This window comes from Xenopus laevis, chromosome 7S, assembly GCF_017654675.1.
Source record: "Xenopus laevis strain J_2021 chromosome 7S, Xenopus_laevis_v10.1, whole genome shotgun sequence".
NCBI classification, from domain to species: Eukaryota; Metazoa; Chordata; class Amphibia; order Anura; family Pipidae; genus Xenopus; species Xenopus laevis.
The window spans coordinates 2917741-2989829 of NC_054384.1; the positions used below are offsets into that span (position 1 = coordinate 2917741).

General features: G+C 42.3%; 1 protein-coding gene across 1 annotated transcript; it reads right to left on the reverse strand.

Annotated features, from left to right (window-relative positions):
- Positions 1-2158: 2158 nt before the first annotated feature.
- pdzd8.S (PDZ domain containing 8 S homeolog) lies at positions 2159-39682 on the reverse strand. The gene is made up of 5 exons (XM_018227245.2): positions 38369-39682; positions 26485-26610; positions 24041-24143; positions 7513-7669; positions 2159-7300 (listed from the first exon to the last, which is right to left on the reverse strand). Exons 1-5 carry the CDS (start codon positions 39094-39096, stop codon positions 5190-5192), a joined length of 3225 nt encoding a protein of 1074 aa, XP_018082734.1. The 5' UTR covers positions 39097-39682; the 3' UTR covers positions 2159-5189.
- Positions 39683-72089: the final 32407 nt, after the last annotated feature.

The window sequence follows — 72089 nt, forward strand, 5'->3', positions numbered from 1 at the left end:
TATTGATAAGGCCAGAGGATGACAAATAATTTGGGTAATTATAGGCAAAATAAAATAAACTAATATAGGATAGCATCTGTAAATATTTCCTCTAATGGGCACTGAGTCTAAGGCACATTTCTGATTATTATCAGGCAACAAAGCCAGGAACGTGTATGGAGTTATAAGCTGATGTAGGTGAAGCATTTGCCGGTGTGGGCTTTTCGCTGAATAGGATGGGGTTTAGGGGTCTGGCTTAATTGCAGATGGCGCAGAAGGTCTGATGGTTTAGGAGTCAAGCTTTTTAAAGCCACTCCCGGTGTCTGAAACCTTCAAGAAACAATGACACCTTGCTGGCTTCCAACATATCAACTCCTACTGGGTTTCTCACCTCTGTATTCCCTTTTATATTTTAACATTTAAGGAACCTCTATTTTAGTACAGCAAGAGAACTATGACTATTAATCTGAAACCAAACTGCTTAACTTTGTAGTGGAGGCCAGTTTTCTTTTGGCATAGGAAAAGCATTGGCAAATTGCATGGTCCTTCTACCTATTTATAATGGAGCTTGGCTTCTGCTTGTATTCCATCTCTCTGTAGGTTTCTGGTAACTCTGACATTGTGTGTTGGGCAACCTCTTAGGTTTCCAGTGTTATCTTGACATCTTATTATTGATCCACATCTTCCCTTTCACACGTGCTGAAGCATCACGCCTGGGTGTCTTCTTGTTCATAGGTTACCAGCCAGCATTTTGTCTTTGTCCAGATATCTTGGAATCATTCCCCTATTGCAGTGATGTCTTTTAACTGCCTTACGCATTCCGCCGCAGCCATTGGTTTCAGGTGGTTCATCTCCAATCCTCTCTCACATTAAAAGCCTTTTATGTGCCTGTAAAACACGTCCATAATGTAATCTCTCTTTCTTCTGTAAAACATATAGCAATACTCTTTCAATGGTAATAAAGAGATTTTATAGAAAACCACTTATTTTGTCCCAAAAAATACAAATGTACTGTAAATACATATCACAACACACCACAAATCTGGTTAGAAATAACTATCTGTTGAACATTTTGAGTTTAACAAGACATATTTTCATTAAATATCGTGAAAGGGGTGCCCCCCCCCTTTAAATGATCCACTGCGGAAATTTGGGCATATATATATATATATATATATATATATATATATATATATATATATATATATATATATATATAACATACTGGGCAATTACATGCATGGTGAAAAGTGAAGGTTTTTCATTGTGAAAGTTAAAGGGATTCTGTCATGATTTTTATAGTGTTGTTTTTATTTCAACATTACACTGTTTACACTTTAAATAATTCCCTCTACCATGAAAAATTTCATTCCTAACCCAACAAGTATATTTTTTAGGGATGCACCGAATCCAGGATTCGGTTCGGGATTCTGCCTTTTTCAGCAGGATTCGGATCAGGCCGAATCCTTCTGTTGGACCGAACCGAATCCAAATGCTAATTTGCATATGCAAATTAGGGACGGAGAGGGAAATCGTGTGACTTTTTGTCACAAAACAAGGAAGTAAAAAATGATTTCCACTTCCCACCCCTAATTTGCATATTCACGAAGGATTCGGGGGGTCGGCCGAATCCAAAATAGTGGGTTCGGTGCATCCCTAATATTTTTTTAGTTGTAATATTGGTGTGTAGGCGCCATCTCAGGTCATTTTGCCTTTCAGAAAAAGCCAGTGCTGCAATATGGAACTGCTCTCTGGCAGGCAATTGTTTCTCCTACTCAATGTAACTGAAGGAGTTGTAGTGGACATGGATTTTACTACTGAGTGCTGTTCTTATATCTACCAGGGAGCGGCTATCTGATTACCTTCCCATTGTTCTGTTGTTGTTGCTGCTGGGAGGGAGAAGGGAGGGGGTGATATTACTTGCAGTGCAGCCGTAAAGAGTGACTGAAGTTTATCAGAGCATAAATCACATGACTGGGGGCACCTGGGAAACTGACAATATGTCTACCCCCATGTCAGATTTCAAAATGAAATATAAAAGAATCTGTTTGAAAAACAGATTTCAGTGTAGAATTCTCCTCGAGCAGCACTATTAACTGATGTGTTTTCTCACGACAGTATCCCTTTAAAGTTTAATTACACACAGGGCGACATTGTATAGAAATTAGCACCCGGTCAGTCCAGCAATGCTCTTTATTGAAGCTATTTACAAGAAAGGTTACATTATGAATGATAATCTTTTCCAGTCAAATTCAGTTTGGCAGCCAATACATCACTGCCCTCTTCCCCTTCTTCTCATAAAAGGTTAATCCATGGACACACGTAAGCGTTACTTTATCCCTATTGTATATAAAAAATATTGCACTACATTTATTCTGTACAACAAAAAAAAAACAAGTGACACGTTAGCAGCATCATATTAACTACAGAGCCAGTCTGTGGGCACAAACAAGTAGCAAAATAAATACATAGAAGGGGAATAAGGGTGAGGCTGCCCAGTCACCAGCAGAATCCCAGTTTGCAGTCCATGGAACGGGCCACCTTGCGCACAGACTTGGGTACACCTGGCTATTTTAAAGAGCTTGGAAGACAAAGCTTGTTATAGAGACAGTGGGCAGCAAAATCCAGAATATATTTCTGGATCTAAAAGGAAACCATCACCAATCACAGCACGTAGCATTGGGGTTTTTTTGCTGCTGGATGGAGAGAAGTTACCAAGATAGGATTTGCGCTCCCCTTGTTATCACAGTGATGACTCTTTTGGGCACTTTAAGAGAACAGAGTCACACCCTAATGCCAGTTAACCCAGGAAACCCCCTGTTTTATGTACCTCTTGTGGCTGTGTGTAATGTACGGAGGAACCATAGCAGGAGCCAGTATATTACACAATTCAGATAAATGCCCAATTATCCACAAAATCAATTTATTATATGTCATTGAGTGGAGTCTTGTGTTGGCCATAACCCGATTTGCCAACTAGATTGGCTAGTAAAAGATCTGCCTCTCCAACTTATTTTGAGGGCCATGGCACAAGGATGGAGAGGGCTTTTAGAAGTGATGTGCTCGTTATCAATTCATGTCTGTAGATGATGTCCTACATCAAGGAAACAATGGCTAATGTTGCTAAGGACCAATTGTGAGCCAATGGGACTGGGTGACCCACTATTAAAGCAATTGTCCCAATGACCAGCACACAGGGAAATTGTTGGATAATTCATAAATGGCCATGATATTGACTATTTTACTCAGGGCATGGCCAGCTTTATTAGAAGGATGTTAAGGTCTAACTTGTTGCACTTAGTCGCCCTGGTGGTCTTTAAGGACCAAGTCCAAATAAATGGGACTTGTTATAAAATGTATGTTCTACATCTTGCTCCCAAACAGAGCAACCAAACAAATCATTAATGCAATTAGCCCTAGCTTCAATTAGTCAAATATGGGAGAGGACTATTTAAGTTCTCTCTTTCCATTGTAACTTCTGTAAACTAATTTCAGGATTTGGCCCATCCAAAGGAAGTCATCAACATATCGGCCAGTTAATGAGGCACCCATGACTGCCTGCTAGACCAATATCTGAGGCAGGTTTGAAAATCCCATTAAGCAAGAACCATATTGGATGCACGGATATGGGCCTTGCATGACTAGCCATGTAGGCCACCAGTATGATATGATTATTGGCTTCTGGGCCAATCCTTTGGATGAACCTGATTTCGCCCTGCACATGGGTGGCCAAATCAGGCAAAGATCTGCTGAATCTTGGATGGTTAGCTTAAAGGCAAAACAACCATGGACTGTAGGTGCATCCAGTAGAGCCTTAAATTTGCATTTCCATCTTTGCCATAGTGTTTGCCGTACTAGTGTTCTTATAGCTCTGCTGAGATTACCAAAATGGTGGCTCCCATTCATAGGTTTGAACATAGAGAAAAATGTATGCAACTGGGCTCACAAACTCATGCCTTCATTCTTCTCCATAAAGTGTCACGAGTAGGACTGGACAATCATTCCAACTGCTACCTAATGATATAGTTTCCCTTTTCGTCGGGTTATTACCAAATATCACTGCATCCTTAACTGTATAAGAAGGAAAAATAAACACAGGAAACAATGAAAAAACCCCCCATAAAATCACGTCTTCGTGTAAACATTTGGCAGCTAAAAGACAGACAGAAGCACACAAATACAGGGTTAGAACCATCCTACATCACTGCTCCCATAGGGGCCTTCTGGGAGAAAGAACATGTGCAGCTACACTACTGTGGGGGTGAGTGAGGTTTGTGCAAATCAGCATTCGCATGTAAGAACATGGGCTAAATGGCCTTACCGGGTAAAAACTCATCTTAAAATGAACATTTAGAATAACTGAATATATCCATGGGAAAGCTCTGGAAACACAGTGTGCAATACAGGACATGTAGAGACAGAATTAGGGAGAACTTTATGAATATGTTGCATCTAATTTTACTCTCTATTCTTTTCTTCTAACTACAATAGGTAGATGTTTCCCTTATGGAGAGTAACTCTTATGGGTGCCAAGGGCCCCTGGTATTATATATGAGGGGTTTGGAAGTTGTTCTTACACTCCATAAAGATCATGACTATGTGGATACATCCTTTGTTGCCATTGTTCACATTCACATTATATTTATGACCATGAAACAGATCTTTGGTCTATTTAGATTAGTACTAAAAGTAAATGAAAGCCCCCCCCAAACACAGTCCATAAATAAAAAAGATGTTCCCCACTTTTATATTGGTGTAGAGGGCGCCATGAAATAGTGTAGTGCGCGTCTATGGCCACTAAGGTGACACCATTGCTGAACCTCTTGATATAATAAAACAAAACACATAAAGATACCCTTTAAAAAACAAAACAGTAACAACCGTTCATGGCAATGAGGTGTGAAAGGATGGTGGATGGGACAGAAGGTAGTAAATATCCAGTGTGGATTTACATGCTAACCGTTAATCCCCATTTAGCGGTCTCTTTCCAGTTGGTGGGTAGGTTTGATTCTCAAAGCTTGAGAAGTGGGTGCTGTGAGAAATGAGAACAATGAAGGTCCCAATTCTAGAACCGTTTCTCTTTAAACGGCAAGTGGTAAAAGCATTGTGATATGGTTCTGTCTTCAAACAACTGGAGGGACTACACGATTTAGCTTTAAGTGCAAATAATGAGTATGCTCTAACAAAATGGCCAGAGAACATGTAGTGTCCTACTCAGCTTCAAGAGAACCAGGAACCTTGTCCTCCGGAGTTATGCAGCTAAAGCTTTCTGTTTCTGGTTGGCCAACATCATTATCCTCCTCATCGTTATGTTCAGCCTCTACTGCAACAATGGCCTCCTCTTCGCATTTAGCGTTTTTTCGAGGTTGGGCTAGGGAAGAATTTTCCAAGGATTCGATGTCCTCAATGCCGGCTCTATAGTGAATCATGAGCAATGTAAGAGCCTGAAGTCTCTCGCTGGATTTAGACAAGGCGGCAGATAGGAGAGCTTTTCGTCTTGCTTCCGTGGCATCTTTCTCTTCCTTCACTAGAGAGTTATTGTGCTCCAGCTCTTGGTCAATTTCATTCTGCAGTTTATCCAACATGAATTCCAGCTTCTGTATCCTTTCGTCGGTCGGTAACCCTCTGTAAAGATCACGGCCAATCTCCTTCACTGCAATAAACACGCTATCATCCAACCCACCGTCTCTACGAACTAATTTCCCACTGCTACCAGATGCTCTTTTTGAAGGACTGCCGGACCCACATGTTTCTGTGTCACTACTTTCATTGTCTGAAGTATTTGGGGTGTGTTTTGGTGATGGCTCCACCAAATCAGAACCTTGCTCAGGCTGCCGTAGCTTTGTAGCCTGCCGTAGGTTTAACAGGCGGGAACTAGTGTTTATAATGTGCCTGGTAATGCCTGTAGTTCTATTTCCAAAAGATTTAGATTCGGGGTCAGCTCTCTTTTCAGTAGCAACACAGTAAGGATTTTCGTTCAAGCATTTTTCCTGACATTTTTTGTGACACACGTAGCCACAGGTTATACACTGGGAAGCAGCCTTGGTCCACACTTTCCTTTTACAATAATCACACAAAGTAGAGTTCTGAAACTGCGTGTCTTGGAAGTTGTGTTTGGATTCAGCAAAAAACATTGGGGGTAGCGGAAGCTCTTCTTTCTGAAGCGAGGAGCTGTCGTCCTGAAAGCCGACATCCCGCTCTCGTTCTAACAACAAGCTAGAAGTCTCAGACTCGCCCTCCATTAAATATTTGAAATTTAGAGTGACGTCCCCGTAGCAATATTTTTCATTGAATCCCTTGTGCATACTCAGATTTCTTAATGCAGTTCTGCTAACGGAGGCTCTAGGTTCAGTGGGGTCTAGCTTAAAACTGGTCAGATACTCCAGTGAGGCGGTGGCAAGGCACTCCAAGGCTACGTCTTCTAGTCGGATACTAATGTGCCCCACGCAGCACAGACTACCCGTTTTAAAGGTGTCTCTGCACCACAGAGCAACATTCAGATACCGGTGATAATTTTCAACCTCAAATATACAAGATGATCTTGTCCAACGCCCTTGTTTGTTCCTGTACAATATCTCCTGTGATTCCCAGATGTGCGGATCATCAACACTGTCTTTCGTGCTGCAGGAACTTTCTGATATTTTATCCTTTACAACATCTGGTTTCGCAGAACTGGGTTTCTGCACAGCAACTTCATCTACCAACTCTGTATTTTTTGCATTTTTTTCTGGCTGTTTATCTCCATTTGAAGATGGCGGGGGTGGTCGTTCTGGCTTCTCTAAAACAGCCTCTCCCTTCTCCAAAGCACTGGGATTTTCACATGAAGTTAACGTAAGTTTCACTTGAGGCCTTGGGGGCACCGGTGGCTTGTTGGCAGGAGACCGGTTTTGCTGTGTGGAGTCTGGGGTTTCTGGTGGGGCAGCTTTATTTACTTTGGGTTGGGTCTTCGAAGGTGTTTGACTTGGCATAGGGGATATGGACCCTAAGGGCTTTGTATAAAGCGGTGCCGCTGTACGTTTAGGACTCGGAAATACAGAATCTTCTTTGGTCTCTCCGAGTGGCTTGATCTCAGGGGCAAGATCCTCAAACTCCGAATCCAACTCTTTGTTTTCTGGATCCACAATGAAGCCGACTGTGTCCTCTTCAAAGTTTTGGGGAAAAGCAGAGGCAACAAACACAGGATCTTCCAGCTGCCCAAGGTTCTCCGGCAAACTGCCAGTGCACTGGTTCTGACCAGCGGGCCTCTCATAAAACACCAGTGTTCTGTCGCCGGCTTGCTTGATGAGCTTTGATGCTTGAATTGAGGATATTACTTTTATACCTAAAAATAGGCAAAAAAAACAAAAGAAATGGAAATGTAAGAATTGTATTCTATTAATAATTTAAAGCAAAATATGGATTTTTTTTTTTTTTTTTTAATAATTTGCTATTTTTTTTTTTATTTCTAACATTTATCCTTGTTGCTAGGAGTTACGAAGCCCTGCTCAAACACAGCTCTATTGGACTATTCAGAAACCATAAATGTCCCCCTACCTCCTATGGCAATAAGGCGATCTCCTTTCTTCAGATCCACAGCAGCTGCTGGAGAATTTGGGGTTACCGATTCAACACAGACATGCCCTGTGTCTCCATCCCTTGCCTGAACCAGCATTAATCCAAAGCTCTGAGAATTCCCTTTAATCAACTCCACCTTTATTAAAACAGAAAAAAAAAATGTTTTTTGATATAATAAATTGTGATATATGAATAGTATTTCTAATCATATAAACAATGAACAACTGCCTAAACCTATGGTTACAGAACCCCTCAGTGACTTCTAATATCCTTATCATTTACAGTAGGGGGTACATTATCCCTTATAATACATGAGTGATACTCAGAGTTCCCTGTATAACTCAGCCTGCAGCCTTGTGCCTTTATATGGTCACAGAACAACCCCTCAGTGACTTCTAATATCCTTATCATTTACATTAGGGGGTACATTATCCCTTATAATACATGAGTGATACTCAGAGTTCCCTGTATAACTCAGCTTGCAGCCTTGTGCCTTTATATGGTCACAGAACAACCCCTCAGTGACTTCTAATATCCTTATCATTTACAGTAGGGGGTACATTATCCCTTATAATACATGAGTGATACTCAGAGTTCCCTGTATAAATCAGCCTGCAGCCTTGTGCCTTTATATGGTCACAGAACAACCCCTCAGTGACTTCTAATATCCTTATCATTTACAGTAGGGGGTACATTATCCCTTATAATACATGAGTGATACTCAGAGTTCCCTGTATAACTCAGCCTGCAGCCTTGTGCCTTTATATGGTCACAGAACAACCCCTCAGTGACTTCTAATATCCTTATCATTTACAGTAGGGGGTACATTATCCCTTATAATACATGAGTGATACTCAGAGTTCCCTGTATAACTCAGCCTGCAGCCTTGTGCCTTTATATGGTCACAGAACAACCCCTCAGTGACTTCTAATATCCTTATCATTTACAGTAGGGGGTACATTATCCCTTATAATACATGAGTGATACTCAGAGTTCCCTGTATAACTCAGCCTGCAGCCTTGTGCCTTTATATGGTCACAGAACAACCCCTCAGTGACTTCTAATATCCTTATCATTTACAGTAGGGGGTACATTATCCACTATATAAATTACAGCAAGGTATACACCTGTTCTCTCACTCTGCCTGCTTCTTCACTTGTTTTAGCCCTTATTACTGTGTACTGTCCAGGAAAAGAAGATTATACATGAAAGCAGGGCTGAGCTGCAATTAAAGTGACAGTACAGTTTTTGCATGCCATACACGGAGATAAAGAAGCAAATAGCCTTTTGACAATGGATCATGCAGACAGCGTGAAGTGGCAGCACCCATGATAGACTCACTGACTAGGGGTGAGGGAGATGTGACGGCTGAATGATTACTGGTTGGCCGACGGGGTGCAGGGAAGCAGAAGGAAAGGGTGGGGGTAACAATGCATAGTGTGCAGGGCAGGAGAGATCATGATTTGGAGAACGGAACCATATATGAGAAGTAGTCATATACATGTAGACGGCAGTGCCCACGGGCACCATGCTGCACTATATATATTCTCAGTGACAAACAAATGAATCAAGAACTAAATGGACCAAACAACAAGACAGGCTATAGAATATGTATGTGGTTTGTGACTGTATCATATAAACAGATCATAGAAAGAATCTAGACTTCGGCCATTCATTTTGGAAAATACCTTTCTGCAAGGTCCCCCCATACGTTGTGTACTTATAGAAAAGATCCCAATGTAAAAACCTAGAAGGAGGAGTATCTCAACAGTAATATGTGGGGCCTGGGTGCTCATGCCCCAGACCAGGGATCCCCAACCTTTAGAACCCGTGAGCAACATTGAGAAGTAAAAGGAGTTGGGGAGCAACATTAGCATGAAAAATGTTCTTTGGGTGCCAAATAAGGGCTGTGATTGGCCATTTAGTAGCCCCTATGTGGATTGTGAACCTACATTGAGGCTCTGTTTGGCAGTGCACATAGTTTTTATACAACCAAAACTTGCCTCCAAACCTGGAATTTGAAAATAATCACATGCTTTGAGGCCACTGGGAGCAACATCCAAGGGGTTTGAGAGCAACATGTTACTCACGAGCTACTGGTTGGGGATCACTGCCCCAGACCTACAGCTCAAGGTGGAGGTATCTGACCAAAAGAGAAGACAGCCGGCACTCACAGATTCCACAAACAGGCTAGTAAAAGAACAGAGAACTTTATTTAGGCCACACAGTAGATAAACACATAGCCAGTAGGCACTTAATCATAGGCTGTGATATGTTGTGCCAATAACACCACCAACCAAAGAACCGTTATGTCGCTATCACATGAATATTTCCCAGTGCACTACCCAAAGAGAAGCACAAGAGCAGGCCGGGTACGAGAGGGTGCCCACGACTCTGCCCATTGAATTTCCGAATAGCAAAGAATGAAATGAGCTGTCAGACCAAGGATCTCATTCTGCTTCATTGGCTTTAGGTGAAGCGACTCCTGACAGACAGACTGACCACTGACTGAAGGCTTAACACAGAGTAGCGACTGGGCCGGAAGAAATACGAGTGCCAATCTGGTAAAATTGCCTTCCATGCGCCGTTTCCTGTAATTAGAATAATAAGAGGCCAGACGCAGCAGCTGCAATAAGCGCGGCTCGAGTGCAAGCGAGTGCCCTAGAGATACAGCACCAGGAATTGGCCAACTGCACTGCTCATACACAATACATCCATAGGAAACAATATGAAGTGTTTGGAAGAACTCACAACTGTCCAGAGGACACCAAAGAACGCCAGCTGTATACAGAGAAGGAACCTCCAAAGGTAAATCAGGGAAGTCTAACCTGCAGCATAATCGACATTGTGAGGCATTGCCCTTTCTTGACGCTGCAGATCTAATTACTCCAGAAAGGCTTCAAGTAGAACTAAACCCTAAAAAGGAATGTGGCTAAAAATGGCATATTTTATATAGTGAATGTATTCAGTTCAGTAAGCTCAGTAAATGACAGCAGCACAGAGCATGTGCAGTGAATCAGCAGAAAAGAAGATGGGGAGCTACAGGGGCATCTTTGGAGACACAGATCTTTACTGCTAAAGGGCTGTGGTTGCCTTGGGCTGGTACAGAAGCACAAAACATCATATAATACATTTCTAGCTATTTCTTTAGGTTTTACTTTTCCTTTAAGGATGGAAGTTGTATGTACAAATTCCATGGTAAACAAGATCCTCATGACAAAAGCAGAAGCGCTAAACAGCAAATCAATAGAACAGAAGCAAAGGAGGAAAATATTGTATAAAGCCGAGCAGACGAGACGAGAAGGCAATTAACGTTTGATTGTTAGCTTGCTGCTGGACACGGGCTGACACAAGCCATGCACAATTACAGAGAGCAATATCAGACAGAGGCAGAAGAGGCTACATATACGGATATGTAATCAGAGTGTTCTTCTCCAAATCAGGACTCAATAAGTGCTCAGTGCTGGGACTCGCCGCCTCTTGATCACACACACAAGTCTTGAGACACAAAGCAAAGGCAATACATTCCGAATAGTCTATTTCCGTCTGTTTAACAGATAAGGGGGAGACTGAATTAACCCATTCATTGCTGGGCCTGACTCTACACTGACTTACAAACTGATGAGCTAGGGGTCTACACAGTCTTGTTATACATGTCCTGGATTCACAGTGCTGGGATAGAAGGATCAGTGGCAGATTAAGGAGATGTGGAGCAGTAATTTGTCCTGGTCATGTGCTTACAGAAAGAGCCAGCACTTTAGGATGGAAATGCTTTCTGGCAGGATGTTGTTTCTCCTACTCAATGTAACTGAATGTGTCTCAGTGGGACCTGGATTTTACTATTGAGTGCTGTTCTTAGATCTACCAGGCAGCTGTTATCTTGTGTTAGGGAGCTGCTATCTGCTTACCTTCCCATTATTCTGTTGTTAGGCTGCTGGGGGGGTGAAATCACTCCAACTTGCAGTACAGCAGTAAAGAGTGACTGAAATTTATCAGAGCAGGGCAGCTGGGAAACTGAGAATATGTGTAGCCCCATGTCAGATTTCAAACTGAAATATAAAAAAAATCTGTTTGCGCTTTTAAGAAACAGATTTCGGGGGAGAATTCTGCAGAACATGCATCAACATGTTTTCCCATGACAGTATCCCTTTAATACTGGAAGAATAGAGTATAGTAAGCAGGGTCGGACTGGGAGGCGTGGGGCCCACTGGGGCTACTGCCCCAGGGCCCCCCCTCCCGCGGCTCCAGAGTGCTGCAGGGGGCTAGTGCGCATGGTGCCGCATTTGTGCGCATGCCCCGCCGGCCCAGTCCGACACTGATAGTAAGTAGAAATAAAAGACTAGGATAATAAAGAGGTTTAGTGAGGAAAAGAGGAATAATAGTTTGGAAAGTGGGTCCATGGTCCAAAGTTTTCTGGTAGGCCCCTGGCATCCCAGTCTGACACGGAGGCTACCCCAATAAGTTTCCCATTGTTCAATGAATATACTGTATGTGGGTCCCACTCTTTATAAGAGTAACCTGGATATGCAATGGAGGCTAAATATTGGGGCTTCAACCAAAGGTGGCTGTGGTTAACCATAGACTGGAATATGCAATAAAATCACACAGACCAATCTGTCAAATATTGTACAATATAGCCCCCCCCAAAGGGACTAGCCACTGACTGCACTGAACCAATTGCCAGCTCCTGTGCCAAGATTTCACCACTTCTGATCACCACTAGTCGGCACCATAATGGTTGCATGTGCATGGCACTGCCCACAACTACTTAAGCGTGGCCTTAATTCCTGAATAACCTGGCCGGGCGTGGAAATGTTGCTTCTTCACTCAGCACCTTGTTTATACAGGTATGGGGCCTGTTATCCAGAATGCTTTCGACCTGGGGCTTTCCAGATAATGGAATTTACCGTAATTTGGATCTTCATACCTTAAGTCTACTAGAAAATCACGTAAACAAATAAAGCCAATATGCAGGTTTTGCTTCCAATAAGGATTAATTATATCTCAGTTGGGATCAAGTACAAACTACTGTTTTATTATTACATGGAAAAAGGAAGTTATTTTAAAAAAATGGAGTTTATGGGAAACAAATATCCTGTAATCTGGTTTCCACAATGCAGATCCCATGCCTGTAATATTACCGTATATACTCGCGTATAAGCCGAGTTTTTCAGCCCCCAAAATATGCTGAAAAACTCTACCTCGGCTTATACTCGGGTCAAGCGCATAAACGGTTGCCGGCGTCTAAGAATAGTCGCCGGCGCCCAAGAATAGTTGCCGGCGTCCAAGAATAGTCTCCAAGAATATTCCAAGAATGGTCGCCGGCATCCAAAAACGAGACGTCGGCACCTACAATGGGACCAGAAACCCCTCAATTTTTTAGTTGAAACTTACCAGAAGCTGCTGCATTTCTCACCCTAGGCTTATACTCGAGTCAATAAGCTTTCCCAGTTTTTGGAGGTAAAATTAGGTACCTCGGCTCATACTCGGGACGGCTTATACTCGAGTATATACGGTAATAGCAAATAGAGACACAGACCAAGCCTATATATGGCCATATTTAGCTGATCCAGTTTTTTGGAACGGGACCGGTTTTCCAAAATGCTCAGGAGCTGGGGGTTTCTGGATAAAAGATCCTTCTGTAACTTGGATCTTCATACCTTAAGTCTACAACTAAAAATAGTTGGGATCAAATACAAGCTACTGTTTTATTATTACAGAGATAAAGGAAATCATTTTTAAAAATGTGGATTATTTGATTATAACGGATTCTATGGGAGACCGCTTTTCCGTAATTCTGAGCTTTCTGGATAATGGGTTTCCGGATAACGGATCCCATACCTGTACAGCATTGTCCTCAGCAGGAAGAAGAAGGAGAAGAAGAAGCGGCACTTGCCTGTACGAGGAACGTAATAAGGTTTCCAAGAAAGAAATCAGAATTTGAGGAAGAGAAGCGAAAGCTGAAGTATCAACAGGAGCCGGATCTGCAATCTAATTACCCTGCTCTAGGAAATGTCATCCCCTCGTTCCTCACATCCGAGGGGCACAAAAGCAATCTATTTTCTTTCTGGGTGAAAATGGCAGGGCTCAAATTGCCTGCATCTGAGGATGCGCACATGTTTATGAAAACAAAGCGATTAACAATTACGAAGAACTACAGAGACGACATTTGGAAGAATCATAAAGAAAAATGTAATTAGGGCAGTTAAATAGAGGGAAGCGCGAGACATTTGCAGCCAGCAGGCAGTTTAAGGTGCCGGATAATGTGCAGGGCTGGAGACGTGACTTCTCCTCGATGACAGCAATTTCGTTTTACACAAGTGTCCTTAAATACAGACACCCTTTCAGTCTTTTATTAGAGCTCAATGTGCCATTTTGCCACACTCCTACTCCAAACATAATGATCTGTATTGATCCTGCAGCCTGATGTTCAGAGGAGAGGTTATTATTATCATCATCATCAGCCAGTGTTTATACAGCACCAACAGATCCGCAAAGGGGAAAGCTTGCTGGGTACATATACAGTTATGGGACCTGTTATCCAGAATGCTCGGGACCTGGGGTTTTCCAGATAATGGATCTTTCTGTAAATCTTTATCCCTTATGTCTACTAGAAAATCATCTAAACAATAACCCACATAGGCTGGTTTTGCCTCCAATAAGGATTAATTATATCTTAGTTGAGATCAAGCACAAGCGACTGTTTTATTATTACACAGAAAAAGGAAATCATTTTTAATAATTTGGATTATTTGGATAAAATGGAGTCTATGGGAGACGGCCTTTCCGGATAATGGGTTTCTGGATAACAGATCGCATACCTGTATATCTCTAAGCACTTTCCAAGATGAATTGATTAAACCATAATAGTCTTTATGGTTATGTGTAAAGGCCCCATACACGGCCGATAAAAGCTGCCAACAGACTGTCCCGTTTTTAGTGAGATAGCTCAACCTGTAGGCCTTCATTTGTACTCGAAAGTCCCGATTTTCTCTGCACTGAACAGGCAGAAAAAGAAACAACGTTTCTAACTTAATTGGCTTTTGGCAGAGAGCCCAGAACAGCCACAGCAGAAGATAAGATACTTTTCTAACAATTTCTAGATAAGCAAATAATTGTAACAATTTAGAGAACAGGTCCCTTGGGAAAAGTTAGACACAGCTTAAAGGGCAATTCACATTCATAAGCAAAACTGTAATAACTGGAAAAAAAAACCCACAGAAATATGTTCAAACTTTCATAATTTGCCAAATTTTGTAAAATGAACATGGTAATTAGGGGGTGTTGCCACAAAAATGGACGTGGTCAAAAAAATTCAGAGCGCTCCTTGCAGCAACTTTTTTGTCCCTCCCAAAATGTTGGGTGGTATGCAGACCGAGTCTGCAGCTTATTGGCCCATGTGTTGCACCGTCCGACGGGCTTTCCCGATCGATATCTGGCCACCTCGATCCGCAGGTTTAAAAAATCGTGCGTTTATGCAGTCCTGTGATCCGACCGCCCGTATCTGATGCATTACGATCTGATCGTTGGGCCCTAGGGTTCACCATCGAACCAGACTGATATCGCCAACTTCAATGTGGGCATATCGGGGAGAGATCCGCTCGTTTGGCGACAACGAGCAGATCTCTACGTCCATGGCCACCTTTAGAGTCACTGTATTAAAGAGAAGTCAGTCTATTCAGGAGAATACAAACAGCCAGAGATGCTCCTCGCAGCAGCAATTCCACATGGAATGAATGGATATTGGGAAGTGGCTTAGAACGACATTTTCATTAATTATGCAAAACTATTCGTAGGCTGGAGATTCCCTTTAATTACCCAAGATAGGCTGCCTTGGCTCAGATAGATCACTGCACATTTGTAGATGCTGAACTGCAACTGTACTTCTTATGTTCCAGCGAGGAAACCTATTAGAGCATGTTTGCTGTGCTCCGACCAGGTCAGCGAGATATGAGGCAAGGAATAAGCGCTTCCATTAGACTGAAGGGCAGTTGCCAGAAGCAAGTCGTAGACTCGAATACCATATGTCACATCAATTTGCTTCTGGTTATAGGGCAGGAGTCGCCAGCAGCCAGCGCAGCAGTGAGGCCGCGTCACATCCACTTACATGTTATTTCCAAGGGATTCGCCCGGGGCCTGATCTTTATGTTATTACATCAGTCGCCCATAAATGCATCAGGATCGGCAACGAAACGCGCAATATTTAACCCAACTCGTTTGCAGAAAAACTGTTCAATGTTAGTTGGTGACGATCTTTTAGATTAGGTGACTCTATTGGTCTAACCCCAATGATACAGAAGTCCCGGAGACCAGCAGATGAATTCAAATATGACCTCTAAGCTGCAAAACCATTTTCTATACTTAAATATTAGGGATGCACCAAATCAATTTGGATTTGGCCGAACCGCTGAATCCTTCGCAAAGATTCGGCTGAATACCGAACCGACGTATGTAGCAAAGCTCAGGAGTAGAACAAATATAGATAACCTCATCCCTCTTCCAAAAGTAATAAAATAAACCAAATTATTCATACAGGGAGAATTTCTGTCAATCACAGTGTTTATGTGTAATAAAAAGGAAACAATTTGCTTTATTTGTAGAAGAATAATGAATGAATGGCTCGGGGAAATTATCAGAGAGACGGTTCTCGTTGAAGTTGCGATGGAGCCGACACTGAGCCAAAGCATGAGAAAGGCTGCCAAATGGAACCTATTCTAATACATTCTAATAAATCATTTGCCTCTGTCTCCCTAAATGAAAAAGTGCCCACCACCAATTTCCAATCAGCGGCAAGAGAGAGTCGGCACACGGGTGAGAAGGTTTCTGGAAGGTAAAGACTCACCTTTAAAAATTTTTAAAAGGGATTCTGTCACCCAAAACCTGTTTTTGCATAAATGAATTTGAATTTTCTACAATATACGTTCATTTATATATATTTTCACTGGTATTTAAAGTTGCTCTGTACTAGTAAAATGGGTGTGTTTGCTTCAGAAACTCTACTATAGTTTATATAAACAAGCTGCTGTGTAGCCATGGGGCCAGCCATTCAAGCACAGGATACACAGTAGATAACAGATAAGTACTACTATAGTTTATATAAACAAGCTGCTGTGTAGCCATGGGGGCAGCCATTCAAGCACAGGATACACAGTAGATAACAGATAAGTACTACTATAGTTTATATAAACAAGCTGCTGTGTAGCCATGGGGGCAGCCATTCAAGCACAGGATACACAGTAGATAACAGATAAGTACTACTATAGTTTATATAAACAAGCTGATGTGTAGCCATGGGGGCAGCCATTCAAGCACAGGATACACAGTAGATAACAGATACGTACTACTATAGTTTATATAAACAAGCTGCTGTGTAGCCATGGGGGCAGCCATTCAAGCACAGGATACACAGTAGATTACAGATAAGTTGATATAAACAAGCTGCTGTGTAGCCATGGGGGCAGCCATTCAAGCACAGGATACACAGTAGATAACAGATAAGTACTACTATAGTTTATATAAACAAGCTGTTGTGTAGCCATGGGGGCAGCCATTCAAGCACAGGATACACAGTAGATAACAGATAAGTACTACTATAGTTTATATAAACAAGCTGCTGTGTAGCCATGGGGGCAGCCATTCAAGCACAGGATACACAGTAGATAACAGATAAGTACTACTATAGTTTATTTAAACAAGCTGCTGTGTAGCCATGGGGGCAGCCATTCAAGCACAGGATACACAGTAGATAACAGATAAGTACTACTATAGTTTATATAAACAAGCTGCTGTGTAGCCATGGGGGCAGCCATTCAAGCACAGGATACACAGTAGATAACAGATAAGTACTACTATAGTTTATTTAAACAAGCTGCTGTGTAGCCATGGGGGCAGCCATTCAAGCACAGGATACACAGTAGATAACAGATAAGTACTACTATAGTTTATATAAACAAGCTGCTGTGTAGCCATGGGGGCAGCCATTCAAGCACAGGATACACAGTAGATAACAGATAAGTACTACTATAGTTTATTTAAACAAGCTGCTGTGTAGCCATGGGAGCAGCCATTAAAGCAAAAGATAGACATTTTACAAACAATCAAAGGTGAACAACCCTTTTAACGTTAGGCATAAATGTAATTGCTATGGCCCCCTCTGTCCCTTTGTGTTGTATGGTTTAAACTGTTGAAACAATGTAACAGAAGTCGGCTCTCCTCCAGGCCTTCTTCTGCTACATTGTTTCAAGAGTCGAAATCATAGAGACACAGTTTCAATAAACAATTTCCATTTTCAAATAACCAGAGATGAATGTATCATGTGAAGTTGCTTCGAATTCCATTTCTGCTCTTTAGGCGATGTCCCCCTTTAACCCTCTCCCACAAAAACTCAACCCTTGGGAACAAGATGGGGCGCGAACCCCGCAGACAGAGGAGCCTTGAAATGAGGCAAAAGGAAATGAAATAAGGAATTGTCAGACTGCAGAATAACTGTATTAGGGTATTGATTTCCAATGGTGCCAGCAAGTATAAACACAGCAAGTAAACGTCAGCTCCTGTGGCCCGTGCCCTTTGCCAGCTGCTCTCTCTGTGTAACGATCTGTGATTTAAAGGCTGTTAATTATCCAGCTAATTTGCAAAGCAGCTTTTGTTTAGTTTTTTTTTTTAAGATATCTGTATTTGAAGGTCTAATTTTAGGCATAACGAAGCCGCCTGATGTGGTTCCGAGTCCTACAGGGTATGAGCCGACCCAGATGGAGAACAAACACTCCTAAATACGCTCCTGAGAATTCCAAGGGAAAGTACAAAATAAGTTATAAGAGGATAATTGGTTCTTTCTTTCTGCAGGCAGGGTGGCAAAGGCCTGGGAGCTGCCATATGGCTTATTTTATACAGAAAAAGAAAGAGGGAATATAAAGCTATACTCTCATTCTGCCCAAACTCATGGTCTTTATACACATAGGTGTGAGCTGCCATACGCCCGGCCATTAAAATACTGTATGAAGCAACTGCATTCTCTCTATACCTACTGTATGTTATCTCTTATCAGGTATCAGATGCAGCTCTGACTCCTAAGGAATGAAGCCGAAAACATAAGGAATACGCTGAGGAAGCACAGGCTGATTATTTATATCAAATATAATCACAGGAAGGAAAGGAACCCAATTATACAAGTATCAAAAGTACTGAATTTGCCCCTGGCACATGCATTTTTATAGGCTCCTCAACTGACATTGTTAGTTTAGAACATTATTACTTGGGCAACAGGGAAATATATATAAATTCACCCTGGAACTATAGCAGGGTGACACCCCAATGTTTCTATATATCTGTAACCTTGTTATGAGCTAAGGGGGCCCAGTCTGAAGGTCAGTTAGGGGGAGATTTGGGGTGAGTGTTTATTTGTACCCTGGGTACCCCTGGAACTATAGCAGGGTGACACCCCAATGTTTCTATATATCTGTAACCTTGTTATGAGCTAAGGGGACACAGCTTGAAGGGCAGTTAGGGGGAGATTTGGGGCAAATGCTTACCATCCCTGGAAATCTAAAGTAGGATGATTGAATCACACATACAAGATTGAAGACAAATGTACTACAACCAATACTAAGAGTAATAGTTATACAGGTATGGGAACTGTTATCCAGAATGCTTGGGACATGGGGATTTTCTGGATAACAGATCTTTTTCATACCTTAAGTCTACTACAAATCATATAAACATGAAATAAAGCCAATAGTCTGGTTTTGCTTCCAATAAGGATTAATTATATCTCAGCTGGGATCAAGTGCAAGTTACAGTTTTATTATTATAGAGGACATTAAATTTTAAGCACCAAGAACCAAAACAGATTATATCATTTCTGCGCAGCGGAGGTCTCTGTGTCTGGGTGACCCGTTATTGTAGGAAACATTTCTGCTCAGTAACAAATTGGACGTGAAACAAGATAGAGGGAATACAGGGAATTGATACGCAGGTCTGTGTGAGCTGGAGAGGGGGTACAGGCCAGGCTGGAGGGCACATTAGCTCTATGGATGATCAATCAGGAATCAGTGTCTCCTTGGTTTGCCATCAAACAAACAAATAAAGGGCTTGGGGGGGAGGAGAGTAAAATACAAATCCCCGTACCTCTCTATTACACAGGGACAGGTCTGTCCGTAACGATAAACTTGCAGATGTTATGAACCACAGCTGGAGCCAATGGATGGCTGAGCATGCTGGGACTTGTAGGTTATAACGCGCGTCTTTTTTTTTTTTTTACGCACGCCACCATACAAGTCTATGGGCATCATTTCCACATCGAAACAAGGCGAAAACATTTGCCCATCCCTATTTATAACCAGTTGACCCACCAAAAATTGTCTGGGTCCCCTAAAGCCCTTAAGTCAGGCAGTCTATAGTCAGCTCAGACTCCCTGCAGCCTGCCCGATGCTGAGCAGTTGATTGGCCAGTGCCAGTTATCCTGCAGGGCAGACTGATAAGGCCACTACTCTAATACACAGCACTTTGCCTAATGTTCTGATAAAGGGAGATTGTGATCAGTGCGAGTGAATTCAGGCCTGGCTCTGGCACTGTTCAGGCTAATTCAGAAAACACACAAGTAATAAGATAATCCAATACGTATGGGATCCGTTATCCAAAAAACAGTTATCCAGAAAGCTCAGAATTACAGAAAGGACGTCTCGCATAGACTCCGTTTTTTATAAATAATCAACATTTTTACAAATTATTTCATTTTTCTATGTAATAATAAAACAGTAGCTTGTACTTGATCCCAACTAAGATAATAATTATATCATATAAATAGATATAAAAATATTATAACGCTGGGATCCAGTGTTTAAGAGACTGCCGGAGGCTCTTGCTAATTCTCTCACCAACGTTCTTTCTACATCAAGGAACCCAAACCTGCAGATGCTCAGAAATTTGACATTTTCTGTTAAGTGATGATTTGTTTGATCCCATGTTTTGCTTTATTGTGGAATTAAATCCTTAAATGTCAGAATGTTCAGCGCAGCATTTACATATCAACTACCTGCACTGACCTGCTCTATTAGTCTCTGCTTAAATGGCACCAACATTTATACTCAACAACTCTGTGCCCTGTGTAATTATAGCAGGGTGACTGTTACCCCAATGTTTCTATATATCTGTAACCTTGTTATGAGCTAAGGGGGCCCAGTCTGAAGGTCAGTTAGGGAGAGATTTGGGGTGAGTGTTTATTTGTACCCTGGGTACCCCTGGAATTATAGCAGGGTGACTGTTACCCCAATGTTTCTATATATCTGTAACCTTGTTATGAGCTAAGGGGGTCCAGTCTGAAGGTCAGTTAGGGGGAGATTTGGGGTGAGTGTTTATTTGTGCCCTGGGTACCCCTGGAACTATAGCAGGGTGACACCCCAATGTTTCTATATATCTGTAACCTTGTTATGAGCTAAGGGGGCCCAGTCTGAAGGTCAGTTAGGGGGAGATTTGGGGTGAGTGTTTATTTGTACCCTGGGTACCCCTGGAACTATAGCAGGGTGTCACCCCAATGTTTCTATATATCTGTAACCTTGTTTTGAGCTAATGGGGGTAAGTCTGAAGGCCAGTTAGGGGGAGATTTGGGGTGAGTGCTTATTTGTGCCCTGGGTACCCCTGGAATTATAGCATGGTGACTGTTACCCCAATGTTTCTATATATCTGTAACCTTGTTATGAGCTAAGGGGGCCCAGTCTGAAGGTCAGTTAGGGGGAGATTTGGGGTGAGTGTTTATTTGTACCCTGGGTACCCCTGGAACTATAGCAGGGTGACTGTTACCCCAATGTTTCTATATATCTGTAACCTTGTTATGAGCTAAGGGGGCCCAGTCTGAAGGTCAGTTAGGGGAGATTTGGGGTGAGTGTTTATTCGTACCCTGGGTACCCCTGGACCTATAGCAGGGTGACTGTTATACCAGGGTGTACATAAATCTTTAACTCAGCAAGAAGAAACAAATGTTGGACCACAGGCTTTACCCACCCGATTTCTAAAATCTTCTTGACTACAGTAACACTGACAAATGAAATCTTGAAGGTTGTACAGGTCTTTGCTGCCACCTTCTGCCTGAGCACCTCAATCAGACTGAACAGTGATGTATAAAACTAACAAATCAATATCAATACAAATGTTTAAAGAAAGGAAACAATAATTGATCAAATGGGATTTCAAATGCCTTATGCACCTTGGAAATCATTTGTGCAGATTGCGCTAGTCACAAAAGTTTTTGCTCCCTGTTACATACATGACCCAAAAAAAAGTGTGTCCGTACAATATAGTAGGCTGGGAATCAGAATTATTTTATAAATCGAGAAGATGGTAGAAAGGGAGCCTACTCTGACACGCACATACATGATTGGCAACCATATTATCAATATCAAAACAGCAGCCAACCAAATAACTGCATTTTTGCTGGTAACCCAACCTGTTGCAAGACTCTAGACTAGAGCCAAATAGGAAATGTCCCTATTTGTATCTAGAAAAAAATGAATCAGACTAAGCTTCTTCCTATAAAATTACAGTCATTTGCTGCCCTCCAGTGGTGGAAATAATGATAACTCTCAGGCCCACTGCAAGTTCATGAGGGTCACAGACGTAAATGAACTGTCACAAAAGGGAATACGATCCTGGTGTCCAGCCAATGAGGCTGTGAGAAAGGCAGATTTAGTGTCATTATCCAGAATGCTCAGGACCTGGGGTTTTCCAGATAAGCGATCTTTCAGTAATTTGGATCTTCATACCTTAAATCTACTAGAAAATCATATAAACATTAAATAAACCCAATAGTTTTCCAATAAGGATTAATTATATCTTAGTTGGGATCAAGTACAAGCTACTGTTTTATTAATATACAGAAATAGGAAATCAGTTTTAAAAATGTGGATTCTTTTAATAAAATGGAGTCTATGGAAGAAGGTCTTTTCCATAATTCTGAGCTCTCGATAATGGGTTTCTGGATAATGGATCCCATACCTGTATCATTATTCTTTAAAGGGGTTCTTCTCTTTTCAACACTTTTTTTTTTTCAGTCGTTTCCAGATCGTTCACTAGAATATTTTTTCTCCTATTACTTTCTATTTTATATTTGTCCTAATATTTTTCTAACATTGAAGTATCATTATTCAGCTTCTAAATCCTAATACAACTCGTCTGGGAGTCGCTGACTCTGACTGTTTTAAATTGATCCATGAGTTTATCCATCTCTTGCCTTTCTGCTGAGCAGAATCCCTAAATTTCATTAAAGGCATATATAAAAAAGAATACAATAGTTGCTAATATTTCCCCACACAAACACAAATGCTGCTGAGAAACTATAATTATTATTATTAGAGAGAGAGAGAGGGAGAGGGAGAGAGAGAGAGAGAGAGGGAGAGAGGGAGAGAGAGAGAGAGAGAGAGAGAGGGAGAGAGGGAGAGAGAGAGAGAGAGAGAGGGAGAGAGGGAGAGAGGGAGAGAGAGAGAGAGAGAGAGAGAGAGAGAGAGAGAGGGAGAGCACGAGAGCGAGAGAGCGATAGAGAGAGAGAGCGCGATAGAGAGAGCGATAGAGAGAGCGATAGAGAGAGCGATAGAGAGAGCGATAGAGAGAGCGATAGAGAGAGCGATAGAGAGAGCGATAGAGAGAGCGATAGAGAGAGCGAGAGCGATAGAGAGAGCGAGAGCGAGAGAGAGAGCGAGAGAGCGTGAGAGAGATAGAGAGCGATAGCGATAGAGAGAGAGCAAGAAAGAGAGAGAGAGAGAGAGAGAGAGAGAGAGAGAGAGAGAGAGAGAAGGAAAGAGAGAAGGAAAGAGAGAAGGAAAGAGAGAGAGAGATAGAGAGAGATAGAGAGAGAAAGAGAAAGAAAGAGAGCTAGAGAGAGAGAGAAAGAGAGAGAGAGAGAGAAAGAGAAAGAGAAAGAAAGAGAGCTAGAGAGAGAGAGAGAAAGAGAGAGAGAGAGAGAGAGAGAGAAAGAGAGAGAGAGAGAGAGAAAGAGAGAGAGAGAGAAAGAGAGAGAGAGAGAAGAGAGAGAGAGAGAGAGAGAGAGAGAGAGAGAAAGAGAGAGAGAGAAAGAGAGAGAGAGAGAGAGAGAAAGAGAGAGAGAAAAAGAGAGCGATAGAGAGAGAGCGATAGAGAGAGAGAGCGATAGAGAGAGAGAGCGATAGAGAGAGAGAGCGATAGAGAGAGAGAGCGATAGAGAGAGAGAGCGATAGAGAGAGAGCGATAGAGAGAGAGCGATAGAGAGAGAGCGATAGAGAGAGAGCGATAGAGAGAGAGCGATAGAGAGAGAGCGATAGAGAGAGAGCGATAGAGAGAGAGCGATAGAGAGAGAGAGCGATAGAGAGAGAGCGATAGAGAGCGAGAGAGACATAGATGATATAGATAGATAATGTATTTGGTCCTGCCAATAAAGCTCATTTGATTTGATAGTGAGAGAGATAGAGACAGAGAGATACTTTGGCACCACGAGGATTTAATTAAAGGAAGAGAAACATGGGAAAGAGTAAGTGGTTTTTATTACCGTTTTGACGGATGTTCTTGTTTTCTCTTTCCAGGGGCAGCTGCTGAGCTCCAGGGTGCAGTGGATGTAGGTTTCCTGATCATAGGAACCAAATATCAGAAGCCTGTAATAAACAAGAACGAGAATATTGGGCCCTTTGTCCCCCAAAAATAAATGCATACGCATACATACACATGCAAACTAATGTGCATTACACGAGATAACCTGGTGGCCGGCATAGGAGGTACAGGTACAGGACCCGTTATCTGGAATGCTCAGGACCTGGGGTTTTCCTGATAACAGATCTTTCTGTAATTTGGATCTTCATGTCTTAAATCTATTATAAAATCATATAACATTAAATAAACTCAATAGTCTGGTTTTGCCTCCAAAAAGGATTAATTATATCTTAGTTGGGATCAAGTACAAGCGACTGTTTTATTATTACACAGAAAAAGGAAATCGTTTTTAAAAATGTGGATCATTTGGATAAAATGGAGTCTATGGGAGACAACTTTTCTGTAATTCAGAGCTTTCTGGATAACGGGTTTCCAGATAACAGATCCCATACCTGTACCATAAACTGGGGCTACGGGGATAAGAAGATACTGGTGCCTGTTCTACTTCGCTGGCAGAACCCACAACCCTGGAGGTGCAAAATTGGCTCCCTGGGGGAGGGGCACTGCTAACCAAGTACACGGCCCTATGATTTCTGATGGGCAGCTCTCACTCTACACCCAAAGAAAAGACCAACAAATAAATACATGTGAGATATGTGCCCACCAAGAGAAAACACAGTCAATGAATGTAAAGGGATCTCAGAACTGGATGATTTCGGGTCACCTTCCATTTGTCAAAACAAGTGAGATAAGAATAATCAATTCTGAATTTCCCCCTGAAATATTAATAAAGTTTGAAATCAGATTCTATTCGCAGGACAAAAGGGGGGCACGCATGCCCAATCAAGCAGCTGGCAGCATTACTGCTGTTTATTCTAAAGGTATCGGATCCAATTCTAGAGCAAGACGAGAGGGCCGGGGGTATAGAATAGAATGAGCTCTTGTACATTCCCCTAGAGTGAGCACAAAGCAGCACAAATGAGATTAGAATTCATTGTGAGAGTTGATACCAGGCTGAGGAGGCTCGTACTCTCCTTATAAAGGATACACGGGGGCGCTGCCAGGCAGGGAAAGGAAATCAATCTTAATGATATTTCTCAGTGTCACTTGCCAGCCGCCAGTTGGAGACACTTTGCATTTAAAATTGCTTTAGAGAGTCCCTGATCTGAATGTATAAACAGAAAGCTGTCCTCATGATGCTGCCTAACGGGTGGGAGCAGCCATATTGCACATAAAGGCAGCATCGCGAGGACAGCTTCCTGGTCTATTGCAATTTAGGTGACCACTAGATGGCAGCACTAAACTAAAATTCAGACTTTTAAAAAATCTCGAATTTTTCGGAATTTATTAAACCCAGAGGATGGAAAAGTCCCAATCAGAAAATCTGGCATCTCGGACCTGTCGAGGTTGCATATAAGTCAATGGGAGATGTCCGAATGATTTGGGTTTTGTGCAATACCCCAAAGTTTTTGGGCAAAAATCTGAGTTTTCGGGTGAAAAATCTGTGAAAATCGGATGAAAATTCAAAAAAAAAAAAAATCGGAAAAATGAAATAATAAATAAGCACAAAAAAACCGAGTGGATTTGTAGCAGAAAATATGGAGATCAATTCAGACTTTGATAAATAACCCCTGAGTGTGTATATGCACAGCTATGTAAGCAGGCAATATGAATATTTAACCAGCATGAAACCTTGATTAAAGCAACCACTCCTTGTCTTCACCTTTGCTCTTTCATTGACAAGCAACAGGCAGGGGTTATGTACACTTGTTCTTAACATGTACCCCAATAAATAGGGCAGGAGTGAGGCGTGACACAATACAGCACTGGGTGCTCACTGTGAAAGACTAAATAAGCCTCATCAGGAATCAGTATAGGTATATTTAAAGGAAAACTAACCCCCCCCCCCCCCCAGAGTAGGAGTCTGACTTTAAACGGATACTGTCATGGGACATGACCAGGGGCAGCTGGGAAATTGACAAAATGTCTAGCCCCATGTCAGATTTCAAAATTGAATATAAAAAAATCTGTTTGCTCTTTTGAGACATGGATTTCAGTGCAGAATTCTGCTGGAGCAGCACTATTAACTGATTCATTTTGGAAAAAAAAATATTTTTTCCCATGACAATATCCCTTTAAGCACACAACTAGGAAGAACTCCATGCTCATCATCTTTGGCTGCATTACATCCAGTTAAAGGCATCCCCTGAAAGGTTTAGTTCTCCTTTAATATAGTCCCATTTAAATACTGAGAGAGGACTAAAATGTCCAGGACAATTAGTTGGTTTGTGGTTATATATGGATCCAGTTCTGGTCTCGGGCAGAAAGAAGGTGAAGCCCCCTTACCTGCTGCACTCGACTACAGACACTTTCAAGCGCCCTTCAGTTAATCCCAAATCTTGCAAGAAGAGGGGCCACTCCTCCAGATCAGTCTCGGGTGGCTGCACTTGTATTGGGAAGAATGGTTTGTACCTGGAGGGAAGAAACCAGGACACAAGTGAGAAGAACAAATCGAGAACGTAATATAGACAAAATGCTTGTTTTATCATTCTATATTTAAATATCAGTAGCACACCTTTCTCCACTGGACAAAATGTTGTGACAGCTACAATATGTTCAAACAGGGGACTGTTCCTGCTGAATTGTGCTTAGTACAGGGAATACCTATGCTGCCATAGTTTTATGGGATCTCTCTGTACAGACTATGAGCAAACTTCGGGGCTGTTCCTGCTGAATTGTGCTTAGTACAGAGGAATACCTATGTACCATAGTTTTATGGGATCTCTCTGTACAGACTATGAGCAAACTTAGGGACTGTTCCTGCTGAATTGTGCTTAGTACAGGGAATACCTATGCTGCCATAGTTTTATGGGATCTATCTGTACAGACTATGAGCAAACTTCGGGGCTGTTCCTGCTGAATTGTGCTTAGTACAGAGGAATACCTATACTTGCATTTCCCCTGCACAAAATGTCCACATAAGCTCCATTGTACATATTTATAACTCAATAACAGACACTTTACACTGCTCTGGACTTGGTGTGACTTTCCTGGAACACTGGCCTCATTCATTCCAATGGGAGTGGTACAAGTTTTTCTCTATATCTAATTTTAGCTTATTTTCTAAAAAAAAAAAAAAAAAAAAAACCCATCTGTTTTCTACACCAATTTGAAGAGCTGCAGATTTTCAGGAGGTATTTTTCACAGTTACATCATTGTGACAATTCATTACAGAGCTTTATAAATGGGCCCCTTAGTTCTCCTTTAATGTTGTGCAGAGAAATGGAAAACACATCCCCCCCCAGCCTGCAATGTCAGCACCCTCTGATCTCACCTCTCGTGTTATACATGAATGATGTCACTAGTGCTGGCGCAGTGATGTCATGCTATAGGTATGACTTTGATGTACTTACAGCATCTGCAGGGCCCACACACCTGATACTCACATTGAATAAAGTGCATTTGTCCGGCAGCCGCAGGGGCTGAGAGCATCGATTTAGCAGGAGGAAAATATCTCATTAAAACTGAATGTTGCAGAAAAGCTCCACGAAGAGCAAGTAAATATATCTAAATATTAGTGATGTGCAGGCCGGCCCCATACCCACGGGGGGTGGGGCGGGTTTGGGCCGACCTCGCACGATCCTTTCCGGGTCGTGGGCGGGTACTGACTGTTCTCCATGCCTGTGACCTTCCAAATGGCGGCTTCCAACTTTTATAGACGCGCGCCTCTCGCCCCGCCCCTGTGACATCATCGACAGGCGGATCGGCTCTATAAAAGGAACCCGGAAGTCACGCTCGGGTGGTGGGCGGGTGCAGGTCGTGGGAAAGCCAGAAACTATCTATCTATCTATCTATCTATACAGGTATGGGACTTGGTATCCAGAATGCTCGGGACCTGGGGGTTTCCAGATAACAGATCTTTCTGTAATTTGGATCTTCATACCTTAAGGCTACTAGAAAATCATGTAAACATTAAATAAGCCCAATAGGCTGGTTTTGCTTCCAATAAGGATTAATTATATCTTAGTTGTGACAATGGTTCCCATAAGACTAGTAGACTTAAGGTATAAAGATCCAAATTACAGAAAGCTCCATTAGCCGGAAAACCACAGGACCCCAGCATTCTGGATAATAGGTCCCTTACCTGTCTGTGTCGAAAATTTGCGATGTGGGACAAAATCCAATTTTCACGATTTCTTCTGATTTTTCATCTAGTTTTCACGATTGTATATTTTCTCAAAATATCACTTACTACATAATATTAAAATTTAACTCAAAGATGAACAATCCCTTTAAGCAAAATCTTGCAGGTGAAACAGTTTTACAGGCCCCCTGTTCTAAGCACAATTCAGCAGGAACCAAATGTTCCAATGCTGTTACGCAGTGGGAATACACAATCTGAAAACAGCAAACATTGGAAAAAAATATTCTAATTAAATTAACATTTGGATCCTTTTCAAAATTAAGGAATTTCCTGTTTAAGTCATTTTCATGAGATTTTATTACCCGTGTGAGTGTTATAAAGCTCCAATATACAGCGGTGCACCAAAGCACCTTTTTGCTTAAAGGGATTGTTCATCTTTGAGTTAAATTTTAATATTATGTAGTGAGTGATATTCTAAGAGTTTCATTTTTTAATAGGTGTAGTTTTTGAGTTATTTAGCTTTTTATTCCACAGGTTGCAGTCTTAGCTGTTTGGTTGCTAAGGTCCAAATTCCCCTAGCAACCATGCACTGATGTGAATAAGAGACTGGAATATGAGAGGCCTGAATAGAAAGATGAGGAATAAAAAGTAGCAAGTAGAATATCTGACAAGTTATGGCACAGTGGCTGGGGATAGGGTTTCACTTCATTGGGAATAGGAATAAGGAGGTCAGTTAAAGGGTTGTTTACCTTTGAATTAACTTTAAGTATGATGTACAGAGGGATATTCAGAGACATTCTGCAATTGGTTTTAATTTTTTTATTATATGTGGTTTTTGAGTTATTTAGCTTTTTATTCTAAACCCAATAGGCTGGTTTTGCTTCCAAAAAAGGATTAATTATATCTTAGTTGGGATCAAGTACAAGTTACTGTTTTATTATTACACAGAAAAAGAAAATCATATTTAAAAATGTGGATTATTTGATCATAATGGAGTCTATGGGAAACTGCCTATCCGTAATTTGGAGCTTTCTGGATAACGGATAACATACCTGTACCATATTTTCTATAAAAGGTGGGTATCTCACAGGCTTAGCACTGTTGTAAACTTATTGCAGGACACTAGCAGGGTATGTAACAATCCCATGGGCATACAAAGACTTCATTGGGGTGCTAAAAGATGAAAATAGATAAGAATGTTTTTTAAAAAACACTATAAAAATTTATATTCATGCATACAATATTTCCTCTGTAGTAAGCACAATTCAGAAGGAACAGTCCCCTAAGTTTCTTCATAGACTGTACAGAGAGATCCCATAAAACTATGGCAGCATAGGTATTCCCTGTACTAAGCACAATTCAGCAGGAACAGTCCCTAAGTTTGTTCATAGTCTGTACAGAGAGATCCCATAAAACTATGGCAGCATAGGTATTCCCCTGTACTAAGCACAATTCAGCAGGAACAGTCCCTAAGTTTGCTCATAGTCTGTACAGAGAGATCCCATAAAACTATGGCAGCATAGGTATCCCCTGTACTAAGCACAATTCAGCAGGAACAGTCCCTAAGTTTGCTCATAGTCTGTACAGAGAGATCCCATAAAACTATGGCAGCATAGGTATTCCCTGTACTAAGCACAATTCAGCAGGAACAGTCCCTAAGTTTGCTCATAGTCTGTACAGAGAGATCCCATAAAACTATGGCAGCATAGGTATTCCCTGTACTAAGCACAATTCAGCAGGAACAGTCCCTAAGTTTGTTCATAGTCTGTACAGAGAGTTCCCATAAAACTATGGCAGCATAGGTATTCCCTGTACTAAGCACAATTCAGCAGGAACAGTCCCTAAGTTTGTTCATAGTCTGTACAGAGAGATCATTTGCACGACACACTGGGGTCTGGCTGCTGCTCATTACTATAGTTAAAAGCCTATTTATGGATCTTTTCTGGGACAGCCCCTTCCCTTACAGCTTATGGGGGCACCCTAGGCATGGATTCTTTACTGAAATGCCCATTTATTACCATTCAGTTCTAATTCTGCTGCTACAGGAGCCACTTGGAATGAGAGAAGCTTCTGGCTCGCGTGCAGCCCTTAGATATTTTGCTATTGAGTCATTCTTACTTAAAACCAACAAAAACAGGATCCGGACGCACTCCTTGGCTTCAACACATGGTTTTGCCATCACTGGGGGAAGATTTATTTTTCTGACTTGAGAGTTTCAGGTTATCCACATAAATATAGCCATAATGTTACACATCAAATGACATGTTTCAGAACTACAATTCCCAGCATGCACTTGGCCCACTGCACCTGCCTTTCCCATCTTCTGATTTGCCAATATGATACAAACAAAGTCATCTCTATTGCAGAAATCTCCAGGTTTGGGCCAGATTGTACATAAGGAGGGAGGCTGAAACATATCAGATTTTATTGTTCCCTGGTGCTGTGTAACGGGGCAACGCAACTAAATTATTCACGCCTGATTGTTCTATACACAAACACAACATTTGTATCAGCAGGTTACACATGGGCACTCGATCAAAGTGTCACAAGGCCTCAGCAGTGTAATCAGACAACAAGGCAATGTTACCAATATTAATCCAAATAACTGCCTAAAACCCCAGAAAAAAATCCTTCCCCCCCAAAAAAAAGGAAACAGTGCTGTGAGAAGCCATGGGGATATAGCAAATTTCCAATGGCAAAACAAAATGCATGTTATACTATAACTTAAAGTAATTAATGCTTACTTGCAAAGAGACCACAATTTATCAATAAATAAAATAATCTGCATATCATGAGCAAAACAGGGTTTGGGAATAGAATAGTACTAACAAGATAGCTCAAAGCTCAGCCATAAAGCAGGACAGGACTGTTGCTTACAATGGGGATCAGATAAGATCTGTGCAGCCACTGGGACAGAATGTTCTGTTATACAGATAGCTAGAATCTCAGCTGCCATAAAGCAGGGCAGGACTGTTGCTTACAATGGGGATCAGATAGGATCTGTGCAGCCACTGGGACAGAATGCTCTGTTATACAGATAGCTAGAATCTCAGCTGCCATAAAGCAGGACAGGACTGCTGCTTACAATGGGGATCAGATAGGATCTGTGCAGCCACTGGGACAGAATGCTCTGTTATACAGATAGCTAGAATCTCAGCTGCCATAAAGCAGGACAGGACTGTTGCTTACAATGGGGATCAGATAGGATCTGTGCAGCCACTGGGACAGAATGTTCTGTTATACAGATAGCTAGAATCTCAGCTGCCATAAAGCAGGACAGGACTGCTGCTTACAATGGGGATCAGATAGGATCTGTGCAGCCACTGGGACAGAATGTTCTGTTATACAGATAGCTAGAATCTCAGCTGCCATAAAGCAGGACAGGACTGCTGCTTACAATGGGGATCAGATAGGATCTGTGCAGCCACTGGGACAGAATGCTCTGTTATACAGATAGCTAGAATCTCAGCTGCCATAAAGCAGGACAGGACTGCTGCTTACAATGGGGATCAGATAGGATCTGTGCAGCCACTGGGACAGAATGTTCTGTTATACAGATAGCTAGAATCTCAGCTGCCATAAAGCAGGACAGGACTGCTGCTTACAATGGGGATCAGATAGGATCTGTGCAGCCACTGGGACAGAATGTTCTGTTATACAGATAGCTAGAATCTCAGCTGCCATAAAGCAGGACAGGACTGCTGCTTACAATGGGGATCAGATAGGATCTGTGCAGCCACTGGGACAGAATGCTCTGTTATACAGATAGCTAGAATCTCAGCTGCCATAAAGCAGGACAGGACTGCTGCTTACAATGGGGATCAGATAGGATCTGTGCAGCCACTGGGACAGAATGTTCTGTTATACAGATAGCTAGAATCTCAGCTGCCATAAAGCAGGACAGGACTGCTGCTTACAATGGGGATCAGATAGGATCTGTGCAGCCACTGGGACAGAATGCTCTGTTATACAGATAGCTTGAATCTCAGCTGCCATAAAGCAGGACAGGACTGCTGCTTACAATGGGGATCAGATAGGATCTGTGCAGCCACTGGGACAGAATGCTCTGTTATACAGATAGCTAGAATCTCAGCCGTAAAGATATGATCATGTTTGGGTCACTGGAAGCCCGACATGCCAGTGTGTGCTGCTACTTTAATAATTCCTACAACAGACTGTCTGGCTCCAAGTTAATATTGTGTTTCCTCGCTAAAAATGTGCAACCCGGGAGACTGCCAGTATCAGGGAATAAATATTTAACTTCTGGGCCTAGAAAAACAATGAGCAAAGTAAAGTCGCTGTATTACAATCTCTTTCCCTGGGATTACATAAGAATTTAGTCACATTTTCAATCTCACACGGAGCTGCCAGTGACTTAAACCCACAAGTATCAGACACTGAAACCAAATTCCCTTATTTCCAGCCTCACTTTCAGGGAATTGAGCAACTTGGCTGTTTCTTTGTTTTTGTGCCTCATATCTCTGTATCATCTCAGGCCTGTGGAGTGCTTGCAATGAAAGTGAATATGCAGCGGTATATATATATATATATATAAATGAAAGAATGAAACCGCACTCTTAGGGCTTTGATGAAAAAAACACGTGGTAAGTTTTAATTTCAACGTTTCGGCTGCTACACTCGAGCCGTCTTCAGGAAGTGAAAACCCTAACCCCAACCATCACCTTTAACCCCAAGAATGGCGCCAAAATGCAATGTGACATCATCATTACACCTATCAAAACATTAAAAGACATTTTTGTGAATAGTAGAATAAAATCGCTACAATGTAGATGTAGTAACAGCAAGTGTAATCAAAATGTATGCGCTAACACGGTGTTCTTAAAAAGCCTCCCTTGTGGCTCCACAAACAAGTGACCCCGTGTGATTAGCAAAAGTGAGTGACAGCAACTATCCCCATTGACAGATCCATAGGGGAGTATCGATGGTTCCCTATTAGTTGCAGAGGAGGACGCACAGATGCAGACCCACTAGTGTTTTCGCCCCTTAGACAGTGATCAGACCAACACACCATATCCCTATTCCCTTTCCTCGATCGCCTAGGTCAGCTGCCAAACGATAGCCCTTAGAGCACCTACTTCCATTCTGTCGACTCGCTGACAGTGTCTAGGCCACACCTCCTGATACGTCACCGTGAGAGGGGTTCCCTGCTGTCAGGCCGAGTCCAGGCTGTCAGGTTAGGTACAGCGTCACGATTAGTCCTTCCCATAATTGGACGTAACTCCCCGCAGGCACCATCGCTCTGTGTCTGCGATTAATCGCTTTTTTTCCTAAAAGTGTCTATATATTTTATATATATATATATATATATATATATATATATATATATATATATATATATATATATATATATATATATATATATATATATATAATACACAAAAGCCATGAATATCTTGTAAATTTTATCCTTATAAACGGTGAGTTCTGATGTCATCAGTTATAAACGGTGAGTTCTGATGTCATTTCTGTCACATGACTCCCCGAAATTTGTGTATTAAAATAAATAAAGTACCCCAGTTGCAAAATATGAGGATATTAGAAGTTACCTTGGAGTTCCATGACCTGTATAAAAACACTCGGCCTTCGGCCTCGTACTTTTATATGGTCATGAAACTCCTCGGTAATTTATAATATTCTTATATTTTACAAAAGGGGGTACTTTATTCACTATATATATATTTTTTTTTTTTATTATTAATATATAATGAATAATTCACTGAAACCCAACCCTTCATGAACATTAACTGATCTACCAACACAGATTACATCCACGGCTTTCTGACTAACCAGCTTAAGGGGGGGGTTAAGCCAAAAATAACATTTGACCTACTGAAGGAAAACGCCCTTCTGTACAACTTTCAAATATCCATGGATATTCAGTCGCTTTCTAGTTATTGGTAAACACTGTATAACATCAGTATCTGTCGTCCCCTTTTTAGTCTCAGCCCGGGTGGGGGGGGTGTTATGATATTTGAAACACTGTAGTAGAAGCCAACTGATTACAAGGGCTTGAACAGAAGCGATTTCTGCTACAATGTGTCTACGGGTAAGGGCACACGGTCAAATTTGGGGAGATTAGTCGCCCCGGCGATAAATCTCCTCTTCTTCGGGACGACAATATCCCTGAACTGCCTTCCCGTCGGCTAGAATGAAAAATCGCCAGCGAGATGGCACTTGCGTTGGTTCGTTTTCCGAAGTCACTGCTGCCCTTGCCTGGTACAATATTAAAAATAAAACTCTTGGGTCCCGGCCCTTGTAAAGTCCTGAAATAAATAGTAAAAACAATTATAAAGTAGTTTTTTGTTAAACAGGGACCCACTGAGGCCCATCACTCTACCCAAAGCTAAACCGGCGCAGCCAAAAACACAACCTCTATTGCTCGTGCCATAATCCCAACAATTTAACTCAACATACGTGGAACAACGAGTCCAAATCATTAATTAGGCAGCCCTGTTCCGGCACTAATCAGATGCCCAAGGCCGAGCCAAGGCTTATCTTCTATTATCAACCATCTGATCTCGGTCTGCTTATAGAATCAGTGAGCAGGATTAAGTGTGCAGGTTAGGGCAATGGTTTACAGAATCCGTTTTTCATTCTTTATCCAGAAAACAGGTGTAGTTCCCCTTTAAGAGCAACAGTACAGTTGCGTCCTGGAAGCAGGACGCAAATTCCCGTACCCATACATATATATATATATATATATATATATATATAGCTACCATGTGGCATGTGATGAATATTAATCCTTGTTGCCAACTCCCTGTGACCTTGCACGATACAAGAAAGGTTCTAACACTGATTAAATGTCTTTATACAGTAAAGCATCCAATATGATCCCATACTGGCACACGGGCAAGTGCATGATGGGTTTTGTAGCCCAATGGGATCAGCGACACTGTTTAAAAACTGAAAAGAGTCAGACGATGAAGGCAGATAATGATCAAAAAACTAAAGAAAATAAGTAATGAAGACCAATTACAAAGTTGCCTAGAATTAGCCGTTCTAGAATACACTAAAATTTAACTGAACGGTGAACCACCACTAAAAAAGCCTGGGGGTTTATAGTGACATGTAGTTCGCAATAGCTGAATAAAGGGGCTACTGCTGGATATACTTTATCTATATTTCCCTTTTGGTTTAGGTTATGTTACACTGAATGGCACAGACCAAGGAAACAAAGTAAGTTCATTTGTCAGCTTCTGGATTCTTCTTGAGCAATTGTTGGAAAAGCTGATTACTCAAATGTTAAACGACCATATGAACTCCTCCTTAGCTGTAAGCCTGAGACAATGGCAGCAGTTGCTTATACAGAATTAAATCTAGATTTAAACAACTTTCATGATAACAAGGCCAGGCAGTGCAAATAAAACATTCAGGGGGTTATTTATTCAAGTCCGATTTTCCTCATTCTTCTTTTAAAGGGAAAAAAACAACTTTTTTTGTGAAAACAAAAAACTTGAATTTTTGAGATTTCTTAGACCCAGAGGGTGTTAAAAGTCTGAATAAAAAAGTACTCCAACTCAGACCTGCCAAGTCAATGGGAAGATCTGCGATGGGTTTCCAAAAAAGTTGCGGTATTTGGGGGTCAAATATGACAAAGTTGCGGTATTCGGGCATCAAATATGAAAAAGTCATGGTATTCGGGCGTTAAATAAAAAAAAAGTTGTGGTTTTCTGATTTTTTTCATGATTTTATCAAGTTTTTTTGGGGGGAAAATATATTAGTAAATAAAAAAATCTTTGGTTGGAGTAGTTTTCAGAAAATTCTGAGAAATTTTTCCATTTTGATAAATAACCCCCTAAGTTTCCCTTTATTGCTTTACGGGTAAATACAGGTACTCGATCCGTTATCCGGAAACCGCTATCCAGAAAGCTCCGAATTATGGAAAGATCATCTCCCAAAGACCCAATTATATCCAAATAATCCAAATTTTTAAAAATGATTTTGTTTAAAACGGTATATTGTACTTGATCGAAACGGAGATATAATTAATTCTTATTGGACTGAAACCAGCCTTTTGGGTTTATTTAATGTTTATATATTTTCTGGTAGACTTAAGGTATGAAGATGCAAATTACAGAAAGATCTGTTATCTGGAAAGCCCCAGGTCCTGAGCGTTGTGGATAACAGGTCCCATACCTGTACAAGCCTGGGAAGGTACAGCCACTGGAATTCTACCCTCTAATTACAAGAATGTTGGGGGCAGATCTTCAGCTCTAGATACTATGGTAGTGTCAGTCAGCTTACGTTTTGTAACTACAACTTTCACCATCCAATTTTGGTTTGTTTCCCTGTTTGCTCTACTCAACCCCATCAAAATACCCTGAAATATGGAAACCAAGTCCAACTCAAGCTCAGTGCTTTTCAGGTTTGGGGATGATGGTTACTTGCTGCTCTAGATATGAAATGATGGTTTATTTAATCCCATTCACCTGTTCCCCATAAATATGCCCCTCTCTCTAAACTCCTAATTTAGACACTGGCCAATCCCAATTTTAAAAGGAAATAATTACAAACGTGCACGGATACAGTCCAATGCTATGAGTAAGCTCTTGGGCAGAGTAACAGGTGCAGGGAGTTGTAGACAAGGGGAAATATTTAAGAAATGCTGTAACTTGTTTGGCAGTCCCCCAGTGGGTGCAAATACTTCCGCCCACATGTGAACAGACGTGTGCCAGTGTTTGATTTCCTACTGACCCTTCAGCTTGGTGGTCGCTGGATATCAGAGCAATTTGGCAAGTTTAGGATCAAATATATCCCCAAACATTTGCCAAATTGGGATGCCAGGCAGTCTGTTCCTAACAGTAAGTTTTGGTGGGTTTGAGTAGTAAAATCAGTTGTTTAGGGGATCAGCTGTAGATTTGACTACATTTGTGAAATACCAGGGCCTGAAACACAAGTTGCCTCCTTGGCCAACTGTAATTCGGCGCATGTAACCCCCCAAATCCCCCAGACCTGATCCTGCAGTTCAGCGATTGAGACTGTACCCCAGGGATCCCTACCCCCAGTACCTGATCTTGTAGTTGGGCAGGAGGGTGTACCCCAGGGATCCCCAGTACCTGATCTTGTAGTTGGGCAGGAGACTGTACCCCAGGGATCCCCAGTACCTGATCTTGTAGTTGGGCAAGAGAGTGTACCCCAGGGACCCCCAGTTTTTATTTTGTAGTTGGGCAGAGAGGGTGTCCCCCAGGGACCCACAGTACCTGATCTTGTAGTTGGGCAGGAGGGTGTACCCCAGGGATCCCCAGTACCTGATCTTGTAATTGGGCAGGAGACTGTACCCCAGGGATCCCCAGTACCTGATCTTGTAGTTGGGCAGGAGACTGTACCCCAGGGACCCCCAGTACCTGATCTTGTAGTTGGGCAGGAGAGTGTCCCCCAGGGACCCCAGTACCTGATCTTGTAGTTGGGCAGGAGACTGTACCCCAGGGACCCCAAGTACCTGATCTTGTAGTTGGGCAGGAGACTGTACCCCAGTGATCCCCAGTACCTGATCTTGTAGTTGGGCAGGAGACTGTACCCCAGGGATCCCCAGTACCTGATCTTGTAGTTGGGCAGGAGAGTGTACCCCAGGGACCCCCAGTACCTGATCTTGTAGTTGGGCAGGAGACTGTACCCCAGGGATCCCCAGTACCTGATCTTGTAGTTGGGCAGGAGAGTGTACCCCAGGGACCCCCAGTACCTGATCTTTTAGTTGGGCAGGAGACTGTACCCCAGGGACCCCCAGTACCTGATCTTGTAGTTGGGCAGGAGACTGTACCCCAGGGACCCCCAGTACCTGATCTTGTAGTTGGGCAGGAGAGTGTCCCCCAGGGACCCCAGTACCTGATCTTGTAGTTGGGCAGGAGACTGTACCCCAGGGACCCCAAGTACCTGATCTTGTAGTTGGGCAGGAGACTGTACCCCAGGGACCCCCAGTACCTGATCTTGTAGTTGGGCAGGAGACTGTACCCCAGGGACCCCCAGTACCTGATCTTGTAGTTGGGCAGGAGACTGTACCCCAGGGACCCCCAGTACCTGATCTTGTAGTTGGGCAGGAGGGTGTACCCCAGGGACCCCCAGTACCTGATCTTGTAGTTGGGCAGGGTGTGCTTGCGCTTGATGACCTTCTTCAGTTGGGTGACGATGATGGAGGTGAGTTGGGGCATGGGGCGCCCCTCAAACTGTGACTGTACGTGGAAGTCGATGCTGGGGTCGGGCAGGAAGCAGAAGGCCCAGTGAGGGAAGGGCAGTCGGGAGAAGACGAGGCGCAGGCGGCCAATGACTCGGCCCAGACGGACAGACAGGGAGGCGGACTTGCCGAACACCAGCTCCACATCTATGGCCAGGTGGCAGCCGCCGCTGTATTCCATCTCCAGCTCGAACTGCAGCTCGTCGGGCAGGGGCTCCCCGGGGGCGTTGAGGAGCCGCACGGAGCGGAACACGGGCAGCGCCTCCCCCAGGGAAATGTCCTTCAGACTCAGACCCTCCAGCAGGCGGCCCGCCGTGCGACTCTGCAGCAACTCCTCCAGCTCCACGCGGATCTTCTTCGTGAGCCACCGCCGGAGCAGCGCCGTGTCCCGGAGTTCGCGGAACAGGAAGAGGAATATGGAGTTGAGGAAGTGGCAACTCTCCGGTGCTGCAGCCGCCGGCTCTGACTTCAGATAGTCCCTCAGGGAGGCGTCGGGCTCCACGGGCCGGGGAGGAGGGGGACGAGCGAGGGGTTCGGGCCGGCGGCGGTAGAGCAGGAGGAGCTGCAGAAGGAGAGTGAGGAGACAACCCGCCAGGGCGGACAGTAAAGCCGCGTACACCATTTCCTCACTCACTGCCCAGCGCTCCTCTGGCCGCTGTCTGGGAAACAGGCTCCTCACCCTCCCATTGGCGGCCGCTCGGGGCGGGGCTATGCCAAAACGAGGCGCCCACAGCTGTCAAACTCCAGCGGGAAGTTGTCGCCAGTTCTACGCTTCCGCTTCCGGCAACATGGCGCCTGACTGGTCCCTTGAAGCTTGTTCCTCCAATGGGATGTGAATGTGACAGCGGCTAAGCTTCGTCCTGCGTCTTCCTTTTGTTCCGGGGACTTTGCTTTACCTCACACGGTTTCCTTCGCCTTATAAGGACTGAAGGTTTGACATAGTGTAATGGAGGGCGAGAGGATGAGCTGATTTGGGCTCTGAGGGGAAATTCTGCACCAGGACAGGACTGACATTCACCACAGGCCCTGCTTTTTCTCTCCCGCCTCCCCGATACACCGGGACTGTGTGTGGCCTCCTGAGCTGAGACTGGTAATGTCCTGTCAGATCTTCTAGACTCTCACTATTTATTGGGCCTCTGTCTGTCTGAACTGTTACTGCTGCCCCTGCCGGCTAAACGTGGTGTTAAAGGGTTAAGTTAACTGCTAGTATCTTATAGAATGGCCACGTTTTAACAACTTTTCAATTGGTCTTCATCATTTATTATTTTTTTTAAATTATTCACCTTTTATCTTCTGACGCTTTCCAGCTTTCAAATTTTTTTATCTAAAAAAAAAACAAACTGCTCTGTAAGGCTACAAATGTGTTGTAATTAAAGACAACTTGTCCTTACAGGGATATTGTTATGGGGAAAAAATGTTTGTTTTATTTGTTTTAAACCCATCCATTAATAGTGCTACTCCAGCAGAATTCTGCACTGAAATCATTTCTCAAAAGAGCAAACAGATTTTTTTATATTTAATTCTGAAATCTGACATGGGGCTAGACATATTGTCAATTTCCCAGGTGCCCCCAGTCATGTGACTTGTGCTCTGATAAACTTCAGTCACTCTTTACTGCTGTACTGCAAGTTGGAGTGATATTACCCTCCCCCCAGCAGCCTAACAACAGAACAATGGGAAGGTAACCAGATAACAGCTCCCTAACACAAGATAACAGCTGCCTGGTAGATCTAAGAACAGCACTCAATAGTAAAATCCAGGTCCCACTGAGACACATTCAGTTACATTGAGTAGGAGAAACAACAGCCTGCCAGAAAGCAGTTCCATCCTAAAGTGCTGGCTCTTTCTGAAATCACATGACCAGGCAAAATGAGCTGAGATGCACCTACACACCAATATTACTACTAAATACACTTGCTGCTTCAGGAATGACATTTCATATTGTAGAAAGAATTATTTGTAGTGTAAACAGTGTCATTTAGAATTAAAAAATGCATAAAAATCATCCCTTTAAACAACAAACTTGTCAAAGACAACTGAATTGTGCATAATAATCTATACATGCCTATGGAAAATGTCATGTAGGACCAGTTCTTCAGTCTTTCTTTAAAGGCCCAGCAGAGATGAATTTTTGGGGAAAAATGTGGCCCTTAAAGTTACAAGAGGTGTATTTTTGCCTCTTGTTAAGCTGTTTCTTGCCTCATGGCGGTAGCAGCCACCCTGGGTTCGCCATTAAAGGAACAGTTCAGTGTAAAAATAAAACTGGGTAAATAGGCTGTGCAAAACAAAAAATGTTTCTAATATAGTTAGTTAGCTAAATATGTAATGTATAAAGGCTGGAGTGACTGGATGTCTAACATAACAGAACATAGCCCAACTTCCTGCTTTTCTGCTCTCTTGGTTTCCACTGACTGGTTACCCTGGTTACCAGGCAGTAACCAATCAGAGACTTGAAGGGGGGCACATGAGTCATAACTGTTGCTTTTGAATCTGAGCTGAATGCTAAGGATCAATTACAAACTCACTGAACAGTTATGTCCCATGTGGCCCCCCTTATAGTCACTGACTAACTCAGAGTTAGAGAGCTGAAAAGCAGGAAGTAGTGTTCTGGCTATTATGTTACACATCCACTCACTCCAGCCTTTATACATTATTTATTCAGCTAACTAACTATATTAGATACATTTTTATTGTACACAGCCTATCTGTTCACCCAGTTTTTATTTTCACGCTGAACTATTCCTTTAAGTTAGTTTCTAGTATGTTAGCCAAATCTAAGCAATATTTTAAATGGTTTTCATAATTTCTTTTTTTATAGTTTTTTAATTATTTGCCTTCTACTTTTCTACTCGTTCCAGCTTTCAAACAGGGGGTTACTGCCCCCCCATCTAAAAAAAACAAATGGTATGTACGGCTACAAATGTATTGTGTATTCAGGCCTCTCTTATTCATATTTCAGTCTCTTGTTCAAATCAGTGCATGGTTGCTAGGGTAATTTGGACCCTAGCAACCAGATAACTGAAATTACAAACTGGAGAGCTGCTGAATAAAAAGCTAAATAACTAAAAAAAACACATATTAAAAAATGAGAACCAATTGTCTCAGAATATCTGTCTCTGCATCATACTAAAAATGAACTCACAGGGGAACAATTTAATAAAGTAAAAAGACAATAATATAGGAAGGCCAGTGATACTTTTCTAAGAAATGCCACCTAAATGTTACTATGGGCTAGTGTCTATAATCCCTTTATATTTGTTACTGGCATCCTTTCCATCCTCTCATTGAACAATCCTCATATTTGGCCTAATAGTGTCTGTATATAAATAAAGTGCAGAAAAATATTTACCCCCAACTGTCGCGTGATCACTATATACATAGGAAATAACCTGTTCTGCACATACACCAGTCACCAAAGGGTTGGGGGTGGTCCAGTCCAATCACTATGGTGGCACTGGAAGAAAAAACAGCCCTGACTCTATTAATTAAATGTAATTTAATTTATTTGTATGAATGGGGACAGTGATGCATTATCAGATTCTGCAGGGACCTGTTCCCGACCTAATAGTAACACTCCCATGTGTCTTGTGTATGTAGCCATAGAGGAGTTGTAAGCCACTCCCAAAAAACTGGGAATTCCGAGCAAATAAAATTCCTAGCAAATCTCCTATTATTCATTACAGATTTTCAGTTCTGCACACATACACATATCAAGGTCTGTCCCTTGCTATTTTCTGCACTAACTGCTGGTTACGACTATTGAAACAATGTCGGGGATGTTGGCTGTACTCAGACTCCAGTCTTCACAACCCTTTAAGAGGTAGGCAGTCAGCTGGTTTCCTCTACATTGTTTCAGAAGTCAGAAACAACAGTGCAGATAACAGAAAGAAAGGGACAGGCAGACACTGCTTTTGCCAGCAGTTACATTTGCACATAACTTTAAAATCAAGGAATTTCTTAGAATTGTTTTTTTTTTTAATTATGCAACATTGTTTTTTTGGGCTTTCAAACCTTTGAAGGCCTCTTGTAACCCAGAGCAAAGGAGGAGCCTCTTTGGGCCTATCAGCATCAAGCTGCATCAGTGTTTTACGGGACTAGTAGAATTTATCACTTGCAGGAAGCCAGAAAAGAGCAAGGCTTTGGACTTCTGCTACTGATCCAGTCCTGTGTACTATAATCTAACCTTGTTAATTGCTAGCCTTCTATCACTGAGCAGGACACAGTCTTCCCCCATACCTGATTAAGGGGAGGCAGAGAATTCAGTTCTGTCTAGAGTATATCACTGTAGTGGGTAGAATACAGCCTATGCCTGGCAACCCCCCAAAACCTGTGTAAACAGTCCCTGATTCACCTTTCCCTGTTGCTCTGCAATGATTCTTTATGACAGTCGCAAGCAGGTCTCCTCACTGCCATCTGCAGGTCATGTGTGGTACTGCTCTTCATGGTCTGTGCAACACTTAAATGTTACAGGCACCAACTTACCCTTTAAAATGGTTTGGGTTTTCGTTTTGCCTGCTTCAATAGGTGCCTGCTTCTATAGGAAAATTGGATGTAGATACAGTTTACAGATTGATGTTTAATATCAGCGCTGTTAGTCCTACAAATAGATGTATTGTGGATGTGTCCAGCTGCAAAGGGGTTAATTAAAACAGTTTTATTAGACTCTACTGTAGGAGGCTGGAAAATCTCTATACAGACCCCTAGCCAAGCCCAATAACTGCACGCAGGACTATACTGGCATGTTTTAGGCAAATGATAGCAATCACAATAATAGAACTGCTCCAATTCAGAGGCAAAATAAGGCAGAAATTGCTCCCAGCTGTGCAGAACTGTCAGGAAACCTTGTGCGAGATTGTCCCCAGATTTATTCAAATATCTTATTGAGGGAAACGGGATCCTAGTCTGAAACCGAAAACCTTCCTGAAACAATTGACTTCTATTGTCTGTGAGAGGATTGAGCCAATAGCTGCCTATCCCATAGATCTAATCAGCAATCCCATAATGCCACTTGTGTGATATTAATGCTTTCTGGAATTGCCCCCGGGTAAGATAATATTTCTTGACTCACTGACTTATCCTAATCCCTATATCATATACATATATATATATATATATATATATATATATATATATATATATATATATACACATACACACACACACACACTAGCTGTATAATATATAGGCACAGTGTCACCCCCATATCATATACACACAGTCAGTAACTGTATAATATATAGACACCCCCATATCATATGCACCCAGACTGTAATTGTATAATATATAGACACCCCCATATCATATACACCCAGACAGTAACTGTATAATATATAGACACCCCCATATCATATACACACAGACAGTAACTGTATAATATATAGACACCCCCATATCATATACACACAGACAGTAAGTGTATAATATATAGACACCCCCATATCATATACACCCAGACAGTAACTGTATAATATATAGACACCCCCATATCATATACACACAGACAGTAAGTGTATAATATATAGACACCCCCATATCATATACACACAGACAGTAAGTGTATAATATATAGACACCCCCATATCATATACACACAGACAGTAAGTGTATAATATATAGACACCCCCATATCATATACGCACAGACAGTAAGTGTATAATATATAGACACCCCATATCATATACGCACAGACAGTAAGTGTATAATATATAGACACCCCCATATCATATACGCACAGACAGTAACTGTGTAATATATAGACACCCCCATATCATATACACACAGACAGTAACTGTATAATATATAGACACCCCCATATCATATACACACAGACAGTAAGTGTATAATATATAGACACCCCCATATCATATACACACAGACAGTAAGTGTATAATATATAGACACCCCCATATCATATACACACAGACAGTAACTGTATAATATATAGACACCCCCATATCATATACACACAGACAGTAACTGTATAATATATAGACACCCCCATATCATATACACACAGACAGTAAGTGTATAATATATAGACACCCCATATCATATACGCACAGACAGTAAGTGTATAATATATAGACACCCCCATATCATATACACACAGACAGTAAGTGTATAATATATAGGCATAGTAACCCCCATATCATATACACACAGACAGTAAGTGTATAATATATAGACACCCCCATATCATATACACACAGACAGTAACTGTATAATATATAGACACCCCCATATCATATACACACAGACAGTAAGTGTATAATATATAGACACCCCCATATCATATACACACAGACAGTAAGTGTATAATATATAGACACCCCCATATCATATACACACAGACAGTAAGTGTATAATATATAGACACCCCCATATCATATACACACAGACAGTAAGTGTATAATATATAGACACCCCCATATCATATACACACAGACAGTAAGTGTATAATATATAGACACCCCCATATCATATACACACAGACAGTAAGTGTATAATATATAGACACCCCCATATCATATACACACAGACAGTAACTGTATAATATATAGACACCCCATATCATATACACACAGACAGTAACTGTATAATATATAGGCATAGTAACCCCCATATCATATACACACAGACAGTAAGTGTATAATATATAGACACCCCCATATCATATACACACAGACAGTAACTGTATAATATATAGACACCCCCATATCATATACACACAGACAGTAAGTGTATAATATATAGACACCCCCATATCATATACACACAGACAGTAACTGTATAATATATAGGCATAGTAACCCCCATATCATATACACACAGTAGGGGGTCAGTGACTCCCATTTGAAAGCTGGAAAGTGAGAAGAAGAAGGCAACTAATGCTAAAACTATTTTTTTTTTTTTTTTAAAAAGACCAGTTGTTAAGGATTGGCAGTTGCATGGCATGGAAAAAGTTAACTTTAAGGTGAGCCACCACAGTCTTACTTGTCCTTGATCAGGCTAAAGAGTAGCACCACCTGTAGGCTGAGCCTGGTATTGCAGCATGTATTTCTTCTCTATAATAGTTCATAACAGTTTCAGAGCCATAGAGTTCCTCTACGTTCAACCTTTTGAGTTTTTCATGGTTTATTATTACCTGTTTACCAGTATATGTGCAGTTTACCCCAATTTGGGCAGGTAGTGATACAAAAAGTATCCTGTGCTTGAATGGCTGCCCCCATGTCTTCACAGAAGCTTTTTTATATAAACTATAGTAGTACTTATATGTTATCTAATGTGTATCCTGTGCTTGAATGGCTGTCCCCATGGCTACACAGCAGCTTGTTTATATAAACTATAGTAGTACTTATATGTTATCTAATGTGTATCCTGTGCTTGAATGGCTGTCCCCATGGCTACACAGCAGCTTGTTTATATAAACTATAGTAGTACTTATCTGTTATCTACTGTGTATCCTGTGCTTGAATGGCTGCCCCCATGGCTACACAGCAGCTTGTTTATATAAACTATAGTAGTGTTTCTGAAGCAAACACACCTGTTTTACCAGTGCAGGGAAACACTGTATATTCTATTTTTATTACTTTAAAACACTTTCATTTTTTAATGTTAATGTTCCTTTATGGAGGTCCCCATCACATGAAAAACAGAAATCAAAGAAAGCAAACCCCATGCATATAAAACTGTAATCAAGAAGAAAAAACATGATATTTTTGTTCCCAAAAAATCATAAACGGGAAATGCATCTTAATCAGATCTTCAATGCTGGCCATACACGGACCAATAATATCTGCTGAGCAAGTTGGCACCTTATAAGCCCTTGTATGGGGCCCACTAATGGGTGTGTTTGACCGACATCTGCCCTAAAAATGCCCAGATATCAATCTGGCAGGTCAGTGTAGAACCACATTGGCAAGTTGAAGCAATCCTTGTGCAAAGGGTCTCCATAGGTGCTGGTTTATTATTTTCTGCACTGCTGCTTCTGACTCCTGCAACAATGTAGCAGAAGCGAGCAGACCTGGAGGAGACCTAACTTCTGTCAACATTGTTTCAAGAGCCAGAATGAGAGAACAGAAAGGGGTAGACTCCTTTCAATAGTAATAACATTTGTGCATAATATGAAAACCACAACAAATGTGTAATTAATAAATGTGTATTGTGATGTCGCTTAGAATTACTTTTTCTTTCATTATACAGAACATATTTACTATTACAATATTGGCCACTAGGAGTCAGTGTTGCTCTACCGGATACAGTCCATGGTTCCCATTAATGGTGCAGGGAAGTCCGAGAGAGATATTTCAGCACTTTTATTCTATGATTCCTGTTTTATTGGAACTGCTCAGGGTTTTATTGCTTTAAGGTAATAACCATCTTCCCGTATGAAGCACAGTTATTTATGTCTGGCCCATAAGTACAGGGGGAGAGGCTGCAGCCTAATAAAAGGAGACAGTCGCTTCCTTACAGGACTTGCTAATAAAACCTTTAGCTTTTGAGATCTGCAACCTGTGTCTCTCCAGGGGCTGCATCAAAGGGCAATAAATATATAAATTAAAACAATGGAGCCATGTCTAATGTCAAAGTCCGTCTTCTGCCTGGTTGTTAGGGTCAGTGGCCATAGCAAAGAAACAAAGATGTGTCCCTGTTCTGCATCTTTGGGGCACTCATTTTAAACTCTTATTTATTGTTTGTTTCTTGTCGTTTCACCTTTTTTTTATTATTATTTTTTTTTTTTTTTGTGCACCTGGTTGTTAGGGTCCAACTTACTCTCTAGGGATAGAACTTCACAAATTTGTGTTACCCCAACAGGCAATGTCCTTTTTATTTAAAATATCTTTTGTAGAATAGAAGCCAATCACAGCTGGTTCTAGTGTCAGCCTGTCATTGGTTATTTGATATTTGCAGAGTCACAAACTCTATGCCTTTTAGCCTATAAGCTTCCATCAGAAAGTTTTAGTCCCACCCACTGCTTGAGTTAATCTCTTTGCTTCTCCCCTGTGACCATTCATCATAGTGTTCTAGTCCCTCCTAGTGCTTGATTAACAGACCCCTCCCCCTATAAGCTTCCATCAGAGTGTTCTAGTCCCACCCACTGCTTGAGTCACAGACTTGCTGCCTTTAACCTGTAAGCTGCTACTGCCTAGGTTAAATGCTCCAGCCCCCACACCAAGAACTGCTATTAACATATTCCAGTACTGGTGACTGCTTGAGTCACAAGCTCACTGCCCCTTTAAGCTTCCATCAGAGTGTTCAAGTCCCACCCACTGCTTGAGTCACAGGCTCACTACTCCTTTAAGCTTCCATCAGAGTGTTCAAGTCCCACCCACTGCTTGAGTCACAGGCTCACTGCCCCTTTAAGCTTCCATCAGAGTGTTCAAGTCCCACCCACTGCTTGAGTCACAGGCTCACTACTCCTTTAAGCTTCCATCAGAGTGTTCAAGTTCCGCCCACTGCTTGAGTCACAGGCTCACTGCCCCTTTAAGCTTCCATCAGAGTGTTCAAGTCCCACCCACTGCTTGAGTCACAGGCTCACTACTCCTTTAAGCTTCCATCAGAGTGTTCAAGTCCCACCCACTGCTTGAGTCACAGGCTCACTGCCCCTTTAAGCTTCCATCAGAGTGTTCAAGTCCCACCCACTGCTTGAGTCACAGGCTCACTACTCCTTTAAGGTTCCATCAGAGTGTTCAAGTTCCGCCCACTGCTTGAGTCACAGGCTCACTGCCCCTTTAAGCTTCCATCAGAGTGTTCAAGTCCCACCCACTGCTTGAGTCACAGGCTCACTACTCCTTTAAGCTTCCATCAGAGTGTTCAAGTCCCACCCACTGCTTGAGTCACAGGCTCACTACTCCTTTAAGGTTCCATCAGAGTGTTCAAGTTCCGCCCACTGCTTGAGTCACAGGCTCACTGCCCCTTTAAGCTTCCATCAGAGTGTTCAAGTCCCGCCTACTGCAGGTTTTCCCATTGGCTGTTGTGTGAGTGCCAGGCTGGTACCATCTGTGAGCCACACAAAAGGCATTTCTGCATGTTTTTAGTACAAGCCCAAAAAGCTGGGAGAGCAGAGAATAATTATTCATGGAAAGTAAAAACATTCTGGGGAATTGAATAAAGTACCAATTGCTAATTTATTAAACACTGCAATATGTGCTCTAATTCCGTGGGATAATGGCGTGTTTCTGGCGCAGAGATGATGGCGTTTGTTGTCCCGGCTGCAATAAACACTCAGGGAGTTCTCAGCCTGAAATATAAAGCAGTTTTATGTCAGCAATGATGAATAACCGGGAAATTAAATGCACGTTTGACAATCCCAATTCTTAGATATTAAAGGAGAACTAAACATCAGGTTCAAGCTGCTGGCGTGCAACAACTCAAATCTAAGTCTGTCCTATGGGTTTGTAACCTAAGTGTACACAGGGGAACTTCCATAAGAAAAGAAAATATTAATGAACATTTTTCTGTTATTTTAATGTCATTAGTAAATGTAACTGGTTTCAAAACAAGGAAGTAATACTAAGGTTTGGTATTCAGCTGAATCTTTCACAAAGGATTCTGCCAAATCCAAAATTGTGGACTCAGTGCATCCCTACTATTAAGTAAAATTTTAGTACAGGTGTGGGACCTGTTATCCAGAATGCTCAGGACCTGGGGTTTTCTAGATAATGGATCTTTCTGTCATTTGGATCTTCATACCTTGTCTACTAGAAAATCATATAAACAGTAAATAAATCCAATAGGCTGGTTTTGCTTCCAATAAGGATTAATTATATCTCAGTTGGGATCAAGTACAAACTACTGTTTTATTATTACACAGAAAAAGGAAATCATTTTTAAAAATCTGAATTATTTGGATAAAATTGGGTCTATGGGAGTTGGCCTTCTCGTAATTCAGAGCATTATGGATAATGGGTTTCCAGATAACGTATCCTATACCTATATGTTACACAATATCTTATTATTTGCCTTCCTCTTCTGCCTCTTTTCAGTTTTCAGATGGGGGTCACTGACCCCAGCAGCCAAAAAACTCTGAGGCTACAGTTTTATTGTTGATTATTACTTATTTTTCTATTCATCTTCCAGTTTATTGTACAAACCACTTTCTGGTTGCTAGGGTAAATCATCATCATTTATTTATATAGCGCTGTCAAGATACGCAGTGCTTGGATTGGACCCTAGCAGCCATAAAGCTGCTGGGAAAAAAAGAAACAAATTAAAAAAACATAAAAAAATAGACCAATTGCAAACTGTTTATCCTCTACTATCCTTGTCAGCATGATAGTAAAAGTTAATTCAAAGGTGAGCCACACCTTTAAGCGTTTATGACTTTATCAAGCCTGGGGAGAGGGGTTTAACCCTGTGTGTGCCAGGACACAAGCTCCCTCAGCTCAGTGGTGTCACTTGCAATGAAATGTGTTATCGTTTGCCAGGTCCCGTCTCGTTAGAGGAGCTCAGATAATTACATCTCTACACACGGCAACTTCAAAGAGCCATTGACAGAAAGTGACAGGAGGGAATGTTTAACCCCTTCACACGCATCCCTGGAAGGTGGGCTGATTGGTATCCCGAGCTGGGTAGGGCCCTGCTAATGCAGGATACATGTGGCCCTAGTGGAGTTTTTTTTTTTTACATGAATCAGTGATACCAACCAGTGGCCCATTGGTGCCTGTTGCTCTACAACTCCCAGCATCCCCATCTGGGAGGATTAAAAAAAAGTCATAAGGGCCAAAACAATCTATATCGCTAATAGTAAAGGGCAAGTTCAGCTACAAAAGATCTACTCAAAGTTGCAGTTGCTTTTAATCTTTCCTTGTAGTTGAAAAGTGTTTTTGTTGCTAGGGTCATCAGCCTTGGCAACCAGGAAATGTTATAGGTGAGGCTGTCTCTTTAAATTAGTTTTCTATCAGTACAAAATACCATGTGCCAATGGTAAAGTGACATTTAAATTGCTGCCTAATTGTCGGCCTGGACGGTTAAACCCTGGTCTATGGCATAACAAGGGATATAACACATAGCGAACCATAAATGATTAATTCTGCTTATTCCCAGCCCCATCTGTGCTTTAGTATCCCGCGCTTTCTCTTTAAATCCAAGGACCCTCTGTGGGGGCAGTTACATTTTATAAAGTGACTAATTTTCTGCCTGGGAGAATAACGACGCTCTTTAATGAGTATAAACTGAATTTTACTGTATTATTTGATGGGTTTTTCTTCCTCGGATCAGTAAAGTTTCATAAAGAGAAGGAGCTCGCTTCTAATTGGATCCTGATGAAGCAGACGCGGGGCCAGAGCTGAGCACCGAGCAGGATTTTCATTATTCTGCTTCTTCCAGTGATACCGACACATCTCTGCTCCGTCCTATTAAACCCTTTCATCTGCCCACATTCCCCTCAATATTGTCTGTGTGTGTGTGATTTTAAAGGAAAAACAATTTAAAACATATTATGAAAACCGTCTCAATGCGTCGCAGCTCATAACTGCATTAAGTGACTGCTTATTATTAACGGGGGGATGTAAACCACAAAAATAAAATGTTGCATAATGAAAGAAATAAATGTAATTCTAAGCAACTTCCCAATACACCTTAATTGCAACCTGTTACTGGTTTTATAGTTCTATGTAAATGTATATCTGCCTGTGCTTTTCTGACTCATGATACATTGTAACAAAAGTTCTTCTTCGGGGCTGTTAATCAGTTGGCTTCTGCTGCATTGAAAACAAGAGGAAAGTGTTGGAAGGGTTACTGTCTGCTCTCTCTCATTTCCCTACAGAAATAGGGATTGGTAACACTAGATAGGTACCTAATATATAGAGACAAGAGGAAAGTGTTGGAAGGGTTACTGTCTGCTCTCTCTCATTTCCCTACAGAAATAGGGATTGGTAACACTAGATAGGTACCTAATATATAGAGACAAGAGGAAAGTGTTGGAAGGGTTACTGTCTGCTCTCTCTCATTTCCCTACAGAAATAGGGATTGGTAACACTAGATAGGTACCTAATATATAGAGACAAGAGGAAAGTGTTGGAAGGGTTACTGTCTGCTCTCTCTCATTTCCCTACAGAAATAGGGATTGGTAGCACTAGATAGGTACCTAATATATAGAGACAAGAGGAAAGTGTTGGAAAGGTTACTGTCTGCTCTCATTTCCCTACAGAAATAGGGATTGGTAGCACTAGATAGGTACCTAATATATAGAGACAAGAGGAAAGTGTTGGAAGGGTTACTGTCTGCTCTCTCTCATTTCCCTACAGAAATAGGGATTGGTAACACTAGATAGGTACCTAATATATAGAGACAAGAGGAAAGTGTTGGAAGGGTTACTGTCTGCTCTCTCTCATTTCCCTACAGAAATAGGGATTGGTAACACTAGTTAGGTGCATATGGTCCAGTTCTCTGTATTCCCAATGTACAGGGCAATCCTGCCTGAGAAATGTATTTAGCTCACCGCTCCCTAGAAGTTAACCCAACCTGCACTCGCACTGCACTTCCAGAGGGAGAGAATGTTTGAAGTCCCACTCTGAGCTGTTGCCATAGCTGCAAGGCGTCCCCCCCCCCCAACTCCTATTGTTAGTGGGATCATATTAAATGGTTTTTGTGCCAGGATATTACCTCGTTTGCTCCAGTTGTCCATTATCAAAGCATTTCTTCATTAAGATGTTAGTTGCTTCCCTTCTGCGGCCCCCTCTCCTCACCCCCAGCAAAATGTATTTAGCCTCTGACTTGCCGTGTGTAAGATCATTTATGATCCCTTAATCTGAAGAGGAAAATCCTCTTAGTTATTTAGCTAAAGAGTTGCCTGAATGGGGCTGTAGCGGCTCCCATGAAGCCTCCTGTTTCTGTTTAGTCAATTTCCCACGCTGACGGTTCTGATCTTCGCCACTAGATTAGCCCCTCGCCCCTAACTAGCTGCTCTCTACAGGTGGGAATCATCACAGTGGGGTCTTTCCTTAGTTCATCTTTTGTTGGGCCTTTCATGGGCAACAAAGGGGAAATCCCATCAGAGCTGATTGCAGGGAGCAGAAGAAAGAGAAATTAGTCGTTCTGTGCAAGGTGTTCAGTACCACTATAGGATGAGATGTTTGTGCCAACCTGTAGTGCCCGGGAATTGGGCAACGGATAGAGGGAGTCTGAGACACCGCTATGTTCAACCTGAGACAGCTACAGACACTTTCTTATTAATGTCTGTAAGAAATAGAAAGCTGTGCTGGGATATTTCTAAATATAAGTACATGGATTACTCTACATTCTACCTACAATATAACCAATATGTGAAATATGTAACTGTATAATATATGCGCACAGTGACACCCCCATATCATATACACACAGACAGTAAGTGTATAATATATAGACACCCCCATATCATATACACACAGACAGTAAGTGTATAATATATAGACACCCCCATATCATATACACACAGACAGTAACTGTATAATATATAGACACCCCCATATCATATACACACAGACAGTAACTGTATAATATATAGACACCCCCATATCATATACACACAGACAGTAAGTGTATAATATATAGACACCCCCATATCATATACACACAGACAGTAACTGTATAATATATAGACACCCCCATATCATATACACACAGACAGTAAGTGTATAATATATAGACACCCCCATATCATATACACACAGACAGTAACTGTATAATATATAGACACCCCCATATCATATACACACACAGACAGTAACTGTAAAATATATAGACACCCCCATATCATATACACACACAGACAGTAACTGTATAATATATAGACACCCCCATATCATATACACACACAGACAGTAACTGTATAATATATAGACACCCCCATATCATATCCACACAGACAGTAAGTGTATAATATATAGACACCCCCATATCATATACACACAGACAGTAACTGTCTAATATATAGACACCCCCATATCATATAGACACAGACAGTAAGTGTATAATATATAGACACCCCCATATCATATACACACAGACAGTAACTGTATAATATATAGACACCCCCATATCATATAGACACAGACAGTAACTGTATAATATATAGACACCCCCATATCATATCCACACAGACAGTAAGTGTATAATATATAGACACCCCCATATCATATACACACAGACAGTAACTGTATAATATATAGACACCCCCATATCATATAGACACAGACAGTAAGTGTATAATATATAGACACCCCCATATCATATACACACAGACAGTAACTGTATAATATATAGACACCCCCATATCATATAGACACAGACAGTAAGTGTATAATATATAGACACCCCCATATCATATACACACAGACAGTAAGTGTATAATATATAGACACCCCCATATCATATACACACAGACAGTAACTGTATAATATATAGACACCCCCATATCATGTACACACAGACAGTAAGTGTATAATATATAGACACCCCCATATCATATACACACAGACAGTAAGTGTATAATATATAGACACCCCCATATCATATACACACAGACAGTAACTGTATAATATATAGACACCCCCATATCATATCATGAGAGCCCATGATTAAAGCTGGCCATAGATGTTGAGATTTTTAAAAGATCAGATCCTGATCGTGAGACCACGATCTTCTCAGAACGATCGTACGAATCTACCATCAACTAAAAAGACCAATTTACCAGGAAAACAAAGGGGAGCTGCTTGGCCCTGCAAACATAGATACATTGCACTGGGACCGACAAAGATTTTTTGACCTGGCCGATCAATTTCCCGACAGATGTCGTAAGATGTACGATCGTTCAAATACCACTAACCGCACGATAATTTCGAAGGATTGGTCGGGCTTCCCTAAAATCGGTCGTTCGGCAAGAAGAATCGTCGCGTCTATGGGGACCTTAAGTACCCTAATTGGGTGTGAAACACGTAGGGCAGATGGAGATGATATACATTTTTTATGTATAAATAAAATATATTTGGGTTCCTTTAAATGTGGAACTACTTTATAAGTGCAAGCACCTGGGTATTAGACAAATTAGCCGTTCCTGCCCCAGAGCCGCATGCACTAGTCCTACAGGCATGTTCATATCATGATGTAATTGCTGATAAATCACATACAGATTTGTGTGTCACAACTAGTTACTATTACACGCATACACGCGTGTGCTCTGCACTCACATATCCAACAGCCAGACCCACCTTGTGCTGCAGGGAGATGTCAGGTGACGAGGTGCAGGGGAATCCTTGTCCCTTTAAGGCATTTATTAAAGCTCAAATGAGTTTTCATGTTAGTTCCCCTTTATTTTCCCACTCATTATGTGCAAATCCACAGGCGTAACTGCAGAGAGGTCTCCAGCTGTTCTGGACTTCAACTCCCAGCATGCTCTAACACTTGATCTTATGTTGAAGAATGTGGGTAATTCCAGTGGAGCTATGAGGGGCCCAAGGTTAATAAATATGGTTGTAGGGGAAGGAGACCCTGCGGCCAACATGGGGGCCAGGAGATATAAGAGGGCTCTGACTGATCAGCAGTTTAATGGGAAACGTCTATCTTTATTTATAGCTTTGTTTTTGCCTTTTTAACTGCTTCTTGGTTGCTGTGATCATTGCTCATAGCAACCTGGCAATAACAGGAAGCCTTGCATTTTGCCTGTTGATCTGCAGCACCAAACTTGACTCCCGAATTAACAGTTAATTAAGGTTAATGTTCTGTCCTCGTTACCTGGATCAGATGTTGTCAGTGGGTCCAAACAGCCTGGGAAAGAATATGGCCCAATTTCTTAAAGAGATACCGCCAGACATTAGGTTGACTCACTAGTGCCCTCTACAGTGAGTGTGTGCTGCTAATTATAGGGTTGCACTGAATCCACTCTTTTGGATTCGGCCGAATCCCGAATCCTTTGCGAAAGATTCGCCGAATACCGAATCCTAATATGTACATGCAAATTAGGGATGGGAAGGGGAAAACATTTTTTACTTCCTTGTTTTGTGACAAAAAGTCACACAATTTGCAAATTAGGATTCGGTTCGGCTGGGCAGAATGATTTGGCTGAATCCGAATCCCACTGAAAAAGGCCAAATCCTGGATTCGGTGCATCCCTAATTATAGCAGTCCATAAGTCTCATTTACAAGCGCAAGCACCAAATGGGCTCAACGTTGAGTGGGCAATGCACCCCTTCAACCTACACAGATCATTGACACATTCCCTGTAATCATGGGGCCCTATGTTATCAGGGCCCTCCACCCGAAAGAGGGTGGTGTGAAACCTCATGTGTGTCTGGGGGAGAAAAAATCCCAGACACATATAGGGGGAGATTTACCTCCGCAAAACCGCCAGTGTTGCCTTCGCCGCAGTTCGCTGCTCTTTGCCAATCGTAGATTCGTCAGGGCTGCGGAAAGTCACGAAGATTCGAAGTTGCGTCCAGGGAGCTGAAAGGTAGTTAAGTTGCGCTATCGTAAATTCGTTAGGCAAAACGAAGTAGCGCTAGCGAAGGCTAATTTGCATACGGCGGCAAATTTAAAACTGAATGGAAGTGTATGCTGCAGCGCATACATAACACTACACAAGCCCAGGCCAAGTGAATAAAAGTATATAGAGCTGTTCTAATGCCCTACACATGTGCCCACAGTATAGTTTACGGTGCCATATGTTAACATGGGGGGAAGGTGGGCACCCTAAAAAATATTTTTGATCTTTTTCAGCCTATCACCCAAAACACGCCAGCGTTGTTTTTTATGACTTAGAAAACTTTTCAACTTTTTTGGGACTTTTGTCATCTTTTTTTTTACAAACTCCTATCTACTCTATTGAACTTCGCCTGGTCTGACCTGGCGAAGTAAACTCTGGCGAAGGATGTAACGTTGTATAATCCCAAGTATCAGGAGAGGGGGGTCTGGCCCGGAGGGGCCCCATGAGGGTTGGAGCCCACCGGGTTTTTTCCCGGTGTCCCGCCGGGCCAGTCCGACACTGAGCGTTAGCCGTTTAGAAAATTTGCCCCATGGTTTCAACCAGGTCTGCACTGGGAGCAGGCCCGGAGTGGCAATCTGTAGGTTCCCGCCCAAATTACAGCCGTGAGAAAACGCACCGGGAGGGATGAGCGAGGGTGGGGGACCCAAGGTGGGGTTTCTGCAGGGGCAGGAGGGCCTTGAGATTGGGGTGTGGCCCCTGAAGTAGTAGCAGCGATGGGTCCTGTCCCCCTAGTGTGAAACTGACTTGGGCCCTAACTGGAGTCCCCCCTGTACCTTTCTAATGGTAACCCTGTATTAGTCCATAATTATGGTACAATTCTGGGGGGTAGAATGCTGCATTGTTTGTTCATAATTGAGGTTTTCTGGGCATTTACTGCTCCATCCCCTGTTCATTCTAATTTTAACACCCAGCTGCCTTGGCCTGTCCTTGGGATTCTGAGAGTTGTAGTTCTGGAGAGGCGCAGATTAGAACATCCCTGATTCCTATGTATTAAAAGTATCCTGTATGTCATTTGTATTTTTATCCGAATTGTTCCAACCCTATGGGACCCTTCTAATTGCCCTTTCTGCCCTACGCTAGATACAACCCCTCCTCCCGTATTGGCTTGTTATATTAAATCTAATTGGGTTGAACACGGCATTGTTTTTCCAGATCTGGAATTACTTTCATTTCGGAATGGGACAATTTTTTTTTGGTAATAGGCAATTTTGTTATAGCATGTTTGATGTGGTTCCTGCTGCACATTCAGCGAGGTGTTTGGTTACATTCACTCACCAAATCTTGAGGTCGAATTCAGCTGCTGAAACGTGTAACCCCACCGTCACCATCTGGCCCAGTGACTCTGTAATGTCAACAATGATTGTGAGAGCTGCCAGACTAATCCGCCATTCAGAAACACTCGTCCCCTATTGCCTTGCTGTCTCCATCTTACCCTACTGTCCCCATCTTACCCTACTGTCCCCATCTTACCCTACTGTCGCCATTTTACCCTACTTTCTCCATCTTGCCCTACTGTCTCCATCTTGTTCTACTGTCTCCATATTGCCCTACTGTCCCCATCTTACCCTACTGTCTGTCTCCAACTTACCCTACTGTCTCCATCTTGTTCTACTGTCTCCATATTGCCCTGCTGTCTCCATCTTGCCCCACTGTCTCCATCTTGTCCAACTGTCTCCATTTTGTCCTACTGTCTTCATTTTGCCCTACTCTCTCCATTTTGTCCTACTGTCTCAATGTTGCTTTACTGTCTTCTCCTTGCCCTACTGTTTCCATCTTACCCTACTGTCTCCATGTAGTCTTACTCTCTCCATCTTGTCCTACTGTCTCCATGTTGCTCTACTGTCTTCTCCTTGCCCTACTGTTTCCATATTGCCCTTCTGTCTCCATCTTACCCTACTGTCTCCATGTAGTCTTACTCTCTCCATCTTGTCCTACTGTCTCCATGTTGCTCTACTACTGTCTTCTCCTTGCCCTACTGTCTCCATCTTGCCCTACTGTCTCCATGTAGTCTTACTCTCTCCATCTTGTCCTACTGTCTCCATGTTGCTCTACTGTCTTCTCCTTGCCCTACTGTTTCCATGTTGCTCTACTGTCTTCTCCTTGCCCTACTGTTTCCATATTGCCCTTCTGTCTCCATCTTACCCTACTGTCTCCATGTAGTCTTACTCTCTCCATCTTGTCCTACTGTCTCAATGTTGCTCTACTGTCTTCTCCTTCCCCTACTGTTTCCATCTTGCTCTACTGTTTCCATCTTACCCTACTGTCTCCATCTTACCCTACTGTCTCCATGTAGTCTTACTCTCTCCATCTGGTTAGAGGGACGGAAGACTTAAATTATGAGGGTAGACTGTCAAGGTTGGGGTTGTTTTCTCTGGAAAAAAGGCGCTTGCGAGGGGACATGATTACACTTTACAAGTACATTAGAGGACATTATAGACAAATAGCAGGGGACCTTTTTACCCATAAAGTGGATCACCGTACCAGAGGCCACCCCTTTAGACTAGAAGAAAAGAACTTTCATTTGAAGCAACGTAGAGGGTTCTTCACAGTCAGGACAGTGAGGTTGGGGAATGCACTGCCGGGTGATGTTGTGATGCTGATTCAGTTAATGCCTTTAAGAATGACTTGGATGATTTTTTGGACAGACATAATATCAAAGGCTATTGTGATACTAAACTCTATAGTTAGTATAGGTATGGGTATATAGAATTTTAATTAAAAGTAGGGAGGGGTGTGTGTATGGATGCTGGGTTTTCATTTGGAGGGGTTGAACTTGATGGACTTTGTCTTTTTTCAACCCAATTTAACTATGTAACTATCTTGTCCTACTGTCTCCATGTTGCTCTACTGTTTTCTCCTTGCCCTACTGTTTTTATCTTGTCCTACTGTCTCCATGTTGCTCTACTGTCTTCTCCTTGCCCTACTGTCTCCATCTTACCCTACTGTCTCCATGTTGTCTTACTCTCTCCATCTTGTCCTACTGTCTCCATGTTGTCTTACTCTCTCCATCTTGTCCTACTGTCTTCATGTTGCTTTACTGTCTTCTCCTTGCCGTACTGTCTCCATCGTGTCCTCCTGTCTGTCTCTCTCCATCTTGCCCTCAACTGTATCTGCAGTTCTGAGAGATTGAGAGAGTGGTAGGAGGGTATGAGATAGCAGAAAGAGAGAGGGACATTTTGCCCCATTTGTTTCCCAGATGTAGCCATTGCATGCTGATTATTCACAGGCAAATCCCACCTATTTATTCATTTTTTGGCTTTTAGAATTGGCTCAAAGTTTTTTTTCTTTTAATAACATATCAAAGTGTTTCCATAGAAAGAGCTGGTTTCCTTTTATATGCTTTATTCTATGTGAAATGATACATGTAACTAATAGTGTCTGGGCCAGATCTCCAGCTGTGAGATGTTAACAGAGAACCCGCATTATTTGGGGCTATTTCTTGCACAGCAGTGTGGCCAGTGTGGTAGTACCGGTGGGACCAGGGCAAAATATCTCTCAGTTCCTGCTGAACTACATTTCCGGGTACTACCCAGTGGCCTAGAAGTTGTACCTCTATAGACTTGTGATTATTAGAAGTTGTACCTCAACATCATCAGATGGACCACAGGCTACAGCTGCTGCCCCCAGTATCCCCAAATGCTGTGTAAATGCGCCACGATAGATAGGGGTCTGACATTGAAATCAAGAAAGATTTGCTGGCTCTTGGCATCTCCCATGGGTTAAACTATTTGGAATGGAATAAATACATTAATTTACACTATACATATTGCTGATATTGCCAGATGAGCTCACTGTATTGTCAGCTGGGGAAATTAAAGGCAAGATCTCGGAGTGGGTGCTGACAGCAGATCAGAGGATTTCAGCACCTTCATGCAAAGTTATTCCTTAAGACAAATGTTTAAAAAATTAACCCTTTCCTTGTTTGCCTCTGATTTGGAGGGTGGGTGACAGGGTTAAATGAGCAGCTGGGCAGAGTCTGCATGAATGGCTTGTGGTTTATGGCTGACAATAATATACATATAGTTGTGAATTTCAGTGGAATGACCCTGCATTGCTGAGATTGTGTTTCCTGCTGTAATAATGTGATAGACTAAATAACCACTTTTATTTCACACTGAGAAATTCCCTCATCCTCCCTGGGTCTGGTTCCAGAACGTTTAATGTATATTATATATATATCCTGTATATTTGTATATATTTCCATTTTACTGTCGGGACAGGGATAATATAACAAAATGAATAATATCATATTGCTGATTATTTGATGTAACACCTGCACCGGCTCCTACAATAATAATAACAATAATACAAATAAAATCACCAAACTGCAGCCAACAGTATAAATCGGCTTCACAGTCCTATGTTTTTGTTTCAGTTTTAAGATACTTTTATAGTTACTCAATAAAAGTCATATGGGGTAATAGAATGAAAAGGGCAATGTTTGTACAGGTCTAGTAACCCATAGCAACCAACGAGTTCTTTACTTTTTGCCGACCAGTTTGTTTTACCATCGTTTTTCGTTTCTATGGGTTACTAGACATAGTAAACTACTCACAATAAAATTAGCATCAGGTCCAGAACGAATAGGAACCAATCGGCAGGTTCTATAAACCACTTTCCTGATTTACTGTTTTGGGTTAATAGACCTGTTATAAGCACATACAAAACACATACTGTGTCTATATATTATACAGTTACTGTCTGTGTGTATATGATATGGGGGTGTCTATATATTATACAGTTACTGTCTGTGTGTATATGATATGGGGGTGTCTATATATTATACACTTACTGTCTGTGTGTATATGATATGGGGGTGTCTATATATTATACAGTTACTGTCTGTGTGTATATGATATGGGGGTGTCTATATATTATACAGTTACTGTCTGTGTGTATATGATATGGGGGTGTCTATATATTATACAGTTACTGTCTGTGTGTATATGATATGGGGGTGTCTATATATTATACAGTTACTGTCTGTGTATATGATATGGGGGTGTCTATATATTATACACTTACTGTCTGTGTGTATATGATATGGGGGTGTCTATATATTATACAGTTACTGTCTGTGTATATGATATGGGGGTGTCTATATATTATACACTTACTGTCTGTGTGTATATGATATGGGGGTGTCTATATATTATACAGTTACTGTCTGTGTGTATATGATATGGGGGTGACACATTGCCATTCATTTTTTTCATTCCCATTTTTCGAGCATTTGAATGGCAGAAGGCAAGTTGGGGGCTGTGGGATCTCTGGGGTTAAGGGGTTACATTCCCAGGCCTTGGGAAGATATTTTTGGATTGAAGTTTTATATTAACCCATTTTGTTACAAGTGACATCTGATCTGGTTCTGGATGTGGTTGATGTCACATTTGAAAATGATTTAAGAGCGGCTGTTGATGAATCAGAAAGAATAGGATCAGATGCAGCTGCACGGGGGGGGTATCTAGAACAATGAAGGCTGTGGTTTTAATTATTCCAAATATAAACACAATTAGACATGACATCCTTCAATATGTTACAACTCTTTAAAATCACAGCTCTGTCAGGCACAGGCATTTCTTCATATCTTGGCAAGTTCAACCTTTCTAAATCAATCTTTTCTAAATGAGTAAAGTGTACAAGTGAGCTAGCAATCGACAGTTAAACCCAATTCCAATGACAACTGGTGGTTGAATATGAATAGAAAGACATTTAACCAATACTATCATCATCTTGCTCTCTTTTTCCCATCTTGCCCTACTGTCTCTTTCTTGCCCTACTGTCTCTTTCTTGCCCTACTGTCTCTTTCTTGTCCTACTGTCTCAGTCTTGTCCTACTGTCTGTCTTGTCCTACTGTCTCCATCTTGTCCTACTGTCTTCATTTTGTCCTACTGTTTCCATCTTGCTCTACTGTCTTCATTTTGTCCTACTGTCTCCATCTTGTCCTACTGTCTCCATCTTGTCCTACTGTCTCCATCTTGTCCTACTGTCTCCATCGTGTCCTACTGTCTCCATCGTGTCCTACTGTCTCCATCATGCCCTACTGTCTCCATCTTGTCCTACTGTCTCCATCTTGTCCTGCTGTCTCCATCATTCTCTACTACTTCCATCTTATATCCATTCTACCACCATATTTTACAAATGTCTTACCCTCTTTTTATATTGCTCTGCTGTCACATTCTTCTCTATCTACATATAATTGGCACAGCAATGTTTCAGGTCCACATTGACCCTTTGTCATGTCTATTGGACTGGACTAGGGGTCAGGAAGGCAGCTGAAAATTGATGGGGGGTGGCAACTATACTCACCATTTTCACATTAAAACATGAATTAAAGCCTAAAAAAAGGAACTTAATGCAACCGTATGGCTAATGTGAATTTTTACTTCCTCCTGAACTAATGACTAATTAACCTGTTAGTTGTTTTCTTTGCCATCATGGGGGAAATAGAATAAACTGTAAATCACAGGCTCATTCTGGGATACGAGAAACCTCTGGGTTCCGTGTGGTTTTCAATCTTTATTTTCTTTACAGAATTTTTTTAGCAAAAAATCACCCTTTTCCTATCACCATTCCCCAGCAATTATGCCGCTAATCCAAGTTGGCAATGTATGTCTATATGTGCCACAGATCTCTGCACTGCTCGCTAAAGGCTCCAAATAAGCGTTAAATCCAATTTCTCGGAATGTCAGAATACACTGAAATAGGGGGGGGCACATTAATGTAGAAATTTTCTTACAAATGAGTTTGTTTTAGGGATCACACGGATACGTGGAATAGTAGCCAATATAGGGAGTGATGAACACCCAAGAGTTATTGGAGCAGAATGGTGAAAGATATTTTGAGATCCTTTACTCATTTTTCCCTTGACGAAATGGTGGCCAAAATAAAAAAAAGGTGGGGGTTGTGTAACAGTAACAAATTCTGGATGCAATTGCAAATATAGTTTTTGCCCAGAATGCACTGTTTATTCCCAAAATTCCACCGTAATTGGGTGTGTCAAGCACTAGTATATTTAGCAATTGTGCTCTAATTGTTAAAGGTATATGGCCAATGGCATCCCAAGTTGCACTCCCCATGCTGCATTTGTTTCTGCTTTCAAAAAACAACGTGAAAGAGGCAAAAAGGGATTTAATCTTAAGCCAGTTTTCCGCTTGCTTTTTTCCTGGTCCATGGGAGGCGGAGTTTTGTCTGCTTTCTTGCAATCATCATATTCTGAAGAGATGCTTCCCATTACTGCTGCTGGTCAATGCTGGATTGTCTCAAGTTCAACTGGTGAAGAAAGAATTAATTTCTAATATTTCCCATAGCTGAGAGGTCTTGTAACCCATAGCAACCAATTAGCCGGTAGCATTTCCTTTAAAAGAAACATATATGGGCCTATTAGATCCAGAACGAGCTTTGTGCTTGTTATTACTTACCCCAAAGTCTTGTTGCTCTACCAGTGCTGATGGGATGGAGTAGTCAGTAGGCTTCGTTTATAAACACTCCAACTGCCAGAAGGTCGTTCAGGGAGGTCAACGCCAGACTCATAAAGTAGGTTTTCTGGAAGTCTTTTAAAATAAACTCTCCCTTTCCCATGTCTCTTATCCTTAAATAGAGCACAAGGCTTCAGTGTTACCCCCCAGGTGAGTATCCCCAACTCATCTAATTGGCGCATTGGTGAAATCAAAATTTGCTTTATCTCACAAAACTGACATAGAAACCCAATAGTTGTTCTAAAACCAGAATCCCAAATATTTTGATTCTAGGAAGTTATGAACACCAAAATGCTTTGGTTCTACTCTAAGAATTTGCAGCCCATGGAAACTGACAGTTAGCACTGATCAGTCAACTGCAGCAACTGTGCTTGGTTGCTAGGGGCTGCTTCTACTGAAAGAATTATAGGTCCCTCCCTGTTCTCTTCATACAATGTATCAGATCAGTTCTCCTCCAGGTCAGAACCAGCAGTGCAGGGAATTCAAAAAGACATATTACACGTAACCCACTGATTGAGGAAAGAACGGATATTGGGAAGTTGCCCGAAATTCCATTTTCTTTCATTAGGCAAAAAACAGTTTTTGGTAGAAGTTCCCCTTTAATACCCCAACACCCATATCTTGGGGCTTATTTGTTCTATGCAAAGTGCAAAGCCGGGAAGAGAAAATCGGACGCAGGGAGGGAGGGGGCGCAGACTGAACAGGAAGTACTGGCCCAAGGCTACGAGGAACAGCTGTTGTCATTGTTCTCAATTCAAATGCCCTCACAGCCCCAGAAAGCAGATGTTAATAATTACCCCACTTGAAAAGAAGCGCTTGGGATTAAGCAAGTGACGAAAAAAGAACTGGTACCAATAGATTTATAATAGGCCGGCACAAAAGGAAGGCATTGCAGTGAAAGTACATTAGCCCCCCGGGCCTGAATTAATCAGAATAAAACATCTTTCCAAATGAGTGTTTTCCAGAGGAAAAACAATGGAACTAAGAAGGGGGAGTCCCGGATCCTCGCCTCTCTCTCTAAAAATAGGTGGGGAGTGGGGACTTTGTTTAGAGATCTGCAAAAAGATAACCCTAGTCTTGGTGTTCTGCCACAGTAGTGAAACCAGGGCACCATCATATTGGGAGAATACTTTCTTGGGACAGGTTTGGGCTCCAAAGAGTAGAAGTTTCTCATTCTGCAATAAATGAGCAAGATGGAGACAGTAGAGCAAGAAGGAGACAGTAGGGCAAGATGGAGACAGTAGAGCAAGAAGGAGACAATAGGGTAAGATGGAGACAGTAGGACAAGACAGAGACAGTAAGGCAAGATTGACACATTAGGACAAGGTGGACAAAGTAGAGCAAGATGAAGATAGTAGGAAAATATGGAGATAGCAGAGCAAGATCATGGCAGTAGGCCATGGTGGAGAAAGTGGAACAAGATGGAGACAGTAGGACAAGATAGAGACAGTAAGGCAAGATGATGACAGTAGTGCAAGATGAAAATAGCAGAAAAAAGAGACAGTAAGTAATGGTGGAGAAAGTAGGACAAGATGGAGAGAGTAGGAGAAGATGGACACTGTAGAGCAAGATGGAGACAGTAGGGCAAGAAGAAGACAATAGTGCAAGATGCAGACAGTAGGGCAAAATGGAGACAGTAGGGCAAGTTGGAAATAGCAGAACATGATGGAAGAAGATGGAAACAGTATGTCATGGTGGAGAAAGTAGGACAAATTGGAGACAGTAGGACAAGATAGAGACAGTAGGGCAAGAAGAAGACAAGAGGACAAGAGGAAAACAATAGGGCAAGATGGAGACAGTAGGACCAGTTGGAAATAGCAGAACATGATGGAAACAGTAGGTCATGGTGGAGAAAGTAGGACAAGATGGAGACAGTAGGGTAAGATGGAGACAGTAGGGGAAGATGGAGACAATAGTGCAAGAAGAAGACAATAGTGCAAGATGGAAACAGTAGGACAAGACGGTAGGACAGTTAAGCAAAATGTAGACAGTAGGGCAAGATAAAGATAGTAGGACAAGGTAGGGAAAATTCAGCAAGATGGAGACAGTAGACAGTGAAGACAGTTTTTTTTCCAAATTCTGCTAAAAATGGAATGAAATTATTTAATTTTGGAAAAAAATGGCAGCTCCCACCCACATATCTAAATACAAATATACGGAGAAGGAATGCTCTGGGCACACAATAAGTAATACTTTCAGTACAGTACAGGATAGTAGCTCTGTCCTATAATAATATTCAGGGAAGGACTGATTTGCACACGTTATATAAGCAGAGGGCTCTTGCGTAGCTGCATGGGGGTTGCAATAAGATGAGCGCAGACACACGGCAGAGGCTTTATATTAAAAGGACAATATGGTTTGAATTGGCTCATCCCTATCAGACCGACATATTTTCTCCCTCTCTTCACAGAAATTCCAGCCTGGGAATGGCAGCCCTACAGAAAGGTTAGCTCAGGGGTAACGCATGTGGTTGCCATCCTCGGCCCCCATCGATAGGAACCAGATGCTTTAATAGCTCTGAAAACATACCTTGTATAACACCCCCCTGCTCATATTAAGTGCACTTCCATAAAAAGCCCACGCACCTTCCCCGCCTCCCTCGCTCCCCAATAACGGCATTACTCTGGGCTGCAGATAAGCGCCCTCATAACATGTATATTTATACGCAGGAATAAATGGAATGGCCCAGGACGGGACTGTTTCTGATTATTTGTTAAAAGAGGCCGAGCCGCAGAAAGGGAGGCCTGATGAATTAAAGGGGCAGTAATGAGTGATTCCTGCAGCCGATATTAGACGCTCTCATCTGGCCCTCATTTCGCTCTCCTTTAAAGGAAGACTTATTAGATTGGAGGGGTTGTATTTATATTAGGCAAATAGCTGGCGCATGGTGTGGGTGTGAAATTGCTGCCTGGGATCCAAGGCACGGGGCTCTGTAATTAAACCGTTGGTGGTTAAACCCTCGTTAAACTCAGGGGCCACAGCATTATAAAATATATACAAGGTTGTGACCGTTTGTACCTGAAATGATTTGCTTGGCTCCATATCCTAAAGGGCAAATAAAAATATTGCTTGTGTAAAGAGCTCTGTAGCTCAGAATCACTGTTTTCCATTACAGGACCCCTGACTGCTGTACCCCAGTACCCCCCATGGCAGCCACCCGTGAGTCTGGGTTATGGGCAGAGCACATGACGTTGCACAAATTGGCGCTACTGTGTGCCATGCTTGTTTTGCTGTGCTTATGGCAGTTGCTATAGGGCTCCTCAGCTCTGCATCACTGGTTGCAGGGAGTTGCAGGCAGTGTCGGACTGAGATGCCAGGGGCCCACCAGAAAACTTTGGACCATGGACCCACTTTCCCAACTATTATTCCACCTTTCTTTACTCAACCTCTTTATTCTCCTAGTCTTTTATCTCTACTATACTCTATTCTTTCATTTTTAAGCCCCTTAAAGAAATAGGGAATGGCCATGAAATAGTGGGCCAGTCCGACACTGGTTGCAGGGAGTTGCAGGCAGGCGGGACACTGGGAAAAAACTCGGTGGGCCCTGGCTTTCTTTGGCCCCGCCGGCCCAGACCCGTTCCCTGCCGCCGACCTCCCTTCTACGGGCTGGTTGTGGCAAAAACACAACAGGCATGTGCAGCAGAGGGGTTAAAGGTGAATTGTGGCAGGGGGCCTGGAGGGAGGCACTGAGACAGCAGCCCCATTGGGCCCCTTGCCCCCCAGTCCGACCCTGGACTGATCTTTACAGTGTTTGACTGGAACCCACAAGAGCACACGTTTCCACATCCCTGGGCCCCCCAGCTGCAACCTCCCTTCAGCTTCTGGGCCCCTTGGGTACCTTGATTTTATCTTCTGGCAGCGATCGGGGCTACAGTGTTGGTGAGGGTGCAGCACCCAGATCTGTATTACATAGTAACATAGTAAGTTAGGTTGAAAAAAGACACAGGTCCATCAAGTTCAACCTTTTAACTTTTTTTAACTTGCCTAACTGCCAGTTCATCCAGAGAAAGGCAAAAAACCCATCTGAAGCCTCTCCAATTTGCCTCAATTCCACCTGACTCCAAAATGGCAATGGGACCAGTCCCTGGATCAACTTGTACTATGAGCTATCTCCCATATCCCTGTATTCCCTCACTTGCTAAACACCATCCAACCCCTTCTTATACCTATCTAATGTATCAGCCTGTACCCCTGATTCACTTCCCAGCTCTCTCTGTAACACCCCTTTCCCTCCTCTAATCTCATTGGCTCCCTCCTGTCTGCTGGGAGGAGCTACTGGTGAATAAAGCATCCGACCCTTCCTTCTACCTATCTAATGTATCAGCCTGTACCCCTGATTCACTTCCCAGCTCTCCCTGTAACACCCCTTTCCCTCCTCTAATCTCATTGGCTCCCTCCTGTCTGCTTGGAGGAGCTACTGGTGAATAAAGCATCCGACCCTTCCTTGTACCTATCTAATGTATCAGCCTGTACCACTGATTCACTTCCCAGCTCTCCCTGTAACACCCCTTTCCCTCCTCTAATCTCATTGGCTCCCTCCTGTCTGCTGGGAGGAGCTACTGGTGAATAAAGCATCCGACCCTTCCTTGTACCTATCTAATGTATCAGCCTGTACCCCTGATTCACTTCCCAGCTCTCCCTGTAACACCCCTTCCCTCCTCTAATCTCATTGGCTCCCTCCTGTCTGCTGGGAGGAGCTACTGGTGAATAAAGCATCCGACCCTTCCTTGTACCTATCTAATGTATCAGCCTGTACCACTGATTCACTTCCCAGCTCTCCCTGTAACACCCCTTTCCCTCCTCTAATCTCATTGGCTCTCTCCTGTCTGCTGGGAGGAGCTACTGGTGAATAAAGCATCCGACCCTTCCTTGTACCTATCTAATGTATCAGCCTGTACCCCTGATTCACTTCCCAGCTCTCCCTGTAACACCCCTTTCCCTCCTCTAATCTCATTGGCTCCCTCCTGTCTGCTGGGAGGAGCTACTGGTGAATAAAGCATCCGACCCTTCCTTGTACCTATCTAATGTATCAGCCTGTACAACAACAGGTTTTTTGTGTCCCATCTGCCCAGTCCGACTCTGAATCTCAAACAGCCCCAACCAGCCCACTAAATACTGACTTTCAATGGTACCTTATAGCAGCCCCTCTGGCATTTGCCAGAACCCACAGATTGCCAGTCCGGGCCTGTGTCCTTTACATAACTATTCTCAATGCATTGTGTGTGTGTGAATGGCTGTCTGTCCCTTTCCATCATCTGGTTCTGATCGCTGAACAATGCAAGAGCCGTCAGTTTTCCTATAGGTCTGTTAAGCAGCTTCTGCTGCATTTCTTCAGATCCAGAGAAAAAGAAACGCCGCTTTTAGCTGCAGTTGTCTATTGTGTCATGGGAAGTTGGGGGACATTTTGTTTCATGATGCAAAAAAAAAATGTTTGGGTGGAGTTCCCCTTTAAGTTGAACTTTTTCCATTTAATTTGAAGTGATGTTCTCCCCGGGCCGCTGCAGTTCATCTGACACATGGGGATAATTCTGGTGTAACAGGATTTACAGACTGGCAGGTCTGGGGCAGGTTGAGCTCTTATAATTTGTAAAGCAAATTGCGCTGGATCAGCCCCGCGCCGCAGACTTCCCCCCCCATGTGCCGGGGCCACAGCCCCATGTTTGGGAAATTCCTCCACTGGAGACTTTGAACGTCCAACAATTCCCATACATCACATTCTGGGAAAGGGAGCGACCTGCTAAATACAAAATCCCCTTGTCCCAGAGATACATTTTTACATCATGATTTGGGCTCATTTGTTTGCAATTTCAGCTTGATTGAATCAAATGAACTGCCGGTCACGTCCAACTGCGCTAATTTGTTTGGTCTATAAAGTGACGGAGCCCTTTAAAGATTCACCAAAGTCCCGGCGTAGCCTTGATGATTCCATTCAACCCTTGCCTGGGGTTCATATAGGCTTGGCAGTGAGGTGGTTAAAGGAGAACTAAACCCTAAAAATGAATGTGGCTAAAAATGTCCTATTTTATATAGTGAACTTATTGCACGAGGCTAAAGTTTGAGCTTGTCAATAGCAGCAATGATCCAGGACTTCAAACTTGTCACAGGGGGTCACCATCTTGGAAAGTGTCTGTGACACTCACATGCTCAGTGGGCTCTGATTGGCTGTTGAGAAGCTAAGCTTAGGGCTCGTCACTAATTATCCAGCAGAAAATGAGCTTCCCTGGCTGTAATATAAGCTGATGCTACAGGTTTGCTGATTATTCAATTCTGATGCTAATTGCACTGGTTTCTGTGCTGCCATGTAGTAATTATGTGTATTAATTACTAATCAGCCTTATATTGTGACATTTCTATTCTATGTGTACTGTATATTGTGAGTGGCTCCCTAAGCTCAGTAAGTGACAGCAGCACAGAGCATGTGAATCAGTGAATCAGCAGAAAAGAAGATGGGGAGCTACTGGGGCATCTTTGGAGACACAGATCTTTACTGCTAAAGGGCTGTGGTTGCCTTGGGCTGGTACAGAAGCACAAAACATCATGTACAACATTTAGTTCTCCTTTAAGCACTTTACCTCCACCAGGCCCAGACTGGCATTTCAAGTACACAGAGACCCAAACGGCCCCCCACCAGCCTCCCTCATTTCCATAGGGAAAAGAAGAAGCATCAATTATACAGAATCTATTGATGCACAACAGGGGAGCCCTCTGATATCTGCAAGTAGAGAGGGTGCAAGAGGTGGCCCCCGTAGCAAACAGAAGGCATCTCAGAACTCAGTTTTTCAAATTTGACCCTTGATAAATCTGCCCTTTGTGTGTGCAAAATATTAGTATTACAGCTCATAGTGCTGAGCCACTTCTCTCTGCTGGGAATGTGTGGTGCTGGGTCCTGTACTGAAGCACAATTAAGGAAAATGTATATATTATATTATATTATTATACAGTGCTGGAAAGCCTATCTACTCGCTGCTGAGACACCCTTTATCCAAGTTGATCACAACACAGGAGACAAATACATTTTAGTGACTATTAAAACCATATAAGATCCATTCCCAGATTTTTATTCTTTTGTATAAACTTCAACCTGCTCCTTGAGTTTCCCCCGTACGTCTCCCGGCAGACAGAGAAAGGAGCTTGTGTTTGGGGATCTGTATCTTGCTGTAATTAGAAGAAAAACGTGAGAAAAGGTTGGGGCCCTGTGGCTTCTGGAGAGCATGTGCTTGGGACTTGGGGAAAGCTCCGGAGGGGCCGAGAGTTTTTGGAAGACATAAAAGAGAGTATTGTTTGCAGGTGGAAGGCTCCATTCCCTGACTCACCAAACTTTATTATAGAATGTTCCCTGTCCAACGGCCACAGCTGAGGAGAAAGGAACCCTGGGCACGGCAGGAGGTCTGGTTGGCCCAGTCTGTAGGAAAGTCAGAAGGTATACTGGGAGTTGTACTGGGAGTTGTACTGGGAGTTGTACAAGCAGTCCAGGGGGATTATATTAATTAGCTGTCACAGGACAAAGTCTAAAATCATCTCTCTATGACTTTTATGCTGTGCCCTGCTGATGGGCAGGTAATACAGGTATGGGACTTGGTATCCACAATGCTCGGGACCTGGGTTTTCCAGATACTAGATCTTTCCATAATTTGGATCTTCATACCTTAAAGGTGGCCATAGACGCAAAGATCCGCTCGTTTGGCAACATCGCCAAACGAGCGGATCTTTCCCCAATATGCCATTAACGAGCATGGCTATATAGTGGGGGCAATCTGATTGCTCGGCCGAATGATCCGATTACGATGTGCCATGAGCTCCGGCGGGATCGGTCGGGTCAAAATCAAACCTGACCAAACGACCGATCTCCGTCAGACGAAAGATGTCGGCACATGCCACGCACAATCTGAAAATCATACGAATCCTCGATTCGTACGATAGGATCTGTGTGTCTATGGCCACCTTAAGTCAGGAGTCCCCAACCTTTTTAACCAGTGAGTCTTATTTAAATGTAAAAAGAGTTACACAAACATGAAAAAGTTCCTGGGATGCCAAATAAGGGCTGTAATTGGAAATTGGGTAGTTCCTATGTGGACTGGCAGCTACAGAAGACTGTACTTGGCACTACACTTAGTTTTTATGCCATTAAAATTAGTTTTCAAGCTTGAAATTCAAAAATAAGCAGCTGCTTTGAGGACACTGAGAGCATCATCCAAGGGGTTGGAGAGCAACATGTTACTCACGAGCTACTGGTTGGGGATCACTGGCTTCAGTCTACTAGAAAATCATGAAAACATGAAATAAACCCAATATACTGGTTTTGCTTCCAATAAGGATTAATTATATCTTAGTTGGGATCAAGAACAAAGTACTGTTTTATTATTACAGAGAGAAAGGAAATTACAGTATCTATAAAAATTTGGATTATTTGGAAAAAATGGAGTCAATGGCAGACTTTCCGTAATTCAGAGCTTTCTAGATAAAGGGTTTCCGGATAATGGATCCCATACCTGTATATCATTAGTTCCACGGTCTTTCTACATACAAGGTAACGTCAGCTGTCAGGTGTTGGATTGGGTATTTGATTGAATCCAAGCATGAAGAATTGGGTGCATTATATATCATTATTAGGGATGCACCGAATTCAGGATTCGGTTCGGGATTCGGCCAGGATTTGGCCTTTTTCAGCAGGATTCG

Bases quoted from the DNA above. Each gene is read 5' to 3' on its own strand.
- pdzd8.S (XM_018227245.2), bottom strand. From the start codon at position 39,096: ATGGTGTACGCGGCTTTACTGTCCGCCCTGGCGGGTTGTCTCCTCACT. The intron at 24,144-26,484 runs GTAAGGGGGCTT...TGTTTATTACAG, and splicing joins TCTGTAGTCGAGTGCAGCAG to GCTTCTGATATTTGGTTCCT. The intron at 7,301-7,512 runs GTAGGGGGACAT...GCCTATTTTTAG, and splicing joins TCGCCTTATTGCCATAGGAG to GTATAAAAGTAATATCCTCA.